Below are 70,238 nucleotides of genomic sequence, written 5' to 3'. Positions count from 1 at the left end.
TGGGGGCCCGCAAGGATTCTAAAAGTTAATACTGGCCACTCCAGGCTTGTATTAAACTCCCAAGGTTACAGCTTTTCTCTGACCTTGGATGGGTAGATGCTGCCACCACTCAAGTGCAAAAACTCCTTCGAGAACTCAGGAAGGCGCACTTGGGAGTTCCTTCCTGTGGTGTACCCTCAAGCCCTTTCACGCCCCCCCCAGGGAAGAGCTGAGAAAGAAAACAAAGGAAATCAGCTGTTGCCACCAGCTAATTAAACAACCTCTTAGGACACAAAAAACCAATCCTTTCTTAAAAAACGCAAATTTTATTAAAAACAAAAAAGAAAATACATCCGGAACTTAGGCTTTTTGCTAGGTTTAAAAAAAAAAAAACAATGACAAGGATTAAGCATCAAGATAGCTTCTTGAGGTCCAGCTTAAAGTTTACAAGCAAAACAAAAGCACCTGGGGTTAGCACAGAGGAGTCCACAAGCCATAAAGAAATAAATAAGATAAACCTAATCGCGTCTTCCTAGACATTTCCTGATCTACTTACATGTTATAGCAGTCTCGGATGATGACCCAGCACATGTTCATTTTAAGGACATTTTTACTGCGATTTTACAAAACGCAAAGAAGGTACCAATGTGAGATTTCTAAAAATAACTACAGCACTCGACCCAAGGTTTAAGAATCCGAAGTGTCTTCCAAAATCTGAGAGGGACGAGGTGTGGAGCATGCTTTCAGACGTCTTAAAAGAGCAACACTCCGATGCGGAAACTACAGAACCCAAACCACCAAAAAAGAAACTCAGCCTTCTGCTGGTGACATCTGACTCAGATAATGAAAATGAACATGTGTTGGTCCGCGCTGCTTTGTATTGTTATCGAGCAGAACCTGTCATCAGCATGGACGCATGTCCTCTGGAATGGTGGTTGAAGCATGAAGGGGCATATGAATCTTTAGCACATCTGGGATGTAAATATCTTGCGATGCTGGCTACAAGAGTGCCATGCGAATGCCTGTTCTCACTTTCAGGTGACATTGTAAACAAGAAGCAGGCAGCATTATCTCCTGCAAATGTAAACAAACTTGTTTGTCTGAGCGACTGGCTGAACAAGAAGTAGTACTGAGTGGACTTGCAGGCTCTGAAATTTTACATTGTTTTATTTTTGAATGCAGTTTTATTTGTACATAACTCTACATATGTAAGTTCAACTTTCATGATAAAGAGATTGCATTACAGTATATGTAATGGGGGAATTGAAAAATACTATTTCTTTTGGTTTTTTTTACAGTGCAAATGCTTATAATCAAAAATAAATAAAAAGTGAGCACTGTACACTTTGTATTCTGTGTTGTAATTTAAATCAATATATTTGAAAATGTAGAAAACACCCCAAAATAGTTAAATGAATGGTATTCTATTATTGTTTAACAGTGCGATAATCGCGATAATTTTTTTGAATCGCTTGACAGCCCTAGTTATGACCAGTTCTATAGTTGCTGCAAAGCACTTGGAAACTTGCATATTAACTAAATAAACTTGAAAACAAATTGTATTCTTGAAGGAGAGCAATGGGAATTCTGATCGGATGAGCTCTTATTGCTCAAATGTAATGCAGAGAGATTTAGGGGCTGATTCTGATCTCACAATGGGATGTAAATCAGGCTGAAAAGCTGTCGGCATCGGTACAGCGGTAAGCTCGCTAGTGTAGACATGGCCTAAGTCTCCCTCAATGCTCAGGATCTGAATGTATCTACTCTGACAAACAGGCTAGCATTTGCCATGAGGAACAGCAGAGGCTGACTGTTTGGGCATGTGGGAATGTGCAGGCGAGACCCCAAAAATCATTTTCACATATAGCCAGAGGGTCAGGATTGGAACCCAGACCTCGACCAATGACCCAACCTACTACATTCCCTGAGTATCACCCCCATGTGTGGAGATCATCAGGGACTAGGGGGAAACCATCCTCTTCGGATTTCTGAATGGAGTATTTTTGTCAGTGTTAGTTCACAGGCAAGTTTAGAGCCAGGCAAACTATTTGCAGCTAATGATTTTAAAGTTCACAGGAAAACCTTTCTCGCTCTACGTATGGTTCGGCACTGGGAGAGGTTACATATGGATATCATGGAATCCCCGTCATTGGAGCTTTGTTTGTAAGAACAGATTAGACAAACTTCCATCGGGAAAGATGTAGGTTTACTTAATTCTGCCTCAGCATGGTAGGGAGGGGGCAGGATGGACTCTAGGTGACCTCCAGGCCCGGCTCCAGCATTTCTGCTGCCCCAAGCACACAAAAAAAAGCCGCGATTGGCGGCGGCAGTTCAGCGGCAGGTCCTTCGCTCCTAGAGGGAGTGAGGGACCTGCCGCCCCCGAATTGCCGCAGGTGCCGCCCCTCTCCCTTGGCCGCCCCAAGCACCTGCTTGTTAAGCTGGTGCCTGGAGCCGGCCCTGGTGACCTCTTGAAGTCCCTTCGATCACTACATTTCTAGGAGTCCTGCCATGAGGGCAGGGGACTGGACTCGATGACCTCTCGAGGTTCCTTCCAGTCCTAGAATCTATGAGGCTGTGATTCTAACCCTGCAGTGCCCACAATATGCCATTTTCTCTTTAGGGCTATTGCAAGGGTCAACCTGAGCTTCTGAATCACTCCAAAGGGAGACAGCATCCATGAACGGCCAGACGGGGTCTTCATTATTCCTTCATTACTCTTTAGCTTGGCTTTGCAAAATTCCCATTCGCAGCAGCTTTTCCTGATGGGTAAGTAAAATCACATCTGTTTTTTCTTTGTCGTCAGCAAAGGAAAAGGAAAGTGATTCAATTTGTGTGCTTGAGCAGATGACCATTTACAAGACTGCCCGTACTCATCCTACCGTTGCATTGCTAAATATTAACTCTGCGGCCAAATCTGTAGAATAACTCCAGCACCCTCTGCTGTACAGATCTGCAATAGCAGGGTAGCACACCCTGTCTCTGCATAACTCCCATTTCAACACCCTGTTGCTGTTGGGCACCTGACACTCGGCCATCCCTGGGACAAGTGTTGTAAAGAGCACTTTCCCCAGTCAAAGTGCCATGAAACCCCTTGGGATCAGCTGCGGGAATTAGCGGGGGAGGGTTGCCACTGGCTTTTTGGGAGGGAGAGATCAGGGAGAGATCTCTCCCCCGAGTCCATTCCAACCCCTTGCCCCCCGAGAAGCCCACTGCATTGCTGAGAAGGATGAGAGGGTGCTCCTGGCTAGAGGTGCTGGTGTCTTGCCTCTCCAAGCGCTGTGCTGCTGACACGAGCTGTCTGAGCTATGCTTGGCTGAGCAGGTGTTCTGTAGGGATGAGTGCGTGTGCGAGCGGAGGAGAGAGCCCTCCATTCCGAGTGGCAAAGGAAATCCCTGCCCACTGCTGGTTTGCTCCCAGTGGGTGCTCTGCTTAACATGCCCAGGGCCAGGCGCTCGGCACAGCTCCAGCTGCAGGGTCCATAGCTGTGACGTAATCTGAATGGAATCCAACAGCTTGCTCCCTGTCTCCTCAACTGCCTCTCTCGCCATTGTCCCCCCCATTTGTGCTGTTTCCAGCATTTTTCTTCTCCCCACTCCCCTGTGCAATGATTCACATATACCCCTTCTCATTGCCACCTTCCATCGCTCCCTCTCGGCAGTGTTCCCATTCACCCCCAAACTCCAGTGTGGAGGCCTTCTTCTAAGCACCTGCCGGCCTATTGCAGACCTGCTACCGGTACTGCAGCCCTGAGGAGTAAAGGGATATGTACCCTGAGCACAGAACAGGGCAGGAGACCATTTCTGCTGTCCTTTCCCTTCCTCCCCCTGGTTCTGGAGGGCTGGTAATTAGAATCCATCAGGGATTTTTCAGTGAAACTTTTCTGGATGAAAAATGCCAATTTCTCAAAACCGAAACTGTTCACGGGAAAGGATCAGTGTCGATGAATTTCCCGACACCCCTCCACAGCCCCCCTGACATTTTGAAATTGTCAAAAAGTCCCATTCTGACATAGTTGAAATGGGACGTTTCATTTTTCAAATTCAAAATAACTTTTTCTTTTGAAATGTAACATAATTTACACTAAAAGCAAAGGGGCCCGAAAAAGGGTCAGAAATGAAATGTGTCCGAACGATCACAGTGAAACGTCTCGATTGACTGAATCTGAAATGTTCTTGGTTTGTCTGTTTGCAAAAGTTTTTGCGATTGTAACTGTTCTTCCCGACTAGAGATGGGAAATGTTTGGAAATCTTGATAGTTCTCCCACAAAGGGAAAACCATCCCCACCCAGCCTTGCTTGTGTCTGGCTGGATTCACCAGCAGTTCCTTGGGACACTCACCTAGAAGAGTGCTATATCACACAGAATAGAACATGCCAGGTCCCCCACGCAGGTGTGTGGAGGAGAGCTCAGTACCTCCCCCTGGCTCCTTCTTGCCACAGGGACAGGGCACAACCACCGTCCCTGAATTCAAGGGGCTGCACCCTTCTCTCCTCCCGGGGATGATACCATCCCGACAGAGCCAGGGCATGGCCTTTTCCCTCTCCCCAACACCAGCCTGCGGAGGTAGAAAGCATGCTGTACAATCCATAGGGATGGTGCCGCTCATGTAATGCTCTCTTTGCATGGGTCACCACCGATGCTTGAACCTGGGACCTCTTCAGCACCAGTCTCCATCACTTGAGATAAGGGAATAATTCCATTACCTAGTAGCAGTAGTAAGCTATTATCCTTTGGCAGATCAGCCACTAGACTGGGACACAACACATGCTCTGCAACATACCTCCTCTGCGACGGGAAGTTCATCCTGAGCATCTGTGATCCACTGCCCTATTGATCGCAGTGGCATTACACCAACATAGAATTGGCCCAAGTTCTTTAGCATGTTTGAGATGGGGGTAGGAGCCAGGGTCACCTACAGCAGGACAGTTTTGGCGTTGGAACACACTACCGCTGTATTTAACGGAAGTTCTCAGAGCGCAGCCACCTGTATGTAAGCTTTGCCGCTGTTGCTTTTCTTACTGCTTGTCTTCGTCCAACGACAACAAGAACTCTGTGTATAGTGTGCATAAAAGTTAGGCTTAAGAAGAAGATGCTGCGTCTGCGTCCATGGTGTAGTGTACAGGAATGGGGTGGTATCCCTTTAAATAGCTGGCAAGACCTCTAATGGTGCTTTGTGCCCTGTATGTTAAAAGTCAGGCGGAGCAGCTGTGTGTATATGTAGCTAAGCCTTGCATGTTGTGTAAACACAGTTATGAGAACTCACCTGCCTGTTGGTTTCATAGATCCAGAGATTCCAAGGCCAGATGGGACCATTGTGATCATCTAGCCTGACCTCCGGTATAGCACTGGCCAGAGACCTGCCCCAAAATAATGCTGTGATAAATGAAGGGGGGGCTCCCTTTGATGGACACCCAGCCAGCCAGTTAGCTATAAAATCCCTCTTGGTAGCTGTTCTCTACTTGCTTTACCTGTAAAGGGTTAAAAAGTCCCCCAGGTAAAGAAAAAAAAAAAGTGGGCACCTAACCAAAAGAGCCAATGGGAAGGCTAGAACTTTTCAAAATTGGGAAAGAAACTTTCCCTTTGTCTGTTCTCTCTGGGCTGCAGGGATGGAGCAGCCATGCTGGGTAAGGTTTGAACCAGGTAGGAAATTATCTTCCATACCTAGAAGGAGTCATTGGGACAGGGAATGTTTAGTTAGACGTGATCAGGTTTATTTCTTATTTTGGCTTGTGGATCTCCTCTGTGCTAACCCCAGATGCTTTTGTTTGCTTGTAACCTTTAAGCTGAACCCCCAAGAAAGCTAGTTTGGGTGCTTAATTTTTGGAATTGCTCTTTTAAAATCTAGCGAAAGCCCAAGTTCCAGATGTATTTTCTTTCTTTTTGTTTTTAATAAAATTTACCTTTTTTAAGAACAGGATTGAATTTTTGATGTCCTAAGAGGTTTGTGCATGTTTGATTAGCTGGTAGCACAGCTAATGTCCTTGGTTTTCTTTCTCAGCTCTTCCCCGGGGGTGTGGGGGGGGGTAAAAGGGCTTGAGGGTACCCCACAGGGAGGAATTCCCAAGTGCTCCTTCCTGGGTCCAAGGGTTTTTTTTGCATTTGGGTGGCGGCAGCATTTACCAAGCCAAGGTCAGAGAAAAGCTGTAACCTTGGGAGTTTAATACAAGCCTGGAGTGGCCAGTATTAATTTTTAGAATCCTTGCGGGGCCCCCCACCTTCTGCACTCGAAGTGCCAGAGTGGGGAATCAGCCTTGACAAGCGCTGTGAGCAGATCCTTTAGAAGAACATCCAGTCGTGATTTACAAATTGTGTGTGATGGAGAACTCACCCCGGGCAGCCCTTGGTAGATTGTTCCAGTGGCTGAGTACTCTCACTGCTAAAAATGCACACCTTATTTCAGTGTGAACGTGTCTAGCTTCAACTTCCAGTCGCTGGATCATGTTTCACCTTTCTCTGCTAGACTGGAGATATTTGTTCCCCACGTAGGTACTTATAGACAGCATTGAGTCACCCCTTAACCTTCTCTTTAAGATAAGTATCAGAGGGGTAGCCGTGTTAGTCTGAAACTGTAAAAAGCAACAGAGGGTCCTGAAGTATTGGGAGCATAAGCTTTCGTGGGTAAGAAGCTCACTTCTTCAGATGCAAGTAATGGAAATCTCCAGAGGCAGGTATAAATCAGTATGGAGATAACGAGGTTAGTTCAATCAGGGAGGGTGAGGTGCTCTGCTAGCAGTTGAGGTGTGAACACCAAGGGAGGAGAAACTGCTTCTGTAGTTGGATAGCCATTCACAGTCTTTGTTTAATCCTGATCTGATGGTGTCAAATTTGCAAATGAACTGGAGCTCAGCAGTTTCTCTTTGGAGTCTGGAGTCTCTTGCTGTAAGATGGCTACCTTTACATCTGCTATTGTGTGGCCAGGGAGGTTGAAGTGTTCTCCTACAGGTTTTTGTATATTGCCATTCCTGATATCTGACTTGTGTCCATTTATCCTCTTGCGTAGTGACTGTCCAGTTTGGCCAATGTACATAGCAGAGGGGCATTGCTGGCACATGATGGCATATATAACATTGGTGGACGTGCAGGTGAATGAGCCGGTGATGTTGTAGCTGATCTGGTTAGGTCCTGTGATGGTGTTGCTGGTGTAGATATGTGGGCAGAGTTGGCATCGAGGTTTGTTGCATGGGTTGGTTCCTGAGTTAGAGTTGTTATGGTGCGGTGCGTGGTTGCTGGTGAGAATATGCTTAAGGTTGGCGGGTTGTCTGTGGGCGAGGACTGGCCTGCCTCCCAAGTTCTGTGAAAGTGAGGGATCATTGTCCAGGATGGGTTGTAGATCACTGATGATGCGTTGGAGAGGTTTAAGCTGAGGACTGTAGGTGATGGCCAGTGGAGTTCTGTTGGTTTCTTTTTTGGGCCTGTCTTGTAGCAGGAGGTTATGGGTACACGTCTGGCTCTGTTGATTTGTTTCTTTATTTCCTTGTGTGGGTATCGTAGTTTTGAGAATGCTTGGTGAAGATCTTGTAGGTGTTGGTCTCTGTCTGAGGGGTTGGAGCAGATGCAATTGTACCTCAGTGCTTGGCTGTAGACGATGGATCGTGTGGTGTGTCCGGGGTGGAAGCTGGAGGCATGAAGGTAGGCGTAGCGGTCGGTGGGTTTTCGGTATAGGGTGGTGTTAACGTGGCCATCGCTTATTTGTACGGTGGTGTCTAGGAAGTGGACCTCCCGTGTAGATTGGTCCAGGCTGAGGTTGATGGTGGGGTGGAAGCTGTTGACATCATGGTGGAATTCTTCCAGGGTCTCCTTCCTATGGGTCCAGATGATGAAGGTGTCATCAATGTAGCGTAGGTAGAGAAGGGGTGTGAGTGGATGAGAGCTGAGGAAGCGTTGTTCCAGGTCGGCCATAAAAATGTTGGCATATTGCGGGGCCATGCGGGTGCCCATAGCGGTGCCACTGATCTGGAGGTATATATTGTCACCAAATTTGAAATAATTGTGCGTGAGGATAAAGTCACAGAGCTCAGCAATAAGTTGTGCTGTGTCATCATCAGGGATACTGTTCCTGACAGCTTGTATTCCATCTGTGTGTGGGATGTTTGTGTAGAGAGCCTCTACATCCATGGTGGCTAGGATGGTGTTTTCTGGGAGGTCACCAATGCATTGTAGTTTTCTCAGGAAATCTGTGGTGTCACGGAGATAGCTCGGAGTGCTGGTGGCGTAGGGTCTGCGTAGGGAGTCCACATATCCAGACAGTCCTTCTGTGAGAGGGACTTTAAGATAAGTAGATGGAGCTCCTGGAGTCTGTCAGCTAAAGGCACGCTTTATGATCTCCCTTCTCTCAACACTTTCCAACTTATCAGCATACTTCGTGGACACCAGAACTGGACCTGGTGTTCCAGCAGCGGTCACTGCGCTGCGGGTGTGATGAGGTTATTGGCGGGTGTAAGGTGGGGCACCAGGCTACAGCTGATCAGGTGTCTGGGCTTTGGTGAGACAGAGTGTCAGCAGCAGGGACACCAGCGCACACTGGGAGTTTGCCAGTGGTTAGGAGGGTAGGCCCTGCCCTGCCCTACCCCACCCCAGCCCAGCCCAGCAGCCTGCTGTTCTCCGCCCTCTCCTCTCCCTGACTGCTGGAGAGTCCATGAGTGCTCTCCCCACTGCTGCCCTGGCCTGGACACCCAGCCAGCCACGGCCCCACGTATTTTAAACCCTCCGGAGCCTGTGGGAGCGAGAGGCTCTGGGCAGGTGGGAGGGAGGGTGAGGAGCCCTGGTCCCCTCCACACCATGATGCCATGGGCTCAACCGGGTCCTGTCGGTGCCTCAGGTGGGAGCCACCCGCTCCCCTCAGTGAGTCACTGTCTGCCCAGGATTGCCTGGAGCTGGAGGCTATGTGATCCCCATGAGGATGCGGGGGTGCAGCCAAAAATCTTGGGAACCTCTGAACTGAGCGTTTCTTTTCTCAAACTCCAATCTTGATTTAAACATTGCCAGGGATGGAGAATCCACCACAGCCCTTGGTAACTTGTTGCAGTGCTTAATCACGCTCGCCGTTAAAACTGCAGGGCCCAGGAATCGAACCTGGGCCTCCTGTGTGGCTGGGGATGTTGCTATATTTAAAACCCAATCATAGTATTTGATTTGATGACCTCCTGTGGCCGGATTTCCAGTGTCTAGATGATGACTTTCTTTTCATTGGCTCTAAATGGGCCTGCCATTTAATTTCATTGATTGTCCCTTTGGTCTCCTATTATATTCTGGGGCAAGATAAAGAGGACTGATCACTTTTCGTTGTGCGCCTCATAATCTTGGATCCCTCAGTCACATCTTCTCTGCACCATCCTCTTTTGCAATCCCTTGTTAGAGGTAAATTCTACCCAAGCCTCTAACCAGCTTTGGCGTTCTCTGAACCTTTTCAGTGTAACGTATCCTTTTATTGTGTGGCAACCAAAACTGAACACCGTGCTCCAGAGGGGGGCGATATGCCTTCAGTGTGAGATAGTCTGTATTATTTTGTATCCCTTTGGATACAAGCATCTTACTTGCTTCCAGTCCTCACCTGGGGTTGCAAATTAACCTGGCTCTGAATTCTTGCTCTTTGGAAGTTCATATCGAGTGTAACCCCTGCTTACTCAGCATGGCGGCTGCCTCCTCTTAGAGGCTTAACCACGTAAGGAGGTTTGAGGCTGTACAGCCTGTGGCCTAAGAGAACTAAGTCTTTTAGCTCGGGCAGTACAGGTCCATGTGTTTAGACCCAGGGGTCTCAGGTACAGTCCTCACTGCTGGTGACCCACCCAGGCATCACGGTACAACGGTATATGAGAAGTTTAGGTTTGTTTTGCCTTTGCGCATTTCCTTTATTTATTCGTCTTATCAGATTTCATCTGCCCTATCCCCCCCTTCATTTAAATCCAATCAGGAGGTTCTCACAGCTCGTGGAGTTTGGACCACACCTCAGTGTAGATTTCCCTGAGGGACGCTCACCTGGCAGGCCAGCTGGAGTCTTCCTAGAGGAGGCTCAGAGTTCCAGTCTGACCCACTTCCGGTTCCGGTGCAGCGCCGCTGGCAGGAAATCCACACGCGTGGGCTGATTTATATCGAATCTGCTTCTTCTCCCAAATGCGAGTGCAACCCCCCCCCCCCCCCAAGCCCTGAATGTGCAGGAAGGGCTCCCGGACGAGCTGCCTGATGTGCCCAGGCAGGGGATTGCGAGCTCATGGGACACCCACCCCCTGATTCCTCTGTATGGGCTCCCCACAGCGCGGGGCACAGCATGGGGGAGAGCAGAGGGATCCCTAGTCTATTTATCCTACTACGCATGAGGGTGCCCTGCCCCCCAGACATGCCAGCCAGTGCAGCCTACTGCCCCACAGAGCGAGGGTGTGCCGTGCAGGGGGCAGGCACAGAATTGGCTCACAGTTCATTCCCTAGGTGCTGGCCCTTATCTGGAGCACAGAGCCATTCCAGAGGTGTGCTAGGGGAGCCAGGGTCTTTGTCTCAAAAGAAACGCTTTAAAGACACCCTCAAGATAAACATGAAGAGATGTGGCATCGACACCACACACTGGGAGAACTGGCGAAGACTTGTCAGAGAGGGAACATCCACTGTTGAGGAAAATCACCTTGCCCTGGTCACAGAAAAACCCCAGAAACGAAAGGGAAGACAACAGTCACGCAGCAATCACAGCCCAACCCTGTCTTCCAAAACCACCTGCAATGTCTGCCAACGAGCCTGCCTGTGGCTCAAGGATCGGACTCCTCAGTCACTAAAGGACCCATGAAAAACAAAACCTGTGAAAGATCATCCTCGACCCCGAGGGATCTCCGACAATGAGGGAGTAGCCAGGTGTACCTCTCCTCTCCTTTCTCTCCTATGGAGGAGGGGCAAACACGGAGCCGTCTGCCAATCAGGACGACCACCCTGGGCCCCGCACTTTGGGAGGCTTCACGAAGAGGTGCACGGAGGGGGTGAGGAGGAGCCCCCCTACCAACCTCCCCCTCCCGCCAGCGCCTCCTGCCCGTCGGCGGGCCCCGCCGGTCAGCGCTTCCCTCTCCCTCCCAGCGCCTATGGTATTGCCGATCAGCTGTTTCATCTGGAGGCGCTGGGGGGAGGAGGAGGAGCAAGGGCACAGCGCGCTTGGGGGAGGGAGCGGAACAGGCGGGGTGGGGGGTGGAGGGGGGGCCTGGGCAGAGCCAGGGAGGAGCACCCCCCTGCAGATAGAAACTCGGTGCCTATGTCTCTCGTCCCCCGGGACGGCCCTGGGCACGCAGGAGAGGCAGACTGGAAGAGCAGAAACCCGCTGAGCTGGCATGATGGGGCACGCCTCGGGGCAGGGAGTTTGCTGAAGCTGGAGGCCTGGGGGAGGACACCAATCTGACACAGCAAAGCGGCAGCGCAAGGGCTGGCTGGCCTGGGTCCGACAGCCTCCTGGAGGTGTCCTGTGCTGGGGGGAGGGGAGGGGAACTGGTGTCATGATCTCCCCAATGCGCTGAGCTGTCACTGGAGAAATCCTGCTGGAACCCAGGTGAAAACAGGACTGAGACCCATGCTCCCAGGTCTGGGGCCCTGCATTAGTACATCTGGGCCACACAAAGCTTCAGTCCATGTCCGAGAGGGAGGGGGTAGCCCAGCCCAGAGCAGGGAAGTCCAGAATCAGACACTCCCCTTCTCCTTCCCTGCTGCATGAATCACTCGCTATATCTCTCTACATATACATCCTGACTGAATGCAGCGAGGTGGTGGGTGGGGTGGGGCTGGATTATCACCCTGGCGCCCTGCCCGAAGGCATCATTGGTGGTCCTGGGTGGATGAGAGAGACAGCACATGAGGAGCTGGCCCCCAAGAGGGAAGGCTGGGTTTAGGAGGAGACACTGTTCTAAATTCACACTCCAGGAGTGATCTCATCCTGCACGTTTCAGGGAGACCTGCTAAATGAGGCACAAATGTTTGACTTAAACTTCTCCCGCAATAAACCAGTTTTCCTTCTGAAAGGGTCAGGAACTGGCAGGGTTTAGATACGGCCCCTCTCTTCTGTCTTTGGAAAAGGCAAGTGGAGAGAGAGAGAGAGCTGAGGGGTGACCCAATGCTGCTTTGGAACAGGGTGTCCCGATTCCGCCCTGGAGCAGGGTATGCGGAGCAGCATGTCCCGATTCCGCCCTGGAGCAGGGAACCCAGAGCAGCGTGCCCCGATTCTGCCCTGGAACAGGGTACCCGGAGCAGCGTGCCCCGATTCCGCCCTGGAACAGGGAACCCGGAGCAGCGTGTCCCGATTCTGCCCTGGAACAGAGTACCCAGAGAGCGTGCCCCGATTCCGAACTGGAGCAGGGAACCCAGAGCAGCGTGCCCCGATTCTGCCCTGGAACAGGGTACCCGGAGCAGCGTGCCCCGATTCCGCCCTGGAACAGGGTACCCGGAGCAGCGTGTCCCGATTCCGCCCTGGAACAGGGAACCCGGAGCAGCGTGCCCCGATTCCGCCCTGGAACAGGGTACCCGGAGCAGCGTGTCCCGATTCCGCCCTGGAACAGGGAACCCGGAGCAGCGTGTCCCGATTCCACCACGGAGCAGGGTACCCAGAGCAGCATGTCCCGATTCCGCCCCGGAGCAGGGTACCCAGAGCAGCGTGTCCCGATTCCACCCCGGAGCAGGGTACCCAGAGCAGCGTGTCCCGATTCCACCCCGGAGCAGGGTACCCGGAGCAGCGTGCCCCGATTCCGCCCTGGAACAGGGTACCCAGAGCAGCGTGACCCGATTTCACCCTGGAGCAGGGAACCCAGAGCAGCGTGCCCCGATTCCACCCTGGAGCACGGTACCCAGAGCAGCGTGCCCCGATTCTGCCCTGGAACAGGGAACCCAGAGCAGCGTGACCCGATTTCACCCTGGAGCAGGGAACCCCAGAGCAGCGTGCCCCGATTCTGCCCGGGAGCAGGGTGCCCAGAGCAGCGTGCCCCGATTCCACCCCGGAGCAGGGTACCCAGAGCTGCGTGTCCCGATTCCACCCCGGAGCAGGGAACCCAGAGCTGCGTGTCCCGATTCCACCCCGGAGCAGGGTACCCAGAGCTGCGTGTCCCGATTCCGCCCCGGAGCTGGGAACCCAGAGCTGCGTGTCCCGATTCCGCCCCGGAGCAGGGTACCCAGAGCTGCGTGTCCCGATTCCGCCCCGGAGCAGGGTACCCAGAGCTGCGTGTCCCGATTCCGCCCCGGAGCAGGGTACCCAGAGCTGCGTGTCCCGATTCCGCCCCGGAGCAGGGTACCCAGAGCAGCGTGTCCCGATTCCGCCCCGGAGCAGGGTACCCAGAGCAGCGTGTCCCGATTCCGCCCCGGAGCAGGGAACCCAGAGCAGCGTGTCCCGATTCCGCCCCAGAGCAGGGTACCCAGAGCAGCGTGTCCCGATTCCACCCTGGAGCAGGGAACCCGGAGCAGCGTGTCCCGATTCCGCCCCGGAGCAGGGTACCCAGAGCAGCGTGTCCCGATTTCACCCTGGAGCAGGGAACCCCAGAGCAGCGTGCAGTGTGCCCCGATTCTGCCCTGGAACAGGGTACCCGGAGCAGCGTGTCCCAATTCTGCCCTGGAACAGGGTACCCGGAGCAGCGTGTCCCGATTCCGCCTGGAACAGGGTACCCGGAGCAGCGTGCCCCGATTCTGCCCTGGAACACGGTACCCAGAGCTGCGTGTCCCAATTCCGCCCTGGAGCAGGGAACCCAGAGCAGCGTGTCCCGATTCTGCCCTGGAACAGGGTACCCAGAGCAGCGTGCCCAGATTCTGCCCTGGAACAGGGTACCCGGAGCAGCGTGTCCCGATTCCGCCCCGGAGCAGGGTACCCGGAGCAGCGAGTCCCGATTCTGCCCTGGAACACGGTACCCGGAGCAGCGTGCCCCGATTCCGCCCCAGAGCAGGGAACCCAGGGAACCCAGAGCAGCGTGACCCGATTTCACCCTGGATCAGGGAACCCCAGAGCAGCGTGCCCCGATTCTGCCCGGGAGCACGGTACCCAGAGCAGCGTGCCCCGATTCCGCCTGGAACAGTGTACCCGGAGCAGCATGCCCCGATTCTGCCCTGGAACAGGGTACCCAGAGCTGCGTGTCCCGATTCCACCCTGGAGCAGGGAACCCCAGAGCAGCGTGCCCCGATTCCGCCTGGAACAGGGTACCCGGAGCAGCGTGCTCCGATTCTGCCCTGGAACACGGTACCCAGAGCAGCGTGCCCCGATTCTGCCCTGGAACAGGGTACCCGGAGCAGCGTGCCCCGATTCTGCCCTGGAACAGGGTACCCGGAGCAGCCTGCCCCGATTCTGCCCTGGAACACGGTACCCAGAGCAGCGTGTCCCGATTCCGCCCTGGAGCAGGGTACCCAGAGCAGCGTGTCCCGATTCCGCCTTGGAGCAGGGTACCCAGAGCTGCGTGTCCCGATTCCACCCTGGAGCAGGGAACCCAGAGCAGCGTGTCCCGATTCCGCCCTGGAACAGGGTACCCGGAGCAGCCTGCCCCGATTCCGCCCTGGAGCAGGGAACCCGGAGCAGCGTGTCCCGATTCTGCCCTGGAACAGAGTACCCAGAGAGCGTGCCCCGATTCTGCCCTGGAACAGAGTACCCAGAGCAGCGTGCCCTGATTCTGCCCTGGAACACGGTACCCAGAGCAGCGTGCCCTTATTCTAGTCTGGAAGAACTATCTCCTCTTTTTCTGAGAGAGAAAGTGAGACAGTCCATATCCAGTCAATCTTAGACTTGGACACACACTGCTCCTTTAATGGACCTGGAAGAGCCCAACTCCCCAGTTCTCCACCTGGGAACCTTCCTAGGTGCAGTTTTTCTCTGACAATGCTACTGCTGGGGACCTCTTGCTGACCCAGACATGCTGGGTGAATTGAAGCTGCACGGAGCTTTGAGGAGCCAGAAGTCACATTTTCAGAGCCATGTTGTCTGTAGCCTCTATACCTGCACCTGCAGAGATTTCCCAGTGCAACTGCCTTGCACGCACAGAATGGGGCATTGTGTGCACAAACTGGTGTTTTGCTCGTGTACTTCCAGCCTTTGCACATGTGAATATAAGTTGTGTGTGCGTGCATAACAGAGTCCCTCCCAAATCGTGCACACTGGGGTAAGGAGGCCTGCCGAAAACCCAGCCCTTAATTCTCTTTCCTGGACAAGCCCTCCATCCCAAACTAGCAGGAGTGCTGTGGGGTTGAATGAGATGGGCCCCTCCCTGCCCAGGGGAATCGCAGCTCTGGGATCCCTGTGTGCCCCACACTGAAGGGGTCCAAAAAAATCAAAAACGTAAAAAAGAAACCCATAAAACCAGGGCAGCAAACACGCTTTCAGTCGGGCCTTGCGTTCCCACGTCTGGAGCGGGAGGGTGAACGTTCTGAAACACAAGACGTTAAATTAGAGATTTCCAGCGGCTTCTGGTTTCTGCATTCCCTCCATCTCTGGCTCGCGCGTTCCATAAATAGAGGGCTGGCTAGTGCTGAGCACGTGGGTCTCCTTTAGTCTGATGCCGAGACAATAGCCCCGGGTTGCCAATGGGGTGGGGCCCACGCTGCACTACATTTAAAAGCTGGTTTGCTATAGTCTCTGCCCACACTGTCGGAAGTTGCTGACAGTTCCCCAAAACCTCAGCTCCCTCCTCCTGAACTCCATAAAAGCAGCCTCTGTGGGAAGATCCACTTGCACTTGGAGACAGGGGGTTGGAATCCTGGCACAAAAGCACAGGACCCCCGCGCTCGAAGACGGAGGTTTTGCATCATGGCGCTAGTGCATTGCTGTGTATCTGTCTGTACTTGGAGTGTGAATCTTGGAGGGTGTAAATCCTGCTGTGCTTGGAGGCTGAGAGTGAATCTTGGTGCACGCACCTCGGGACTGGCAGTGGGAATTCTGACACGAGCACACTGGTGCGTTTACCCACTCAGGCCAGCTCAGGAGCGTGACCGCAGCTGGAAAGGAGATGAAGAATACATTATCCCTTTAGAACCAAGAGGACATTTAGGGAGGTAATATAATTGGGGGATGCGGGGGTGGGAATTTGGCTAGGCTGATACTCTGGCTATCATGCCACAGAACCCCTCTTTGCCCCTGCACCCCCCCAGCTGCCAGTCCTGGCTCTCCCTACCTGGGAGAGCTCAGTAAAGCTGGAGGCTGCTCTTCACTAGGGCTTCCACAAATGCTGCTCTCGGAGGCTTCGATTCTGAATGTCTCCCTGGCCTTTCCTGTCCCTCTACAGCAGTGGTTCTCAACCTGTGGGCCGCTTGCAGCCCAATCAGCCATAGGTGTCAACTCCGTGGGTGCTTGAGGGCTGGAGCACCCATGGAAAAAAATTAGTGGGTGCTTAGCACCCACCAGCAGCCAGTTCCCCCCTCCCCCCAGTGGGGAAGAGGCAAGATGGGGCGGGAAGAGGCAGGGCGGGGTGTGGCCTTGGGGAAAGGGGTGCAGTGGGGGCGGGGTCTGGGGCGGGGGGGGTCTAGCACCCCCTGGGTAGAGAGGAAGTTGGTGTCTGTGCAATCAGCACACAGCTGCGGTCCGTGTGACATCCTCAGAGCCATGCCGGTAGTATATACATTGTGTGGGTGCGGCCCACATAACACATGGAGAGTTGCATATGCGGCGCACAGTGGGAAATAGGTTGAGAACCACTGCTCTACAGTGTCTGATTTCCAGCCCCTCCAACTTCCTGTCACTCTTGGGTTGGACCAAGAGTCCAACCAGCAACGCAGAGATTAGAGGCCCCTTATCCCATCACTAGTCACTTTCTTAATCCAACCATTACTACATCTTGATGGTAGATGATGCCCAAGAACCTGCATCAAGGTTCCCTCTAACCTTCTCGCTGTCCATCCTGCATAAGCAGTAGGTGCTGGCAATGACAGAGCAGTGGTGAGGTGAAGACAATCCAGCAAATCCTCTGGGTGCAGAGTCAGAGCCAGAGGGGTATACGTGAGTGAGATGGTGTCAGTGATGTGATCTCAGCAGCAAATGCTGCACTTTGGTCACCTTGGTAGCACTGCGCCTCCTAGCCCTCCAGGCACTGATGGGTGAGGCTGGTGAGCCAAACAAGGTAATATTAAACATACGTGGTGCAGGAGCTGGGATCATGTTTCCTCGGCAGCCTTTGGGGATGTGTTTGGAGCTCCCTAGTACTGAAACCGGCCCTACTACCTGGGGCTGTGATTTCATCAAATCCCTCAGCGGCTGTGATGGAGCGGACTAGGCCCAAAGGTCCCCTGCTGGAGGCCTCAGAGAGGAGTAGAAGAGACGTCCTCCAAGCGGCCTAGAGTGGTTGCAGGGAAGCAGCCAATGAGAGAGGCTGCAGGGAGCAGCCAATCAGGGCCCAGCAGGGCCATATAAAGGGAGCTGCAGAGTAAAGCAGCAGTCAGGTGCTGCCTGGAGCTGGAGGAGAGAGTGTTTGTGTTTGAAAGATCAGCAGAACCATGGATAACCCAGTGTGGGCAAGGGCTGGGGGAGCTAAGAAGGAGCTTCTGGCTGGCTGCTGGGACCATGGGAGCAAAGCAGGAGCTCATGGCTGGCTGCTGGGATTGAGTAAGGACTGAGTTCAGGGTGGGCTGCAAGAAGACAGTGTCTCCAGGGAGGAAGCCCTGGAGGTATGGCCCTATACCAGGACTGGGACAAGTTAAAGACTGTATACCCCAGAAGGGGTTTGCTCTGTTTCACATTCAGACAGTGTGTGTGACTTGGCCAGAGGGCTGAGTCACTGAAAAACTGCCTGAGAAACCACTGATGAGTCACCATAAACTGAGACTGCAGACACACCTGACCAGAAGGGGCTGCTTGTGAGAGGTGTGTGCCATGCCCCCATCACAGAGGCTATGCTTCGCCAGTGTTGAATGGAGTGGCCTTCAGTAGAACCCACAGTGAAGTAGGAAGTTGTCTTGGTTTCTTGAGGGAATAGGTAGCATGTTCCCCCTAGTAGCCCTGAACCAATAGTCCCATGTGGTATAAGAGGGCTCTGGGGGGACACCTTTCTGAGGAGATGGAAAACCAGGGTCCTAACCCAGGGATGGGCAAACTATGGCCTGGGGCCCGCATCCAGCCTGTCAGACCTTTTAATCTGGCCCTCGAGCTGCTGCCGGGGAGTGGGATCGGGGACTTGCCCCGCTCTGCACCTGCCCTGGCTCCTGGAAGCAGCGACATGTCCCCCCTCTGGCTCCCACACATAGGGGCAGCCAGGGGGCTCTGCATGCTGCCCCTGCCCCAAGTGCCAGCTCTGCATCTCCTGCAGCCAAGGGGGGACATGCTGTTGCTGCTTCCAGGACATGCTGCTTGAGATAAGTGCTGCCTGGAGCCTGCACCCCTGACCTCCTCCTGTGCCCCATCCCCCTGCTGCAGCCCTGATCCCCCTCCTGCCCTCTGAACCCCTTGGTCCCAGCCTGGAGCCCCCTCCTGCACCCCAAACCCCTCATCCCCAGCTGCACCCACAACTGGAGCCTGCACCCCCCTGAGCCCAGAGCCCCCTCCTGCACCCTGAGCTCTTCATTTCTGGCCCCACCCCAGAGCCCACACCCCCCGTCGGAGTCCTCATCCCCTCCCGCACCCCAACCCCCAATTTTGTGAGCATTCATGGCCAGCCATACAATTTCCATACCCAAATGTGGCCCTCAGGCCAAAAAGCTTGCCCAGCCCAGTCCTAACCACTTGTCGCCACTGATGATCCCCTGCTGTTTTTCTAGAGCATAGGGTGTTTGCTCTGATGTTGTGGCCAAATTTCCGCTCATGCAAACACCCATGAGTTTTAAGGGTGCCCAAAATCTGAGTAAAGGTCCAGATCTGAATTTAGCAAATGGCCCTAATCTTTCTAATGGGGATAACAGCGACTTCCTTTATCAAGCGCTTTGAGATCTACTGATGAAAGTAAGAGCTCGGTACTATTATGATTTATAAGGGCCCAAACCCGAGATTTGAGATGTGCACACACATACGCCTGCACAGAAAAACTTGGGAGTGGTCAGAATCTGAACATTTGCACCAAATCTTCTCTGGGGTTTGCAGTTTTACTTGTGTGGGTTTTTGTGATGGATTGGCCTGGTTCAGTGCTGCTGGAGCGGGGAATTGCTGCTGCCCTCAGCCTGTTTTCAGTAGCCTCTGACTTAGTGCAGAGCCCTTGGCTGATGTTCAGGGCTCGTCTGCACACCAGGAGGCATGAGGAGAAGAGAGGTGACTGACCAGAGTGTCACAGAGCAAATCTGGGGGGCCTTGGATGGGTCTTTGTGGCTCCGGTTCCTGTGCTTTGATGCTCACTAGTGTCTCGCACGCTGCTGCCAGTGTGAACAGGCTGCCGTGCCAAGTCTAGCGCACAGCCCCCTTCCCCCCCCAGTGCAGCAAGCAGAGGCTGAGAAGCTGATCCAAGCTTTGTGTGCATATTTCCGTTCTCCTCCAGGACTGTTTTCCAAGTTCAGATCCCTCCCTTTCCAACGCTCCCTGCTCAAGGCCCCCACTCACCCTGGGGGACTTCTCATGGCTCCACCACCACCCGGGGAACGTGTGTATCTTGTGCCCTTCCACCTCCCCTCTCTGTCGGGGCTGTGCCCGTCTTTTCCCACTTCCCTTCCCCCTCCGCCCCCCCAGCTCTGTAACCAGCTGGGAGGAGGAGACTAAGTTCTCTTATGCCTCTCTACTAGGTCACCACCACCACCGCAATCGGATCGGTTTGGGCTGCCTGTGCAGACCCTGGGTCCTCCACATTCGGCTCCCCGGCCAGCTGGGTCCCACTGCAAAGGAGGTGAGTGACGCTTGGGCTCAGTGGGAGCGTTTTGGGGCTGACTGGGTCCCCCCCACGCCTCTCTGGGACAGGGACTGTTGCTTCCTATCTGTGGGGACCATACTTAGGACATAGCCTCGGATCCCGACTGGGGCCTCTGGGTGACGCACAAACAACACTAAAGCGGGGGCGCTGGAACAATTTGTACACTGGAGGGGGAGGGGGGGTGCTGAGAGCCACTGAACCAAACTGTAAACTCTGGGTATGACGGAAACCCCTTGGAGCCAGGGGGGCGGCAGCCCCAAAGGCGGGGGCGGCGGGGCTACCCCAGCGGATCAGCTGTTCAGCCCCCGGAAAAGTTTCCCTGTGGCCTGCAGCCTGTTGCGGGAGCTCCATGCGGCGCGGGGCTGAGAAGGGAGGGTGAAGGGCGGACCGGGAACTGCGGCGTTAACGCCGAACTTTCCCCGGTGCATGCAGCGGCGGGGGGTGCAAGAAGGGACGTGGTTGCAGCAGCCGCGGGGGGGGGGGCGTTCGGTGCCTGCAGCCCGAGGGGTGCGGACGGGGGCTGCTGCCAGCCCGGGCTGACCCAGTTCTGCGGGGGTGGGGGCGGCGGTGGTCGTTACACTAACGGGCTGGGGAAGGGGGGGGAGTACAGAGGAATTCGAAGCTCTCCCAGGGGGGCGTCACCATGGTGATTTGAGGATTGGCGAGCCCGGCTGGCCAATCGGGAAAGGGATATGAGCGAGCGGAGCAGGAGGCTGGGCCAATGGGCGCACCGCGGAGGCGGGCTCCGGAGGGCGGAGCTGGGGGGGCGTGGCTGGTCCCGCGCCCATTGACGGCTCTGGCAGAAATCTCATTCACTGAGTGGGTGCGAGCGCTGGGCATGTGCAGCGCCGAGCTCGGGAGGGACGCACGGGTTTGATCTCACACGCAGCCAGCAGCGCTGTGAGCTGGGGAGCATGTGTCCGCCCCAACTGCTGCTTAGGGCCTTTGCTAAGTGTTCACCAGCTCCGTGTGTGTGTGTGTGTGTGGGGGGGGGGGGTAATGTGGGCTCATTTTGATTGTTGGGTTTAGCATGTGGGTTCTGGGTGGCGCTGGTGGCTTGTAGGGTGACCAGTGGGGACAGTCCCCTTATTTGAGGCTTTTTCTTACATAGCCACCGATTACCCCTCCACCCCCTGTCCCGATTTTTCACATTTGCCATCTGGTCACCCCAGTGCCTTGTGCTATACCGGAGACCAGACTAGAAGTTCTGATGGACCTAGGGTTGCCAGGCGGCTGGTTGTCCACCGGAACACCCGGTCGAAAAGGGATTCTGGCGGCTCTGGTCGGCAGCGCTGACTGAGCTGTTAAAAGTCCGGTCGGCGGCTCAGCAGGGGCCCGGGGCTAAGGCAGGCTCCCTGCTTGCCCTAGCTCCGCATGGCTCCCAGAAGCGGCTATCAGATCCCAGTGGCCCCTAGGTGCATGGGAGGCTCTGCATTGCCCCTGCCCCGAGGCTGGCTCCGCAGCTCCCATTGGCCAGGAACTACGACCAATGGGAACTGTGGTAAGTGCTGCTGGGACCCTGCACCCCAGCCCGAAGTCCCCTCCTACTCCCCAAACCCCTCATCCCCGGCTCCACCCCAGAGCCCTCACCCCCAGCTGGAGCCCTCACCCAGCCCCCTGTTCCAGCCTGGTGAAAGTGAGTGAGGTGGGGGAGAGTGAGCGACAGAGGGAGGGGGATGGAGTGAGCGGGGGTGGGACCTTGGAGAAGGGGTGGGGCTTCAGGGTAGGGGCAGGGGTGTTCCATTTTGTGCAATTAGAAAGTTGGCATCCCTAGGTGGACTCTTCTGGCCTTAACCCGAAAAAGATTTTGAAGAACACAAACCAGCAGTTTCCCCCCCCCCCCCATCAAAACGAACAAAATGTTAGTCACTGTTGAAGAAAAAGTTAAAATTCAACTAAAATGATCTATATTCAGGGGTTTAACTCCCGAAGAAAGAGAAGAGAGAATGCGTGATTGTGTTTATACTTGTAATTTATACTTATATTGGGGAATACCCACCTCTCTGTCCATCCACATAGTGTCACGCTGTCTAGATGGGGGTGGGGGGAGAGTGCCTCCATTTCCCCTTCTGGTAAAATGAGGATAACGATACTGACCTCCTTGGTAAAGCACTTTGAGATCTAGGGATGAAAAACGCTGGTATAAGAGCTAGGCATTATGATGATAGATGAAAAAAGTAAATTGTAGGAGGAACAGATAGCACTGCCTTAAGGTTGCCTGACACATTCCATTAGAAGACCCTGTTTTCAGTTGCACAAAATTTTCCTCAACTTTAACCATTCAGGCTGAAATTTGCCATACCAGGTGCCTGCTTGGGACTGAATTTTTTTGGAAAGTTTCAGCAAAAATTTTCAGCCGTTTCTGAGAGTGACGTTAGAGAAAAATACATTATTAGTAGTAATGGCTAAACAATTTACTCGTTCATTGAGAAGCCCTCCCTCCCTCCACCCCTCGTGTTTTGTGGCAAGAACTTGAAATTTAGCAGGGCACGGTCACCCTCATGCCAGGGATGTGCCTTTTGCTTTCCCTGTGAAAACTGGCCCAAATTTGGCCAAGTTATAAGCCTCTGAAAAAAATCTCAGTTCATGTATACCCAATGGAGACTTGGTAGTTTGGCAGCTAAATTCTCAAGAATTCCATCTGCACTGAGCAGGCTCTAGGCCAGGGCCACTGGGGGTAAGCAGTCAGTGGCAACTGTGGCACCATACTTGTGTGTTCTCTCAAAGCTCCCGTTGCTAGCTCCCAGGCAGTGGGGACGAGAAAGAAGCTGCTTGGCTGGGATGCAGAGGCACAAAGAGAGATGAAATGGGGTGAGGGTAGGGAGAAGTGGGGGGAAGAGGCATGCTGTGGGAGGGAGCAAGCAGAGAGAGGTTGTGGGGGTGGCTAGAGTAAGGGGGCAGAGCTGGGTGGGCAGGGTATATGCTATGGCAGGGGTAGGCAACCTATGGCACGTGTGCCAAAGGCGGCACGTGAGCTGATTTTCAGTGGCACTCACATTGCCCGGGTCCTGTCCAGGGGGCTCTGCATTTTAATTTAATTTTAAATGAAGCTTCTTAAACATTTTAAAAACCTTATTTACTTTACATACAACAATAGTTTATATATTATAGACTTATAGAAAGAGACCGTCTAAAAATGTTAAAATGTATTACTGGCACGCGAAACCTTAAATCAGAGTGAATAAATGAAGACTCTGCACACCACTTCTGAAAGGTTGCCGACCCCTGTGCTATGGGATGGCGCAGGAATGTGGGACTAGGAAAGAAGGGTCTATAACCACTAGAGAACATTTCCCTCCAGAACCTGGAATTGAACCCTAGATTCTGAGGCTCACCATTCCTCTTCTGTCAGCAAATAGCTGTGACACCCGGTGGCAAAGGCTGTTTGATTTTTCTGTCCCCCCTGTGGCTGGTCCACTTAGAGAATAACAGCCTACTACTGCTACTGGTTCTACTAGTACTACTGCATAGGTTCAAGTGGAGCAGGCTGTGCTGTGGCTCTCAAGGTGTGACTCCTGCTGATAGTTCCACGTGAAGGAATTTGTTTTTTTCAGTTTGCTTTTTTCAAAACCTAGGAAATTACCTGCATAAAACTACATTAACAGAATGTTAAGGTTGCAATGTCAAGCTAATTAATAATTAAGTCTTTAGTGGAGGGTATGGATGGTGTGCACTAAACAGGTCCTATGGCCACTCTTTGAATCATAGAATGTCAGGATTGGAAGGGACCTCAGGAGGTCATTTAGTCAAACCCCCGGCTCAAAGCAGGGCCAATCCACAGACAGATTTTTGCCCCAGATCCCTAAATGGCCCCCTCAAGGATTGAACTCACAGCCATGGGTTTAGCAGGCCAATGCTTAAACCACTGAGCCATCTCTCCCTGATAAAAAGAAATATTGACTAGCTACCCCCGCAGTGAGCATTATCCAGCCTGTGCACTAAATGAGGCAGGGGTCCTGTGGGAAAAGTAGCATGGGATCCCGTAATTCAAAGCTGTATCATAATGCATGCACACAAGTCTCTGGGCAGCCTTAATGCTGGCATTTCCTAACTTTTGAGAACTTGACTTTGCAACATTAATATTCTTTTCATATTGGGTTTGGTATGTACTGGACGTACTGGGATTAAATAGGAAGTTGAGCGAGGGAACATGTGTAAAGAATTTCTCGTTATATGAGTGAGATTCTCTGCTGCCCCTCCAAAAGGCACAGCAAAGAACTGAGAGCCCAGTGGGGGAGGGGGGCTAAGGTAGCATTAATCCACCTTTGCACCATCCTGATTCTGGGATACTTCAGGGGTTGAAGAGGGCCCCAGGTGAACATCCCCTGGAATGTCTTCTGCATGCCCTAGGACATCCTTCACAAAGTGCTCCTGGGGGAATTCTGCGTCACTGCACTTGCGCAGAATTCAAGGCCCCTGCAGATTTCTTTGCTTCCCCACAGAAAAATGACTTCTGATGGGGAAGCCGCAAGAGCAATCATGCACCCCCTCCCCGGCAATGCAGGCAGGTTGGTTTGGGCACCCAGTGCAGCTGGTAGAGACATAAATCACTGCAGGGGGGCTGGGCAGTCATGCATGTGAGAGGAGAGACACTCTGTCCCTCTCGCTTGCTATTGCAGCATGCTTGGTGTGGAGGGGCAGGGCTTTGGGGTGTTTCTGAGGAGGCAGGTGTAGGGCAGGCTCTGTTCACTAAGCAGGCAGTCTGCTACATTCTGCCTGTTCCCATTGTCCTTAGTGACTTCCCCCAGGAGTATAAAACAGGTGTAAACATTTTAAGGCTCTTTTACATTGCCAGCGTGGTGTAAAAGAGCCTTATTGTAAAGGACAGTATGGCCTTATAAAGCTTATGGTGCTTTACTGATTACAACTGGTCTACATTTTTGGACTGAAAAAATTTCCCATCAAAAATTTCGCCATGAACTGTTTGCTACTGACCTTTTTGGAGAAGGTCAGTAGCCAGTTTGAGTCCCCAGCCTTCACTTGCCCCTCAGTTGCCTATGATGCAACACTGAGCATATGGCTGCATGTATTTGACTAATAGCTAGAAGTAAAGGGTCAATACTAGCTTCATTACTATTAGACAAAGGGGGTTTGGTGATTTCCTCCAATGCCCCCCACTCCCATTCTCCATCCATTGTATTGTAGTTTAACTAAATTACCAAAATAATTGAAACCAACTTGATTATATTGCATTATTTTGACAAAAAATGCAGAATTTTCAAATTGTGTGCAGAATTTTTAATTTTTTTGGTGCAGAATTCCCCCAGGAATAACAAGGAGCTTGCAGGGAAGCTTGGAAGACAGCTTGACAGGTATCTTCCACAGTGGGAGAATCCTCCCCTAGTGCAGTCAGTGCCCTTTTACCCCACGTCGGCCCTTACATGGGGTAGACAGAGTTCGGAGCGGGGCTGAGGATTTTGCCCTATGTCTGTCCCATCTCTGCCACAACTTTCTGTCTGCATATTTCTATCACCATGTTAAATTCATCTCATCTATTTTTAGAGATGAGCTCAAACCAATCCAGCACCCCCTGAATACTTGGAAAATTTGGATCTTAACACTGAAAATCAGCCCCTAGATAATTCCCTCTTTGGGTCTCGTGCTGCATCTTCCTCTTGTCTTGGAAAGCACCCAGCAAATTGGGCATTTTACTGCAATCTGAATGATAAATGCCCCTGTTAGCAACGTCTAGTACAGTGTGGAAAAACCTCTCATAAGCTCCTTATTTAATTAGAAGAGAAGAAAGAAGGAAAGGGAAACATCTGGAACCATGCCGCGTTTATAGCATCCTGAGTGGGCACAGAAGCAGGGAGTCGGAGCCAAGAACGGGCTCCATTTGGCAGCGAGTTGTACAGTATGCAGCGGTGTTTTGGAGCCAGGGACGTTGCTCAGAACAGCCCCAAGCTGGTCTTGGGGTTGCCAGACGCGTGTCGTGCTCTGCACTCCATGCAAATTCCCATGTGCAGAAACATGCTGAGCAGGCCTGTGAAATGCACTGTCTGGGGACCTGGCCCGAGACATGGCCGCTCTTAAGTGGAGGGAATGGCATTAAACGTGAGAGCCAGGTGGCTCTGCCAGCTCTTTTCTGTTTGGCAGCTACGGTGGTTGGTATTTATTGTTTTGCTGCAGGTAGTGGAAAAGGCTCCTTATTGAGTTTGTATTTCCAGCCCCAGGTTGTCTAGCGGGAGGTTGCCAGTAGAATTTGGTGCTTGGGCATAACGCTGGCCAGAACGAGACATAGTGCAGGAAGGCTGACTGCGAGCTTCCTCTCTGCACTGCTGCCAGCGCGCCTCAGGTCTGACTGCAGCACTCTCTACATTACTCGGCTTTGAATCCTATCCAGTTTTGCCAATGAACCTGAATCCAGACCCAGAGCACCCCTGGCTATTCGAGGCCTTGATCCCCATACTGCTCTGCCAATGCACCTCAGCTCTGACCTGCGGCCTGCTCTGCATTACTAGGCTTGGAATATACATAGACATTAGCGGTTACCAGGGCCGGCTCCAGGGTTTTGGCCGCCCCAAGCAGCCAAAAAAAAAAAAAAAAGCCGCGATCGCTATCTGCGGCGGCAATTCGGTGGGAGGTCCTTCACTCCCAGGCGGAGTGAGGGACCGTCCGCCGAATTGCCACCGAATACCTGGACGTGCCGCCCCTCTCCGGAGCGGCCGCCCCAAGCAACTGCTTGACAAGCTGGTGCCTGGAGCCGGCCCTGGCGGTTCCCACTCGAGAAAGAGATCTGGAGTCATTGTGGAGAGTTCTCTGAAAACATCCACTCAATGTGCAGCGGCCGGCAAAAAAGTGAACAGAATGTTGGGAATCATTAAGAAAGGGATAGAGAATAGGACAGAAAATATCATATTGCCCCTATATACACCTCTACCCTGATATAACACGACCCGATATAACACAAATTCGGATATAACGCGGTAAAGCAGTGCTCCGGGGGGGGGGGGCTGTGCACTCCGGTGGATCAAAGCAAGTTTGATATAACGCGGTTTCACCTATAACGCGGTAAGATTTTTTTTTTTTTGGCTCCTGAGGACAGCGTTATATCGGGGTAGAGGTGTATAAATCCATAGTATGCCCACATCTTGAATACTGCGTGCAGAAGTGGTTGCCCCATCTCAAAAAAGATATATTGTAAAAGGTTCAGAAAAGGGCAACAAAAATGATTAGGGGTATGGAACGGCTGCTATATGAGGAGGGATTAATAAGATTGGGACTTTTCAGCTTGGAAAAGGTAACTAGGGGGAGGGATATGATAGAGGTCTATAAAATCATGACTGGTGTGGAGAAAGTAAATAAGGAAGTGTTATTTATTCCTTTTCATAACACACGAACTAGGGGTCACTAAATGAAATTAATAGGCAGCAGGTTTAAAACAAAAGGAAGTATTTCTTCACACAACGCACAGTCAACCCCGGCTATTCGAGGTCTTGATCCTCACACAGCTCTGCCAATGCACCTCAGTTCTAATCTGCATTGCCAGTCTTTGATTCCCATACCACTCTGCCAATGCACCTGAATTGTGACTTGCATCTCTTCTCTCCTCCCACTATTCCAGTCCTAGAGCCCCACACAGCTCTTCTGATGCACCTCAGCTCTGGCCTGCATCACCCCTGCTATGGCAGCTCTCTCATAGCTCTGTCAATGCACTCGGTCCTGACCTAAAGCACCGTTTGCCAGGCCAATCACAGTTCTGCCAATTAACCTCAGCTCTGACCCACACCACCTCCTCCTGTTCCAATCTGGGACTGGCCTCACATGGGTTTTTATTTTGCCCTTCTAGAGAACTTACCTCTTCAAAGCACTATGCAGACAGTAACCAGTTAACTGCCACGGTAGATCTGGGAAGTATTATCATCCCATTTTACAGATGGGCAAACTGAGGTACCTGGAGGTAAAGCGACTTAGAGAGTGATGCCAGAGCTGGATTTAGAGTTCTCGGGTACATGGTGTTATCTCATGGTTCCACACTGCAACCACTAAACGCTATCAGCCTCCCATGGCCAACCCTGCTCTGAGGGAAGGCGAGTTCGTGATGTGAACAGATGGGGGCTGGGCTGAGCCCTAACAAACTCATTCCACTTGCATCTCTTATGGATGGCCCTAAGGTTCCATGACATTTAGGGGTGTTCGGATTAGAACCAAGATCCAATGTAGGATCTCCAGGCAGCCGTCCAGAGGTGGCAGGCTAGTGCACCAATCCACTATACCAAGTCCTCTAATTTCATGCTGCAGGGAGTAAACGAATGCCCTGGGCCGGAGAGTCCTGAAGGAAAATTTCCTCCTGGGTTCAGGGTTGCACAATTGGTTGGGTGCGTGATGATGTAGGAGAGGGGTCGGCAACCTTTCAGAAGTGGGGTGCCGAGTCTTCATTTATTCACTCTGATTTAAGGTTTCGCTTGACAGTAATACATTTTAACGTTTTTAGAAGGTCTCTTTCTATAAGTCTATAATATAGAACTAAACTATTGTTGTATGTCAAGTAAATAAGGTTTTTAAAATGTTTAAGAAGCTCCATTTAAAATTACATTAAAATGCAGAGCCCCCCGGACTGGTGGCCAGGACCCGGGCAGTGTGAGTGCCACTGAAAATCAGCTCACGTGCCACCTTCGGCACGCGTACCATAGGTTGCCTACCCCTGATGTAGGATGTTTTCTCAACTTTCTCTTCCTAACTCTAGCCCTCATCCCAGCCCCTGCTGGAGGCAGGATACCAGACTGTATGGACCAATGGTCTGACTTGGTACCCCCAGTCCTACGTTACCAGCCCTTCATTCACACAACAATGGCTGAGAGATCTGGGGGCAGTCTCCCATCTCCTCAGTGAGGATCCTCCATTGCCACCTCATCTGCCATATGCCTGGGGACCCTGTACCAATCCTGATTGCTCTCCGGTGAGGGTGGGGTTGTTGGAAGATGACTTGTTGTCCCAACGGTGTGTGCATACTTCCTTTAGTAACCTGACCAGAATCCTGCTCTTCTCATTCTCTGCCCCTGCAGACACTAGGATTCATGAAACAAAGGGTTAATGACTTTGGAGACCGACGGAATCTGAGGCTGTAAATGGAGCTGGATGCGGATTATTCTTGCTCACGTGCACAGGGCTAAACTGCTCCCCGGGGCTAGACATGCTGAATAGCCCCTTACTCCACAGGTTGCCCCATTGAAACCAATGGGACCCCATGCATGAGTAAGTGCTCGCCAATGTGAGCAAGGGTCTCCACAGACTGGCCCGGCTATGCAGCCAGATGGGAATTCTCCCCTCCAAGGGCTGTCCGGCAGAGCCCGTATTGGAGAGGGGCCACTGGGCAGGGTGGACCAGTGTCCTGAGGGGTGCAGAGAAGCCTTTCTCACACGCCTGGCTAGTGTGTCTTGCTCAGGGTAAACCAGCCACCAGAGGGGGGGTCGGGAAGGTATTTTTCCCCAGCTCAGATTGGCAGGGACCATGGGGGATGGGGTCACCTTCCTCTGCAGCATGGGACACGATTCTCCTGCTGGGATCATCTGGGCATAGCCGACTTAATCAATCCTCTGCTGATGCCGGGGCCTCGGGCTTTGCTGGCACCTTGGTCCCACCTGCTCTCTGCTTGTGGCCCACGGCAGTTTTGTCTCCTGAGGACTGAAATGCTTTAGTCTAACCGAAGTCCTTGGGCTCCGTGTGGGGGTATCTGGGTGAAACTTAGTGGCCTGTGATGTGCAGGAGGTCAGACCAGGTGATCTAATCAGCCCTTCTGGCCTTAAACTCTGTGTGTCCTTCAGGCCTGCCGACAGCAATTCTGGGCCCCAGGGCCAGAGCTGTCCCTAGGGGGGTGCGGGGCCTGGGGCGCAAGTGACGTATCCATCACTTCCGGGACCGACTGCGCTGTCCAATCGCACTGGCCCATGGGGGCCCCCCCAAGCATGGGGCCCAAAGCAGGTGCGCACACCTAGGAGCCCTGCAGCCCGCCCAAGTGATTTAAAAGGGCCTGGGGCTCCCGGCTGCCGTGGGCCCTTTTAAATCGCCCAGGCCCCTGGGCAGTTGCCCACCCCGTCGGCAGGCCTGGCCTCCTTCTGCAGGGTGGAGCAGGGCTGGTGTATATTGGGGGATGAGCATAGGTAGATCTCAGTGCCTCATCCCCACGTCTGGCATTCGTATGGAGGACTGAGACCTGTAGCTGGCTGCTGTGTCCATCTGCTTCTGGGCTGCCCAGGGCAGTTAAGCAGCTTTAAGTGATTAGGGACGGTGACAGCTGTGGGCTGACTGTCCTCCGGACCCTGTACTTAGCCAATTAAGACTCTCCCGCACCCTCCCATTGGGGTTTCCTGGAGCGGTTTACCAGCTTGGCAGAGCCACAGGGCTGTGGTCACAGGTTCTTGGACTGAGAAATCCGTTTGGCTCCTGGGGCAGCAGCCCTGAAGTGCTACTGTCTGGCTCCGAAGTGAGGTCTTGGCGTAGCAGGGCAGATTGTGCAGAACGGGCAAAGACCGCGGGGGTGGAGGCATCGAAGGGGTCGGTGCTATCGGAGGGATCACTGCGCATGGCAGGTGACCTGTCTTCTGGCTCAGCTCTGGGATGGCAGAGGCAGAGCCAGCGCGCGTTGCGTTTTTATTTTGGTATTCTTCCACCTATGCTGCAAAAGTAGTCCCTCAAAATGGGGACAAAAATATGGTGTTAAAGGGCTTTCTTTCCTTTGCCCTTGTGCTTTTGGGTCAGGCATTCTACCCACAGTCGCAAGCTCTGCCCATGATGCCGGAGTAGCTGGATATTTCTGCTGCATTGACAGGGAGATCGTTTAGAGTACTGATGGTTAGGTTGTGCTGGGTAGGTTTCAGGGATACACCTCAATGGGCCAAATACACCTCTCAGAGCTGTTGTTTCACGCTGCCTGTCTGCAGACTCAGGCAAACACTGCTTGATCAGGCCAGAGTTGGAAGGTTTCCTTTGTGTCCGTAAAAGCTAGGAATGTGATCATGCTTTTTAAAGGACGAACACGCCAGTTCTGCAGAAAGCGGTGGGGCCAGCAGGGCCGTGCACTTTCAGAATAGGGCTCTCGCCCGCCTACAGGGGGAGAGGAAAAGGAACGAGATCTCCCTCTTCCTGCGGTTTGCATTCACAGGGGAAAGAGGCAGCATCCCCCGGCCTGATCCTCCTCACTTTTGTACATCTCTTTAGTGGGAGGAGAGGGACGAGGCTATGAGAAGCCATCACTTCTCTTCTGCATGGGGGATGCTGGCGGGCTACAGGAGGCCACGCTTCAGGAAGACAAACGGGACCAAAGAATTCATTCTTCATGTCCATTGGGCCTTGAGCTTCCTCCATCTCCCCCCCCCCCCCCCCCAATCCACCAGGGAGCCAGATTCTCAGCTAGTGTAAAGCTTTTTGAGTCTGAGCTACGCTGCTCCATGCCAGTTGAGTGCACAGGATGGGACAAGCGTCCCGCTCTGTAGCCCGGGAGCTGTCTCTGGTGATCAGCCTTCGGGAGTGATGGGGAGCACCTGTGTGTGCCGGGGAGCAGTGCTGTGCTGGGGAAAGAGAGTCGAGAGGGCTGTGTAGCAGGCAGGAAGGCGAGAGCAGCACCAGGCCTCTGTTCTCTCCTCTTCCCTTCCCTCTGGGAGGGAGTGGTGGGGGGCTTGTGTTGTGGCAGTTGGCTGAAGCAATGTGGAAAATTGGCACAACCCCCTTTCCGTCCCAGGCCAGGCGCCCCCCTCCCCCATGTCTGCGTGCTGTCTGGCTGCTCGTGGCACTGTCCTTTCATGTGGGCAAAGCTACTTGGAAATGGGCAGATCTGCAACTAATTAGTGTGAGTTGCGGGTAGCTCGCTTCCCCCTCCGCGCAGGAATGGAGCCCAGAGCCAGGAGGAAGAGCCAGAGCCAGCCAGACTGCCCGCCCTCCTCCCCCAGCCCCACTCCGACTTTAGTGATGGGATTAACGGCTCTAGTGGAAACATTGGGAGAGCGCCCTCTGCCCCAAGTCGAGGATCCAGGAGGAAACTATGTTGTGGTTTTGGGCTTTGATCCACTGAAGAAGCGTTCCAAGAGAGGCTTCCAATGGGCTTCCTTCCCCCTCCCCTACACTCATCCCCTTAGACACACGTGTGTCCCTGTCCCCCCCGCACACACATCTTCTGCCTTTCTCCCCAGGCTTGTATGTTGGCACTGCCGCACAACCGAGAAGCTGCCCCATTCCAGGGCTTTCCATCTCATCCCTTTGTGGTTTTTTCCCACAACCATGAGAGCTAGAACCTTTCTCTCTTTTATAAATAGAAAGCTGAGATTCCCGTGGACTCCAGGAGCTGGGCCTTTAAAAATTAGCTCCCTGAGAGTTGGCAACAGCAATGTGTCCTGCCAGGGGACATTGTGAATTATTGCTATTTATTATGGTCGTGCCTGTAGGCTTCAAGCAGGAATCCAGGCCACGTTATACTAGGCCCTTTCCCGACATATAATGAAGAGACAGTCCCTGCCCCAAACAGCTTCCAATCTAAATAGGTCCTGACTATACAATAAGGGTTAATTTCCAGCTGTGAAGTGAAGCTTGCAGGTGTTAGAACATCTGGCTTGCTCTCTGGTGTGGGAATCCCAGCTCCTCTGATGGTCCCGCTGACCTTTGCCGTAGCCTCTCCGTAGTAGCTACAGCTTGTTCCAACATGCCCATCTCTTTTCCTTGTCCACCGAACCAAAAAGTAGTTCACTGCCTACCGTATGGCACTGGCAGATTTCCCAGAGAGTCGCTTTCTTCCGGCACTGAACAAGGAGCTCTATTAGAATCAAGAAAATTGTGTTGGGGAGATATTCAGCGGCCCCAATGGAAGGTAGGTGCCTAATTCCCATTGACTTTCAATAGGAGCAAGGTGCCTAACTACCTGTGGAAATCTTCCCCGTTGTTCCTAAAGCCCTGCTGTCTCCCAGTCTCAGCTTCACCACAGAGCTTCCACCTTGAACCTTCACCAGCTCCCTCTCCTGCCTGGCTTCCTCCTGGAGGACTCGTCTTCTCCCCTCAGCCATGCAAAGCATGCTCACTTACCTGCCCTCATGAGACAGGCTGCGTTGTCTTGGGGGGGGATACAGCTGTGGCTGAGATTCACGAGCCCTGCGTTCTTTTCCTGACCCTGCCACCAACTCCCTGCCTCACCCTGGGCCCATTTTTTGGCCTTTCTGTGGCTGTTTCCCCCACTGTACAATCACGATAATATGCCATAGACACATGCATCTACCTCCTGCGTCCTCCATTCTCTGAGTACAGTCCTAAGCATTAATCTACAGCTCACGCTCGTCCCTTCGTAGGGCGTTACCCCGCAGCGCGAGCTCCCGCGTGCTGCTGGCCTGTTGGATTTAGTTAGCGAGCTGAATGTTTGTGCTGACGTAGGGCAGGAAACGGGATGTTTTGATTTAAGCCCCGTGTCCTCTCCCTGCACAAGCTGCACGGTATCTTCACGTCACCCTCGGCTGTCATTTTCCCCCTTCTGTGCCTCTCTTTCCTCCCCGTTACGATGGGGATAATAATGCCCAGGGCAGCAGGGGGTGGGAAAACTTGGTTCATTATCGTCTGTAACGGGCTTTGAGCTGCTCGGTGGGGATGGGGCTGTACATCTTTCCAAGATCATTATTTCCCGCTCCATCATCCATCACAGAGCAGGCCCCCGGAGACTGAACTCCTGGGTTCTCTTCCTGGTTTGGGGGATGCCCGAGGCTCTTGGCCTACATTCTGTGAGATGCACTCCGATGCTGCAGTGACAGGTGCCGTATGAAAGGATGTGATCATAACTCCTGGCTCTGCCACTCACCTGCTGCGTCGTCCTGGGCAAACCCTCCAACCCCTCTGCTTCCCCAGCTGTAGAACAGGGATCATGATGCAGCATCGGCTTGTGTGAGCTGCCCGGGCAGCACCAAGGATGGTGGGGCAAGCTGGAGGGCCGATAATCTCCCTAGATCTTGTGGGGCTTGGTGACCTGAACTGGGGATATGCAAAGCACGTTGAGATCCTTGGATGAAAAGGCTAGAGCCAGGCAATGTACCTGTTATAAATAAGGAAAAGCCTTATCCTTGTGCCCCTGCCTTAGGGCTTTGAGCCCGTTCTCCCAGGGGGAGCAGGACAGGACCGTTGGGGAGAAGCTGAGCAGAGAACCCGCACGCTCATTGCACGAGTCAGACGTGAGGGCATAGAGTCAGTATGGGGAGGGTTGCTGTGGGAGTGGCCAGATGCCCGGGTTTAATGGGGTGGGGAGAGCGGGGGTCAGAGGTTGGGAGAGTTTATCTGGGTTTGTTCTTTGGACAAAGGCAGACAGTGCTGTGACAGCTGTTCCCGAGAGCTGGGGAGAGGGAGGAGTTAATGAATTAATTAGTAACTTACTGGAGCTGCAGCGTTTGAAGTGGGTGAGAAGGGGAGAGGGGGCAGGCCGGGGCAGAGCTGCAGGTAAGTTGGGGGTTCCTCTCCCTGAGTGAGGCACTGCGGCCAGCATTTGGGGTGTCCTGCGGGTGGCGTCTCACCCCTCAAACAGCTCGCCAGGCCCCGGCCTGGGAGCAGCTCTGCGGCGTGGGCAGCGTGGGCACAGCCAGACGCTCTGTGGGTGCTCGGTGTGCGTGGCTGCCCGCTCTGCCTAGGGATGGCAGAGATCATAGGGCCTGCTGGGGGCAGCGAGGGAGGGAGGGAGGTGGAGACAGATGAACCTCTGCTCTGAGCATCGCTGTATAACCGCCAGCTAGAGCAGCTTGGGGCAGGTCAGCGACAGCCTGGTCCCAGCATTCAAGCGCAGAAGATCCACTCCCAGTCTCTGAACCCACGGGCTAGTCAGCCCAGATTGGCTCCCCTTGGCATTCCCCACGTGAGCGCCCTGGGGAGCGGCGTTCCCTGCCCTGGGGAGATCCCCGGCTTTGATGTTCCTCGGGCACATTCCTGTTAGGGAGAATATTGCTTCGTTTTTTACTGCGATTCCCTCCGCAGCCATCTGCTGCCATCTCCACCCTCTGAATGAGGCCTATTCACCCTCCGGCAGTATTACCTCCAATGATTTATGCCCCCAGGCTTAACAAGCGCACCCTTCCCTAGCAGCCCCTCCCATGGCATCCTGGGGGCAGTGGAAGACAGGGAGGGGGAGAGAGTAAGTGGGGGGCAGGGTGAAAGCCACATAGAAGAGCCTGGATCAGCTGAACTCTGTAAAAACTTTATGGCCAAGGCGTGAGCAAAGAGATGGTGAAAGTGGAAGGGGGCTCAGATGCCATGGTGATGGGGCAGTGTGCAGAACAGATGAAGGGGAAGAGCAAACTTGGGAGAAAGGGAGGGAGGTAAAGGAAAGAAGATGCTGGGGAAAGCTGATGGTCGTTAGTCATCTGGCGCCGTAACTGGATGCTGCTGGCAAGGGAGCATAGATATCCAGCGCAGACCATCGGCACAGACCCTCACCCTGGTGTGAACCTATTGACTTCACTTCCCTTTGTAGACTTCACTGGGGCCAATCCAATGTACACTGGCTGAGGATCTGGCCTTGTGGTGGAGGTGCGAAGTCGAGCATGGGAGAAGGAGATGCCGGGAGCAGCGAGGAGAGGGGCGCGGCTGGGGCCTAGGGCGGGGGAGGTTACAAAGGGGGACCTGAGAACAGAGCCCTGAAGCTTTTCCAAGGCGCAGAACTTGCCCTGCGTGAGGAAGAGGAAGGGAAGCCAGTGCAGATTCCCCGGGCTGACCTGGGGAAAGTGGATCTGGCCAGCCGTGGTTTGGACAGATCGCAGGGAGCAAGGCGGGTGGAGAGGAAGGGGTGGTTGTGTTGGAGGTGAGGTGTTGCCAGGGGCATGGAGACAAGTTGTGGAGGTGGGGCTAGAAAAGGAGCGAGCTAGTGTTGAGGGAAATGCCATGGACACCCACTGCAGTCAATGGCAAGATTCCCACCGACTCCGTTGGGACCAGGATTTGGCCCAGAAAATGTGTAGGACAAGCTGAGCATGTGTATAGCCAGCCGCCGGTGAGCAGAGGGACCCTGGCTGGTGGAGCCGGGCTGCGATGCTCTGACGCTGCCTGTCCTCGTGGTGCCGCAGCAGTGGCCTGTGCAGCGAGCTATGGGGAGGGATGAGAAGCCAGGGACTCTGCAGCGAACTCCGGCATGTTGGTCTCCGGGCCTGGCTGTAAATACAAAGCAGGATTCCTGAGGGCAGCGGGAAGCAGCTGTGGTTTTCTCAGCCCTGGGAAGCAGGGGGTGAGGAGCCAGTGGAAGTGGCTTCAGGGATCAAAGAGAGGTCATGTGCCAGGAGTTGCGGCCAAGTGAAATGGCGATTCTCTGGCTGGCTAGGAGGCTGGAACCGTTCCTTGCTTCTGTGTCTGGCACCTGGAGACTGGGCTCCGGTCACGTGCTCTGCCTGGGGCTGCCCCTTGAAGCCAGTGAGTGGCTAAAGCTAGCGCAGAGCGCCGCTGCCCACATGGGAAGCCCTGTCCTGCCGCAGCACGTAGACCAGTGCTCTGTGACCTGCTCTGGCTGTTGGCTTCTGGGTGGCACCAAGGTGTTGGCTCTGACCTGTGGAGCCCTCAGAGGCTTAGATCTTAGATCTCCCTCCTTGAGAGGCTGCCCGTTACCCCCGCACGCTGAGTTCAGCTGGGGTGCCGACGCTAGGACGGGGTTCTCCATGAAGCCTCCCTCCCCTGCTTCCGGGCTGGAAGAGCCCGGTCCTGGTGGGTCTTTGGGTCAGAAAGTGCTGTCCAGGGAGGGCAAGGAGCTTCCTCTGTTCCCTTCAGCTGCCCTTAGGGGGTGAGGGGTTGCTGCTGGATTTCCTCAATGGCATTTGTAACTGGCGGCCGGGGGGGTGGAGAATAAGGGAGGCTGCCCTGGGGGTTTGAGAGAGCTACATAAATACTACGTCTCTCTCCGTGCCCAGGGCGGGGGAGCGGGATCCCTCCCCACCCCCTGGCTGGCACAGAAGCTCGCTCCCAGCTCTCCTCAGCCAGGGGGATGGTTGTGCTGAACTGGGGCCTAGAGGTGGTAGTTAAGGGAAGAGCAGAGAGCGTGTGGCCCTGGGGGCTCTGAGGATTCTGCTCCTATAAAGGGTGGGCCAGGGCTGGGGTGCTGTGGAGATGGAGCGCTCTGGCCTACGGGCACTCTGGTGGGGGCGGCGCCTGGCATTGCTGACTAGTGACTTCCTTGGGGTCCCATCCTGTGCTGTTTGGCTGGCACATGGGGGGGGGGGGAGACATAGTAAAGGGAGCAAATATGGCTAATGGGTGGCATCCTTAGGGCTTGGCCAAGGGCTGTGGGACGGGTGGCCATCCCACATGGACCACATGGCTCGGGGTTTGCTGGGGAGTTGCACAAAGTGGAGAACTGGGCGTGAGGAGCAGTGTGAGGAAGGGCAGGTTTGCGCAGTGGCTGTGCCTCCTATGAGGAATCTGGGTGATGGAGCCATGAGGAGAGACCCCAGTTCTCTGGAGCAGGCTGCTGGGTTTTCCCAGGGCGTCACCAGCTCTTCAGTGGGTGGAGCAGTCCCAGTGAAGGTCACTTATTGGCTGGGGATGACTAGGCCGAGCAGGGGTGGGGCCCATTGACTGTTGTAGTGGGAATTAGTATCCTTGTTTCCCTTCATAGCATGCTCACAACGCCACCGCTATCCCCATCGCTTACCCCTAGGTTTGCAGGGCGGAAATGGCCCCTCAGGCATGTGAGGTTGCACTGAATGGGAGCCGTCACTCAGCACACTGGGGTCTGCCTGTGGCGAAACCACCTGACTCCCCATCGCAGCAGGACACCCCCTAAGGAGACACCACTGCACAACTCTGTGGTGGGACAAACTTGTGATCCCGATAGGTGTGATCACGATTCCTGCTTCACCGGCGTGTTGCAATGGGATGGTGCCACCCTGCACCGGCACTGAATAGTGCTGGGATGGGACGTTTTATGGCCTCTGGGCCCTTTGAAGCCATAATCTTTTCAACTTGCACCTGGGCAGCCACTGGAGATGGGGAGCAGGAACCTCGATATAACATCTCGTTGAACGGATGAAGGCTCACCCCACAGCTACTGCATTGCAGCGTCCGTGCTGGGAGCGAACCCCAATCCTGCTGTGGCACGGTTGGCGCTAAGAGCTCCTGTCCCTGAGGCGACAGCACTACCTCTCCGGGGCATGTTACAATGCCACCCCCATGGAAAAAAGTTGCTTTCATCAGTGGCCTGTTACAGTGAAACAGAGCAATGCCGGCCTATGGCTGTGGTCGGCTTGGAGGGGTGAAGAGGGAGGGAAGGCAAGAGAGTTCATGATCAAAGCACGCGCTGAACCCCACCTTCCCCTGCCCCGCCTCACTCGTGCAGGTTGAACCACGTCCTTCCACACCAGGGCAGGGCAGATTCTGGCATTTGGCTGGAGTGATGCTTCCAAACTGGCCGTGAATCCAGCCTCCCTCCCCCACTCCCGTTTCCAAAGGCCCCTCAATTCTCTGTGTTTAGCCTGTCCCCTTTCCCCGTCACACGTGCATACACGCACTGGTCCTGGTGCCCAGCCACATTTAGGACCCCTTTGGTTTTGGCTGCTTCAGGTCAAATTTCGCCTCAGTCCATCCATGTGTGTGGAGAAGCACAGATCTCCGCTTGGCGAGGGCCCCCTGCAGGGCCGTCCCTAGCCATTTGGGTGCCCTACGCAGCCCCAGGCCTTCTCTCCCCCCCCCCCCCCGGGTCTGGGAGGCAGGAGCTGTAGGGGGTACTTTGGGGGGGCCGCAGAGGCCCAGAGTAGCCTGGGGGATTAGTGGGGCTGGGAGCAGCCTGTTCTGTTTCCCTTGCCCCGGCCCCAGCCGTGTCGCTCGGGGAAGGGGGCTTGGGGGAAGGGATCTTCCCCTCCCCCTCCCCCCCCCCCCTGCACTCACCGGCAGCGGCGGGAAGCGGAGCAGCCCGACCCCAGCCCGCTCTACTCCGCCAGTTCCCAGCTGCGTTGCTCCGGTTCCCGCCACTGGTGAGTCGGGGGGGGGGGGGGGGGAGGGGGAGAGAATCTTTCCCTAATCCCCCACCCCAGCGACGTGGCTGGGGCCGGGGCAAGGAAAGCGGAGCGGGCTGGGGTCGCTCCACTTCCCGCCGCCGGCAAGTGCAGAGGGCATCCTTTCCCCAACCTCCCCGCGCTCACCGGCGGCGGGCAGCAGAGTGCCGCAGCTGGGAGATGGCGTAGTAGAGCGGGCTGGGGCCGGGCTGCTCCGCTTCCCGCTGCTGCCGGTGAGTGTGGGGTCACTGGGGGAAGAGGTGGAATGGGGGCAGGTTGGGGGCAGAGTGGGGGGAGGGTAAGAGGTGGGGCAGAGGGAGTTGTCCGGGGCCCCGCACCCCCCCTAGGGACGGCCCTGGCCCTTGCAGTGGGCGCAGCCCGTGGGGGAGCCGGCTGGGGGATAGGGCTGGTCGCGGGGCTGGTGCTGCCGCGTATGCAGCACACATGCTGCGTATGCCTAAGCATAGCCCTGGCCCCCTGTAGCAATCCGCTTTCCAGAATGTTAGCTGAGGCTTTCGCCCCCAGATGGGCTGGGCTACCCAACCCTCCAGAGACACATCCCAGCCAACCAGCTGCAGCCCACCTTGCCTTACAGAGCAAGCTCTCTGTCCCTGCCTCACCCCTGCCAGCAGAGATGCTGCGCGGCTGCCTCTGATGACAGGCTCTTGGCAGGCTCGCTAGCCGCAAATGGCACCTTGGCGTTGCCAATTCCTCCTGTACGTGTGTGCGTCTCTCACTCGCTCCATTTATATCCCTCTGCATTTGCTCGTCCCGCTCGCTGGGCACGCTTCTTGTGTGTGTGCTGAGAATCCTTCCCCCAAGCGCTGCTTTCTCCGCGCCTCCCCGGAGCTTGATCCAGCTCCTGGCCTGGGCCCCCTCGTCCTGGCTGCACAGTGGAATGCAGTACGACTCCACTTGAACACATGTGCCGCTGGAAGCTCTGCGAAGGCGTTTCCAAGAAACACCAGCTAGGGTCCGAAAAGGGGACTGTGCAGAAAAGACACCTCTTTAGGCAGCAGCTTAACAAAAATGAGGCCAAGAGGTGACTTGATGGTGGTCTATAAAAATCTGTGATATTAGGGAGCAGAGATAAAGGCAAAACAAGATCCAGCAGCTGGAACAGGGACAAATTCAAATTGGAAATAAGATGCAACGTAATTAACTGCTGGGAGAGCTCGCCAAGGGATGGGGTAGATGCTCCATCACTTGAGTCTTTAAATCAAGACGGGATGCTTTTCGACAAGACACGTTCTAGCTTAACCACAAGATGCTGGAGAGAAGAATAATTCCCTCCATTACAGGAATCGCTGGGGGAAATTCTCTGGCCTGTGTAATGCAGGAGGTCAGACTAGAATAGATCATCAAAATGGTCCCTTCCCACCTTGAAATCTATGACTGATCAGCTCCCTTTGTGTCTACTCTATTGGCATAACACGTTTTTACTCTTCTTAGCCTGGGAAGGTGAGACAGGTTCTATTCTGGTTGGCACATCAGTAGAATTTCAGGCTCAGTTCTGACCAGAGAATCTTTTCCGTTGGTAGTGGATGGGGTAGAAAGGATGTAGTTGGATTTCTAGATTCCAGGCAGAGTGGGCAGGGCTGGCACGTTTTAGCTTGTACACTGGAAATTACTGAGGGAGCAAATGTTAATACTGTCACGTTGTCCTGTATAGAAGCATAGGGCGAAGAGCCTTCAGGAGGTCATCTAGTCCAGCCCCCAGTGCTGAGGCAACAGAAAGTTTACCTAGACCATGGTATCATCCCTATGGAAATTGCTGCAGGAGACCTTTGGGGTGAAGAGAGTGAGACAAAACCAAATTCCTTTCCATAATATTAGAACCCCAGGAAAGTTTAGATCAACACAGTCACAAGGGGGCTCCCAATTTTGGGGGCCAGCTGGAGACACCTGGGGGCTGGTTTTCAGAGGAGCTGAATCCCCACAACTCCCACTGGCTTCCACCAGAGTTGGGGTTGCTCAGCACCTCCTCGCAGTGATGCCCTAGCTCTCTCATTTTGGGTATCCAAAGTTAGTGGCCGCTTGAAAATGTGACCAAGATTTTCAAACATGACCAGCAATCAGGGATGCCCGGTTTGAGACGCCTGAAAGGGGCATGATTTCAGAAAGCGCCGAGCACCCACCCTCTGGAAATCAGCCCCCTTCAAGATGTCTCAAGTTGGGCCTCCAAAAACCTGAGGCCACCAGAATCACCGGTTACTTTTGGCCTGGGGCCTTAGTGAACAGCTAGCTGGGATCAGAACCTGAGCAGTGACTAGTTGCTGTCAATAGCAGCAGCATTTCCAAGTGTCAACTACAGAAGCAGCAAAGCACCAGTATGTCCCTTCCCAGTTGTCCTCTCTCCCATGATGCCCAGTTTGGTGCTAGGTGGCCTCTTGCCCTTCCCCTCGATAGGTCCCCCTTCAATCAATCCAAAGCTATGCATCGGGGTGTTGCTACCGGAGCTTGAGGTGTGAGATGAGAAGTGCAGAGTTCTGGGTTGGGTTGAGGAACAAGCAGCTGTTTGTACGTCTCATCTTTCTCCTCCTCCTTTCAGGGCTCCAGGATCATCTCATCGCCTGAGAAACTAGCCCAGCAAGAAAAGTGTCTCCCACGCATGAAAACAAGAGCATGACCAGTCTCCGCTGCCAGCTGTCTCCCAGCGAGGAGGTAACAGGCCGTTTCCCTTCCGCTGGGGTGCCGTCTGCTGTGCCTCCCAGGGGCTAGGCAGCAGAGGCTGGATCATGTCTGCCCTTCTTCGTCTGAGGCACCTTTTGGAGGGGGTCTGGCTGCTCAGCCCATCATGCCTGGCCTGTTTCTGACCTGGGATAGATAGGGCTCCCCTTGAACTAACGCTGTAACTGCTCCCCTGTTGTATGTCTGTGCACAGCAAGTCTGGGTCCAGCATTCCCCACCGCTTGCCCAGTGGCAGTAGATGAGAGAGAACTTGCTGTAACCCAAAATCTGAGAGGTGGACTTGCCCCTAGGCCGCCATGAGTCAAAGTACCAGCTCTCGCCTGGCAGACTCACCTCAGCTCTCCAGGACCAGCCTCCTCAACATCCTCGGCAGCCCCCAGCCTGAGACGATGAGCCTGCCGGACTCCATGCCCCCCACCCCGAAGAGTGGCACGCCCTCGCCGGGGCCGCCCCAGCTCCCCCTGCTGGGCGCCGTGTGTCTGGACGGGGACTGGGAGAGCCGGGAGGAGCTCCGGCTGCGGGAGCTGGAGGAGGCCCGGGCCCGGGCGGCCCAGATGGAGAAGACCATGCGCTGGTGGTCGGACTGCACCGCCAACTGGCGGGAGAAGTGGAGCAAGGTGCGGGCGGAGCGCAACAAAGCCCGGGAGGAGGTGCGCCAGCTGCGGCAGAAGCTGGAGACCCTGACCAAGGAGCTGACCAGCCTCAAGCGGGAGCGGCAGGAGGTGCTGAACGAGAACGAGCAGCTCGGCAAGGAGGTGGCGCGGCTGAAAGGGGAGGGCGAGGAGGAGCAGGAGAAGGAGCTGGACAACAGGGTGGCCTCGGAGAAGGAGAACGAGGGCTCCCAGGAGCAGGAACCCGTGCGGGATGTGGGCTCCGATAAGCTGAGTAAAAATAAGGTGAGGTGGGAGAAGGGGACAGTTTCCATCACCCCCAGCGCATGCACGGCACCTTTGTGTGCAAATGGATGCGCCCGCAGGTAGACACGGCATGATCCAGTGGGCAAGGCACTGGACTGGGAACCAGGGCTCTGTTCCAGGCTCAGCCCCTGGCCGGCTGGGTGATCTTGGACAAGTCAGTTCCCCACTCTGTGCCTCGGTTTCCCCATCTGTGACTAGGAGGGTCCATATGATCAGCCCCTTCTCCTTGGCTACTAACCCCCCTCCCGAACAGCTTCCACGGGCCTTGGGAGTGACGTTCGCTCTCAGAACAGGGTGTGTTTTTTTCAAAGCAGGCTAGACTCCTACGCGCCCTGGTAGTCCTGTCCCCTGCTTCCCCTCCCAGTCTCCCCCTTGCTCGGCCCGGTGCTAGGACCCTCTCCTCCCTGGCTAGCTGGGGGGCTCTGGGGTGGGACCAGCAGGGATTTTACAAGCTGTAACATTTCCAGTCGAGGAGCAAATGTATTTGCATTGTGGTCATCAGGGAACAGCCCTGTCCCTGCTAGAGGAGCCGGGTGGTTTGGTGCCTGTGCCCCAAGGCTATACTAAGAAGACCCAGCTGAGACTCTCCTCTCGACCCAGAGAGACCAAATTCAGGATCCTCATCGGCTGGGGATTATCCCGAGTCCACTCACAGGCGGCGAGGAAATCTGTTTTGGGCTAGTCTCCTAGTGATTATACCCAGAGCCTGCTCCACGTTCGTCTGCACCAAGGCAGGTGTACCTAGCATTTTCCGTAACACCTGGCACTGTGGTGTCTCAGCCATGAAACATAAAGCCCATTCCACGTGGGGGTAGAAATGAAGTTCTCCCAGAGGCAACTCTGTGCCCTGAGTCCCTTCGAAATGCGCAAGAACTCCACTCTGGGTTCTCCTTCTGCCAGGGGCTGTATCCTGAGCGCATTCCAAGGGGGGGGCAGACACCAGATCCAGACTATTCCCCTTCATCCACATAACCCGCTAGCTATAAGGGAGGCCTCTCCCAGCCGGAGGCTGACACGAACGGCCACCGTGTCTGAGATCTGGAAGGGCAGCCAGAGGACTGGAGTTTTGTGCCTCGGCAAAACAGATCCTGGTTGTTCCTCTCTTCTACCCTTGGGCAGACAGAGCGCACACAGCCGGTTAGGGGCAGGACAGCTCGGCATGCTCCCTTGCTTTGAGTTTAGCTTCATCTCACCATCCTGCTTAGTCTACCAGACCCCTCTGTCCCTTCCTCCTCCAGAGACAAGGGAAGGATCTATATAAAGGCATCAGGTCAGCTGTCCAGCTATGTGTCCTGCTTGTCAGATTGCTGCCTCCTCTTTTGTGCTGGACTAGGGGTGTGATCCTGATGTCTGATGGCAAATCTCCATTGCTGGCCCCTGTCATGAATGCTTGGGTTGCCGGGTTTCATCTGCCAACATTTGGAAGCTATTCATAGTGGTATATGGGGGGGGAAATAAAGTCATTACCACTCCACTGAAATGCACTCAATGGGGATTGTTTCCTGCAGGAGCAGAGTGAAAAATAATATTAATTTTGCTCAAGAAAATTAATAGGGATTGTCCCTCTTCAAAAGGACCAGATGGCCTGTATCAAAAGAAATGCACTTGCATGGTGCTGTGAATTAGAAGTAAAGGCCTGTTTGAATGGATCATTGAGCTGATGATTGTACAGGCGCAAAAATCAGAACATTCAATGATACAGTTCCCACAGCAACTGTAACTTGCCACGGTGTTTCCCCCTCCAGTTCTATATGGGGTGGGGTGTTCATTTGAATGCCTTTCTAGATCTGAGTGATGGGACAGAGATGCAGAGGTTGTGGCGACCGTAACTTAGAATCACCCGACACCTGGGTATGGAAAATCTCAAGCATGACATGCGGTTAACGAAGGTTTTTGCATTTAATTTCCTTATGTTCAAACAGTGTGAAGCCAATATGTTGATTGGACTCTGTACAGTCAAACAGTGCAGAATCCCAAAAAATGCATTTTAGGCAATGTGGCCTAGTGCAGTGGTTTTCAAACTGTGGGTCGCGACCCAGTACTGGGTTGCGGAATGGAAGGGACTGGGTTTCGGCAGCTCTGGTCAGCACCATGACCGGGCCATTAAAAGTCCCGTCGGCGGTGCTGCCCGGCTAAGGCAGTGTAGTCCCTACTTGTTCTGACACCGTGCTGCGCCCCGGAAGTGGCCAGCAGCAGGTCCATCTCCTAGGCAGGGGAGCCACAGGGCTCCGCGAGCTGCCCCCGCTCTGAGCACCAGCTCCACACTCCCATTGGCTGGTTCCCGGCCAATGGTAGCTGGGGGAGGCAGTGCCTGTGAATGAGAGCTGCGCAGAGCCGCTTGTGTGCCTTCGCCTAGGAGCCGGACGTGCTGCCAGGACAGGCAGGAAGCCTGCCTCTGCACCCCGGCTGTGCCGCTGACCGGGAGCTGCCAGAGGTAAGCCTGTGCCCCAATCCCCTGCCCCAGCCCTGAGCCCCCTCATACCCAGAGCCCCCTCCTGCACCCCAAACCCCTCATCCCTGGCCCCAGCCCACAGCCCTGATCCCCTCCTGCACCCCAAACCCCTGCCCCAGCCCTGAGCCCCCCATACCCAGAGCGCCTTCTTGCACCCCAAACCCCTCATCCCTGGCCCCAACCCGAGTCTGCACCCACAGCCCTGACCCCCTCCTGCACCCCAAACCCCTGCCCCAGCCCTGAGCCCCCCCATACCCAGAACCCCTTCCTGCACCCCAAACTCCTCATCCCCGGCCCCACCCCAGAGCCTGCAGCCCTCTCCCCCACATCCCAACTCTCTGCCCCAGCCCAGAGTCCCTCCCACACCCCAAAGCCCTCATCCCCAGCTTCAGTGGCGCTGCCCCCATTTCCACCTGCTGAGGATCCGGTCCCCAAAGCACTGTTTATATCCCTGGTATTAGCACAGCCCACCCTCCCCCTGCAGCCTGGTGTCCATATTCCTTTGGTCTTGGGTTTCCTACGCTGCAGGCGGCATTGACCCAGTTGAGCAAGGACCTTGGTGGGCCAATTCTTTCAGAAAAGGGGCTTGCCAGGGCCAGCCGGTAGGAGCTGGGCGAAGGTGGTGCCCGAGGAGACAGACTACTGGGGAGGTGGGAAGGAAGTGACTGGATGGCTGTGTCTATCGCAGGATCTATCCTGGATGTTTGAAAAGCCCAATGGCTTGGGAGCGTGGTCATGCTGTTGACGATCCTCCGTGTCGTTCCAGGAGTTCGAGCTGATGGAAAACATCCTGAAGAGCAAACAAGAAGGGCCCGAGTGCTGGGACCAGCGGAGCTCAGTCAGCGTCCGGACGTCCTTCACTCGCCCGGAGAGGAACCGGCTGCTCTGGGAGGACATGAGCGTCATCGAGGAAGATGCCACCAAAGTGACTGCGCTGAAGCTGAGGCTGGATGAGTCCCAGAAAGTGTTGCTCAAGGAGCGGGAGTGAGTGCTTCCTGTTGCATCACTTCCTGCCCGCTCACATGACACCCAGGGCAGCCAGGGGGCTCATATTTAGCCTTGGCAGCTAAGTGCTGGACTTGAAACCTGCCTCAGGTTCCCTATGGTTTGCAAACCTCTCTAGAGGATCTGAGTCCAGCTTCAAACCATCCCCACGTGGCCTGGCTGCTCAGGTCATGGTCTCAGCCTGAGAGCAGGGGATGCTTGGTGCTTTCCAGAGTCTTGCTTTGAACTGGGGCAGCCATATGCACCCAAAACTCAAAGGGTGTGAATCCACATGGATCAACCCAAAGGGCAGGTTTGTGCAAACCAAACCCAGCATCGAAGCAGGCGTCTGGGAAAAATGCAGTGCACTCAGTATCAGGAGCAGTGGATGCTCCCTAAAAGTGGGGGGGTCACCAGCGCCAGAACCGTGGCCCTGCCTGCCACCCCTTCTCCCCGAGACGTTGCCCCCACGCCGCCCCTTCCCTTCCCCACGAGGCTCCACCCCCATGCCGTCTCTTCCTCCTCCCCCCCACCATGCCCTGCTCCCGCGCCACCTCTTCCCTCCAAGACCCCGCCCCCCTGCTCACTCCTCTCTGCCCCCCCCCCCGTCGCTCGTCCTTATGGCCCTCCCACTTTTAAAAGTGATGAGGCCCTGCCCCCCCCCGTTCCGATGCTCCAGCTCGGTTTCAGAACTCCCAGCTCCACTGAAGTCAATGGCGTTTGGCTGATTTAGGCCAGCTGAGGCTCTTACCTGAATGCTTTAAGGGCCAAAGGATTTCTCCAGCACTCAGCCCATGTAGCTGGGAGCTCTCTGGGGCCCATGGGAGAAAAGACTCTTCCCCCCCCGACCCCCAGTCACAGAGCAGCCGTGGAATCACCCCATGGTGGCGACTGCAGCCTTTCATGGCCACGGGAGGCCAGAGCTGTGGTTTTAAGGTGTCCTCCAAAAGATGCCTCCCCTCCCCTCTAGGAATGGACTGGACACCCCCATGTCTGGAGCCCTTCCTTGCCTCAGCCCTGCTAGAGCCGGCTCCCCATTGTCTCTTCCAGGGACAAGCTGTCGCTCAGCAAGAGCATCGAGAAGCTGGAGGGCGAGCTCAGCCAGTGGAAGATCAAGTACGAGGAGCTGAACAAAAACAAGCAGGAAGTGCTGAAGCAGGTGGGCGAGCTCGTCTCTGTGGCCCTGGAGAGGAGCGGGGGCCCCTCACGCCCTGAAGGGCGCGCGTGTGTAGCGATCTCACTTGTGTGCACGTAGGCCTGCCCAGTCGAGGTGGCCGAAAACTCAGCCCGCGCTGCGGGATGGGGAGGTGGGGGGTGTTTCCATCACACCCTTCATTCCGTCGTGTGTGCCCTGAGACCATTAGTACTTAATATCCACTAGGGGGAGCCCCGGCTCCAGGAAAAGGAGTGGGCACCTGACCAAATGCTCTACTCTTGTGAATTCTCACCATCAATCTGGCCAGGTATGCAGCCGGCCCTGCCCGTGGTATCTGAGCTGCAAGGCACGGGAGGGACAGGCGGGGTTAGTGCAGAGGACGTTCCTTGCTGCCATGGGCAGTGACTCTGAGCCCACTCTGGCGTGCCAGTGGCCCAGCGGATGCTATTTGCACAAGGCCAGAGCAGGTCTGTGGGAGAGGGAGGGTTGCCAGCACGGGTTGTGGCATCACAGGTGGGTCCAGTTGAGAAGTGGATTTGAATGCCCTTGGGTACAACTAACCCCCGGCCCCCTTTTGGGTCTAAATCAATCCCAAGCTGCTTCCTGTTTCCCCCTCTGTTTGAGCCCAGGACTTGGTGCCTGTTTGGTTCTGTGGTGACCGCTCTGCGTCTGTCTCCCCACAGCTGAACATCCTGAAGGAGCTCCACCAGGATGAACTAGGGCGGATTTCGGAGGACCTGGAGGACGAGCTGGGGGCTCGCTCAAGCATGGACAAGAAGCTGGCAGAGCTGCGCACGGAGGTGAGAGCGAGTGAGGTGTGCGGGAGGATTGCAGCATCTCCCGGCTATGGCTGAGATTTTCAAAGCCTCCGGAACATGTCTGGAAGCCCAGTTTGCAGGAAGATGAATGAGAACTGGGCATTGTGACAGGGTACCCATGGCTCCCGTCGTCTTGGCTCTGCACAGAGCGCTCGGAGATCTTCCTCATGCAGATACCACCATGCAGTTTATTTACAGGGTCTCTGTCAAGGCTGAATCCCCACTCTGTCACTTCGAGTGCAGAAGGTGGGGGCCTGTAAGGATTCTAAAAATTAATACTGGCCACTTGTATTACACTCCCAAGGTTACAGCTTCTCTCTGACCTTGGCTTGGTAAACGCTGCCACCACCCAAATGCAAAAAAAACCCAACCCTTGGGCCCAGGAAGGAGCTCTTGGGAATTCCTCCCTGTGGGGTACCCTCAAGCCCTTTCACCCCCCCCTCTGGGGAAGAGCTGAGAAAGAAAACAAAGGAAATTAGCTGGTGGCAACAGCTGAACAACATGCACAACCCTCTTAGGACACCAAAAATCCAATCCTGTTCTTAAAAAAGGTAAATTTTATTTTAAAAAAAGGAAAAAAATACATCTGGAACTTAGGCTTTTTGCTAGATCTTAAAAGAAACAATTACAAAAATTAAGCACCCAAAATAGCTTTCTTGGGGGTTCAGCTTAAAGGTTACAAGCAAACAAAAGCATCTGGGGTTAGCACAGAGGAGTCCACAAGCCAAAATAAAAAAAAAAACCCTAATCGCATCTATTTAAATGTGCCCTGTCCAATAATTTCTTCTAGGTATGGAAGATGAATTTTTATACCTGGTTCAAGCCTTACACAGCATTCCTGCTGCCCTCTGTTCCCCTCTTTCCCAGAGAGAGACAACACACAAACAAAGAGAAGTTTTAAAAAGTTCTAGCCCTCCCGTTGGCTCTTTTGGTCAGGTGCCCACTCCTTTTCCTTTACCTGGGGAACTTTGTTAACCCTTTACAGGTAAAGCGAGCAGAGAACAGCCACCAAGAGGGACTTTATAGCTAACTGGCTGGTTGGGTGTCCATAAAAGGAAGCTACCCCCCCCCCTTCATTTATCACAGTCTCACTTCACCACCTTTTACATACTAGTGCTGTCACAGTATTTACAATGTTGTGCGGCTTTACTACCCCTTCCCCAAAGGTGGGAATGAAAAGGTGTCTCTTCCCAGGGAACTCCCTTTTGTCAGGCCCTCCTAGCCATTCCTTCTCTTGTGCTTCCCCCTGCTTGCACTTTTTTCCTGTGCTCTTTTTATCCAGCCTCCTTGTTAAGGGGCTAATTAACTCACTAGCGACCTAGCCGCAATTTGATCTGGTAATCAGGAACCCCCTCTCCTTAATTTTTCCCTCCTGAGGTCCTCATTGGTTAAACAGTGGCCAGAGTGCTGGTTCAGTTGCTGATTCCCAGCACTCTGTCACAGGCAGCCACATCCCTTAGGCGGCTGTGACGGGTTTCCCCCCTGGGTGCCACCTGGAACTAGGGTACCACTGAGCCCACCTGACCCACCAGCCTGGGCTCCCTATAAACTTGTACTGCTGTGGCAAACCTGCCAAGCCCTTTCCCAGGCTTCAGACTGCACTTTACCAGCACACATACACATAGGGCACACCAGTTGCAGCCCCGCACACAGATGCTGAGATCAGCTCTGCATGGGAAGGCTCAGCTAAAGAACTGCTCAGTTGCTCAAGTGCGCCCCCCCCTTTGAAGGATAAACCCAAAATTATACCATCTTGCGCTGCACAGAGAACTGGACAGCGCAAGCTCATGAAATTCGCCCCCTCCCTCAGTGTGGAGAGGGATATACACAGCTTTCTGCCCCAAGTTATGATTTCTACACCCTGGTCTTAGACAAAATAAAAACAAGTTTATTAACTACAAAAGATCGATGTTAAATGATTCTAAGGGATAGCAAACAGATCAAAGCAGATTACCTAGCAAATAAAACAAAAGCACAATCTAAGCTTAATATATTAAAGAAATTGACTGACTAGCAAATTCTCACCCTAATTGTTGGTTTAGGCAGTTTGCAGAGATTCTTGAGGGCCAGCTCCACTTGCTTGCAGCTTCAAACCCCCGGTATGCCTTTCACAGGCTAGAAATCTGTATAGCCTGGGTTCAGCCCTTCTCCTGCAGTTCAGTCCTTGTTTCTCAGGTTTTTCCAGCCGTCATCTTGGATGAGGGGGAAGGGGTCAGTGAAAGAGAACCACGATGATGTCACTCCCCTGCCTAAAATAGCATTTGCAAATGGCGGGAATCCTTTGTCTCCACTTTAGTTCCCATGCCTCTCAATGGAAATTCTATGATGGCATCCAGTACCAGGTGACTTGGTCACATGTCTCTGCAGGGCCCTAGCAGCCATGTGTCAGAGGCTGTTTGTAGTGTCCTCAGGAAGGCTTCTCGGTGGGAGACTAGCAGCTTCTAAGACCTATTGTTCTCCCTAATGGCCCTTCTCAGCCAGCCACCTAGACTGATTACACCTGGGGAATACCCACTAGGCAGCACAGTTGTAATAGATGCATAGACAATATTCCTAACTTCAGACACCAAAATGATCCATGCCTACAAACTGGATAACCATATTCAGCAAATCCTACCCCTTCCAACGACCTCTCACATGCCTTATCTTGCATAAAACACATCATTGTTATGCCACAATCATATCATCATCATATTACCATGAAGCATATGAGCCGTAATGCCAGAGCAGAATCTCAGCCTGCATTTTGGGGCAGGATTGACTGGTGCAATTGGCTAAAGCATGAGCTTCTGGGGAGCCCGGTACAAATCCTGACTTAGGGGGGTGATTCTCTATGGTACAGGGTAGGCCTGGCAAGCCGGTCAAGTCGTGTCAATTGAGTGGTCAACTGATTGCCTGTTGTTTGACCACAGCCGAATATTGTCAGGCACTGCAGCAAGGAAGTAGGTGCCCCAGCAGGGTGGTGCTGCGCTTTCGTTCTTTAACACTTCATCTCCTTGTTTTGCATTTTTCCGAGTTAAAATAACTCAGTTCAGTAACTTATTTTGTGTCATGAGGCATCAGTATTGATCTAAGTTGAAGCCTCCCTCTTTTTTGTTACTGTTGTTTCTGTTCTAATAAATCAGTGCTATAAAATACTTGACCATTTTTTACCTTGTTTGGCTGCTCAATTGACCAATTATTTTGGGGCCGGTCAAATACCCGAATACTTAGACAGCCCTCCATTGTCTGAGCACCCCACTGCATTTAATATAGGGCAGGGCTGTTACCCCATTGTACAGACAGACTAAGAGACACAAGAAGTGTATTGCAGAGCAGGGTCTGGAACTTGGATCACCTGAGTGCCTGTTTGGTGCCCAACCGGCAAGCTGCTCGAAGCAGGATCTCTCCACTGGGGCTTGAATGCTTTGATGGTTTCTTGGAAGAGACAGAGGGTGCTTGGCGTATGGCAGAAAGGATTCCAGGCATTTGAGGAGTGGGGAGAAAGGCACAGAGCTGAGGGAGGGAGACACAGGGCAGTGAGGAACGAAGCTTGGCTGAATTTAGGGAACAAAAGGGGTTAGTGGGAGGAGGGGAGGGCTGATCCCCCCCCCCCCCCCCCCGTCCCCCCAGTCTGCACATCTCAAAGCCACCACTGAATAGATTAGTTGGCCGTATCTTCCTGAAAGAGGCAGAGCACTGGGCCAGCAGGGGGCGCTGCAGGTCAAGACTGAGACGCATTGGCAGAGCCGTGAGGGTTGGTGTAGCCAGGACTCTGAGGCGCTGGCAGAGTAATGTGCGGGCCCAAGGCTGGAACAGCAGGGGGCGCTGCAGGACTGGATCCATCAGCAGAGCTGTGTAGGGCTAGCAGAGAGGGCTGTGGGTCAGCATGGAGGTAGAGCTGGGTGTGGAGGCTTGGACCTGCAGTGATTGAGGGTACAGCAAGTCAGGAGTGAGGACCCCTGGCAGAGCTGTATGGAGGGGCCCAGCACTGGGAGAAAGGGGACTTTGCCTTGGTGTTGGTTCTGATTGGGACTGCCCTGTATGCTGCGGCGCAGCAGGGTGGAGACGAGGGGCCTCATCTGTGTTAGTGTCCAAACTGAGATGTCTTGAGTCACATCCACCCTTTGGGTACTGACACCAGTACCCAGTGGACCAACAGCCGGCTGGGTCTACTCACTCTCGCCCATACACCCAGTTCAATGGTGAACCCCTGGGGAGCTTCCCCAAGGCCAGCTGTGGCTGGAGTTGTGCTACTCCATGTGGGATGTTACTTTAGCCACTGGCTAAGAGGTGTGGGCATATCTCCCTGTACTGGCTGGCCCGCAGAGAAAAGAGTCTACTACTGCCACCAGCCAAGGGAGTCAGGCTTCTTCCGCTTCAGCTAAGGAGTGTGTTGCAGGCCCTGGATCTAGCCTTGCTGATGACCCGTGAGGGGCATCACTCTCAGATGGGATAGCTAAGGGCTCCCCAGGATGCCCTTTGGTCACTAACACATGACAACCGCCTGGTTTGACATGGTGTGTGTCCCCTCCCCATTACCCAGATGGAGCGGCTGCAAGCGGAGAACGCGGCGGAGTGGGGGAAGCGCGAGCGCCTGGAGACAGAGAAGCTGAACCTGGAGCGGGAGAACAAGAAGCTGCGGGCTCAGATTGAGGACCTGGAGGAGGTGCTGGCCCGGAAGCGCCGGCAGACGGCCAGCGCGCTGGACACTGACCTCAAAACCATCCAGGCCGAGCTCTTTGAGAAGAACAAGGTGAGGCTGTTGGGCAGAATGTCAGTAACAGCGGGGGCATAGCAAGCGCCCGTGGTCAGCCTTTGCTGTCACAGCCTTGGGGGGGGAATTCCTGCCTCGGGTAACCCCATTGATCAGGGATGAATTGGGCCCTTTGATATTAGAGAGCATCTGGGGCCAGGAACGCTCCCAGTAACACCCCAGTTGGCTCTAGGCTCCTAGCCATTAAAACTCATCTCCATGCTCCATCCCACCCTCAGTGTCCTCCTGAGAGACCCTCAGGGCGGGGTTCAAGCTCAGGAGGCTAAACCGTGTTTGTGGGCTTCTCTGCTCCTTTGGGATCTCACCGAGAGGACAATGGGGGGAGGTGGAAAGGGGATCAGAGGAACCCAGCCACCTTCATCCAGGGAGAGAAGCCGCGACACCTCCAGTCATCACATGGACAATGCCCAGAGTCCGGCTAGGTGATCATGGGGGGTTTCTGGGGGTTGCTTTGCGTCTTGGGCTCGGGCACCCAGTGTCCTTGCAGGGGGAGGGAGGAAAGGAGGCTGCTACCATGGACGTAAAACCCACGTGGTTTTAGGGATGGAAGAACTAGATCCAATTAAATAAAAACCCACCCCGGCTTTTGCTGCTGCTGTGAGGTGTGACAGCTCAGTTAACCTTTCCCCCATTAGTGGTAAAGGTCCATGTGTTTCTGCATGACCTGGTCCTGGCTGCCTCTGGAGAGGAGCTGCTGAAATACGAGACGATCCAGTCCTGAGGTTTCCAGCCAGAGGTGTTTATAAGCAGAACTCAGATAAGCTCTGGATGCACCTTTCAGGCTGCATGTCTGAAGCAAAATCCCCTGTTTGAGGTTCAACCATCATCGGGTGCTTCCTCCCCTGGAGAGTCAGTCATATTTCCAGCCCTGTGGGTGGGCAGATGGGAAACGAACAAAGGTGGCTTTGTCCGGGTGTAGCTGTGACCCCCACTAGCAATTCCCCTGGAACGGCCATTCTCCCAAACCTTTCTGGTGGCAATAAGGGACTGGACATCAGCTGGGGTGGAACTCCTGGAGGTTGTGCTACGCTGGTATTTGGAGAGCAATCGGGAAATGCAGAGACACGAGAGCTTGGGTGAGGGGAAGTCTCCTGAACTTAGGAATCTCAAAAGTCAATGTTTGAGTTTGGTTTGAGATGTGGGTGACGGTTCAGTCTAACCCCGCAGGGTAAAGCAGCAGTAGCTCGATCGCCCGCAGTTGCACCGCTGGGAGCTCTGCTCACTCACTCCAGTCTGTACCCATTACTAGAGAACATTGGGCCCGGGCCTCTTCCAGGCAGAGTTTTGGGGTGCCCCTCTCCTCTAGCCATAAAGAAAGCCCTTCTATTAATGATGCTGTGCCCCTCTCTAATAACCCCTCTCCCTAGTGCTTGCGACCCCCTGAAACCTGTTCACACCCCCGTCCAGGAGAGACCTGGGGTAATAAGTTTTTCAAAGGAAGTATGGAGGAGAGGCAGTGGTGCAGGTAGGGGACTGAGAGGTTCTATTCCCTGCTGTGTGACCCTGAGTAAGTCACTTCCCCTCTCTCTGCCTCACTTCCCCCATCTGTAAAAGAGGGGAGACGATTCTTAGCCCTCTCCTAGGGCTGATAGGAGCCTTCATGCACTAGTGTTTGTTCAGTGCTTTCAGATCCGTGGATAAAGCGGCCAGAGGATGGCAGATGATTAATACAATGGCTGGCGTAGCCCATCCTGATTCCTATGCCCCAGCCTGCAGACCCTGGCACGGCCTGTACCCTAACCCCTCCCACTGCCCTTCCAGGAGCTGGCCGACCTGAAGCACATCCACGGCAAGCTAAAGAAGCAGTACCAGGAGAAGACGGCCGAGCTGGCGCACGCCAACCGCCGGGTGGAGCAGCACGAGGCGGAGGTGAAGAAGCTGCGTCTGCGGGTGGAGGAGCTGAAGAAGGAGTTGGCCCAGGCGGAGGATGAGGCAAGTCTGGGGCACGCACCCTGGCCCGTCCCCCCATGGCCTCGGGGACAGGGGGAGGGTTTTCAGCACCCAGGAGTGCAGCCATTGAAATGTCACCATTGACCAGCAGATGCTGCAGGCAGCTCCTTGCTCTGAGCAGAGGGAAATGGAGTGGCAGCCCAGGTAATGTGGCGAGGCCATTGCTGGCACATGGGGACTCAGTCGTGGCAACACCTGCGGTTAAACATCCAAAGGAGCCATCCTCTCGCGGCACAAAGGCACTGAGCTGGGACTCAGGAGAGTCATCGTTTCAGAGAGGTGAAGGAAGGACTATACAACCGTCTAGTCTGACCTGTCTATCACAGGCCATTCAATTTCACTTGGCTCCCCCTGTGTGGAGGCCAGCAACTTGTGCGTGGCTAAAGCGTCTCTTCCAGAAAGGCAGCCGGTCTGGAGATGCAGAATCACCGCTTCCCTTGGGGAGATCTGGGTTCCTGGGGCACCTTGAGCACGGCACTTAATTTCTTGCATCCCCCGACCTGTGATGGGGATATTGATAGTCGGTCACAGCACAGAGGGGCTGGGAGGATAAACTTCATAATGTCTGGGAGATGCTCAGATGCCGCGGCGAGAGGGTTCTATGAAACCACAGGTAGATAGAAGAACACCTAGCTGTTATCGAGTCGTTCTCAAAGTGCTTTACAAGGGAGGGCAGGAGCATTATCCCTATTTTACAGATGGGGAAACCGAGGCACGGAGACTTGCCCAACATCACCCAGCAGGCCAGGGACAGACCTGTGAATAGAGTCCCAGGTTTCCTGGATCCCAGTCCGGTGCTTTATCCACTAGGCCACACTGCCTCCCACATAGAGACATATAGAAGCCCAATGATAAGAACAACATTTCCTTTTCCCAATGAGAGGAACCCATTCCCATAGCACTGTCACAGCAAGTAAGATCAGGGCATCTAAGCACACCCCAGGGAGGTCCTGGCCTACTGAAAGGGCAGGCCAAGCACTTAGTCATGGCCCTGGCAACCTTGCAAAGGTGCTAAGATAGAACCAGAAAAGGTGATTAAGTATTAATGTGATGGACTGATGGCTCAGGAGATAGGCTAACGAGGTAAAGAGCCTTTCCCACCTCTGGTGCCAGCTCATCTCCTGCGTAGGTCAGTAGTGACTGCAAGTTACTGTCTGACAAATGACGGCCTTGTGTGGAACGAGTTTGATGGGGCTCAGCCCAGTTCCTAGGGAGTAAATCCGTGTCCATGTCGCTACCTGCCTCTCTTGCTTGCAAGGGCTGGATAGGCATAAAGAATGAATTCCTTGCTCACCCCCAGAGCAGTCCCCTCCAGGCCAGGTGTGGTGCATTGTGGGGCAAGTCACTGGCCATACTGCGCCTGTTCTGTGGATGAACTGTCAATGCACCTCAGTGAGAGGGGAGCTTGGCTTTCCTGCTGACATGGTGTAGGCCAGTGGTTCCCAAACTTTAACAACCTGTCAACCCCTATCACTAAAATGTCAAGTCTCCCGAACCCCGTCCTAAAAATGAATATTTCCGGGGATTTTCTCCTTTACCTGAGTATAAATGATAAAAGCAGTGATCTTGGCAATATAACATTTGTTTTTATGACATGCTTATTACACACTATTTATTATTATTTATCATTACAGTATTTTTATCATATTATGAGAACAGCAAAACTCTTCCAAGATCTCACTTTCGTAGCTTGTATCACTTTGAATAAGCCTGTTATAAAACAAGGCTCCTATGTTTCATCAAGGAGTATCAGATGTGAAACAGCATGAAGGGATTTAAGAAGCCAACTCAAAGAGTTCCTCCTACACAAGCATTCAGATCTTGAGCAGTCCAGGCAAACAACGCACGTTACAACAAAGCTTAAACTTGTCCTTCATAATTTTAAAAACAATACTAGCTGCCTATTTAATTTTAAAAACAGCAAAAAATATCCACCTCCCTTTCCCTTTCTTATAAGGAGTCTTGAAGTTTAAATCTCCTCAGTGTGATAGATATGCTTGCTTTGATCTGCTTAGCTCTTGGAAGTCCTGGGGCTCTGGGCTGCTGGCCCTGTGCTGTCCGGGGTCCCTAGGGACAGCTCTGTCCATCATTAGGGAATTTTTCCCCAAGAACCCCCTGTAACATTTCACGAACCCCAGTTTGGGAACCACTGGTGTAGGCAATATTTGTTACATGGGCCTGTCACTGGCCACCATCAAAGAGTAAAGGCTTTGAGTCTGTGTCAGATTTGAACCAGCCACCTTGAGATGGTCTGTGCTAACGGCCAGTCTCATATCAGTGCTGCTATAACAGTAACGAGAGAATGGCAGAAAAGAAATATACGTTCAGACTATGTTGAGACACCAACCCACAGAATCCAGGAAATTCAGAGCTGCCTCCATCATGTTCAGTTATGCCCTACACCTGATCCTCTCGTCTCAGCTCACTGGGCTGTCCTACAAGCCATGTGGGTGGCAGTGACTGGGGACGATGGATACTGCACACGGGTATCACTAGCTGCTGCCCTTGGCGAAGACAGCTGTGTTTCTGTTTGCCTTGCAGCTTGATGAAGCCCATAACCAGGCACGGAAACTGCAGAGGTCCCTGGATGAGCAGACAGAACAAAGCGAGAACCTCCAAGTGCAACTGGAGCACCTGCAGTCCAGGTGAGGAGAAGCAGGGCTGGGGAGGACGGAGTTCCTGTTGACAAGACCTGAGGAGGGACAGAGATTGGAACATGGGAGGACAGGAAGGACAGAAATAAAGATGGGCAAGATGAAGTTGGAAGCTGGGGCGGAAAGACTGACAGGTGAGGCTGCCAGGCTGACCTGCAGTGGCTCAAGAGCGCGGTTACTAACCTCAGGGCAGACTGTTAGGAAGCAGGGCACAAACCCCGAATTGGCTGAGTTTTATACTGAGTTTTATACACCAACCAATTCTCAAGTGTAAACTCCTCAAGCACTGTAACAGCCGTAACATGGAGTCACAGACAGTCCCTGTGGGCACTGCGATCTGTCTTGCTGCCCAGCTGAGCTTGCCTTTGTGATGGGTGGTCCCTTACACCCAAAATCACAGTAATATTCAAGTTGATCCCCGTCCCAAAGGGCCAGTCACTTACCCCAGGTTGACTGCACCTTAGATCTCACACCAAAGACAACACTTGTAACCAATCCTATAATAAACCATCCAAAGATTTATTAACTAGGAAAAGGAAATAAGAGAGTTATTTCCAAGGTTAATGCAAGTAAACATATACACACACATGAGTTCCAATCTTAAGTTTCCAAAAGGAATAGACGCTTCTATAATAAGCAATAATATGTCCTTTAGGGCTAACCCAGGCCAAGCACAGGGAAGCATCCTTGCGCTCAGAGTCCAAGCAGCATGAAAGATACAGTTCCTCCTTGTTAAGGCTTTTTATCCCCCCCTCCCAACCCCGCTGTGGGGAGCAATTCACTTGCACATCTCCTCTTCATGGGGGGGGGGGGGGTATGTGGAAGGGAAATCAACAAAGTCTTTTGTCCTCTGATGTTCCACAATAGTTGGTCTGATGTTGATGGGCCTCCTTTGTCAGGCAGAAGACCTCTCCTGTTGGAAACTAGTATTTCACACCTGGTAATGCTTCTCTCCTCTGGCGATTTACAGTTACAGAGCAAACACTTCAGTATTACCTTAATACCTATTTTAACGATACTAACCCACGGGGGAGCCAGACTGGTTCCCGCTATGTATTTGTCAGTGTTCAGTTGAGACCTAGTGGCCTTGGCACGAGCTGGCACCTGGTTTGCCAGCGTCTCAAAGGTATGAAGTGGGTGGATGAATGGAAGTAGCAGAAAGGAAGGAACGAGAAGAGAGGACGAGCGGGAAGGGAGGATAGGCCAGAGTTCCGGGGAATGGTGAGGGAGCAGGAGCTGGGATTCCCAGTGATTAGTCTAAATGGCAGATTCCAGGACGTCTACACACAGACTTGCACCAATTTAGTTAGGGCTCTGTTTACATACAAATGTGCCCCCGGGTTAGTTAAACCTCTCTGTGGACACTCTTATTTCAGTTTGAGGGGCTTATTTTGGTTCAGCAGGTAATAACAAAATGTTTAAGTACATCAGAAGCAGGAAGCCTGCTAAACAACCAGTGGGGCCCCTGGATGATCGAGTTACAAAAGGAGCACTTAAAGACGATAAAATCATTGCAGAGAAACTAAATGAATTATTTGCTTCAGTCTTCATGGCTGAGGATGTTAGGGAGATTCCCAAACCTGAGCCGTCCTTTGTAGGTGACAGATCTGAGGAATTGTCATAGATTGAGGTGTCACTAGAGGAGATTTTGGAATTAATTGATAAACGTAACAGTAACAAGTCACCGGGACCAGATGGCATTCACCCAAGAGTTCTGAAAGAACTCAAATGTGACATTGCGGAACTATTCACTACGGTTTGTAACCTGTCCTTTAAATCAGCTTCTGTACCCAATGACTGGAGAGTAGCTAATGTAACGCCAATATTTTAAAAGGGCTCTAGAGGTGATCCCAGCAATTACAGACCAGTAAGTCTAACGGCAGTACCGGGCAAATTAGTTGAAACAACAGTAAAGAATAAAATTATCAGAAACATAGAAGCAGGGCCGGCTTTAGGCCGATTCCCCCAAATCGGGCCTTGCACCTAAGAGGGCCCCGCCCTCGCGCCTAAGAGGGCCCCGCGCCCTAAAGAAGAGCGCCTAACTTTTTAATTTTTACTCACCCAGCGGCGGTCCGGGTCTTTGGCGGCGGGTCCTTCACTCGCTCCGGGTCTTCAGCGGCATTTCTTCAGTGCCGTGGAAGACCCAGAGTGAGTGAAGGACCCGCCGCCAAAGTGCCGCCGAAGACCCAGACCGCCGCAGGGTATTCGAATCGGGCCCCGCACTTCCTAAAGCCGGCCCTGCGTAGAAGAACATAAATTGTTGGGCAAAAGTCAACATGGTTTCTGGAAAGGGAAATCATGTCTTACTAATCTATTAGAGTTCTTCGAAAGGGTCAACAAACATGTGGACAAGGGGGATCCAGTGGACATAGTGTACTTAGATTTCCAGAAAGCCCTCACCAAAGGCTCTTACGTAAATTAAGTTGTCATGGGAGAAGAGGGAAGATCCTTTCATGGATTGAGAAATGGTTAAAAGACAGAGAACAAAGGGTAGGAATCAATGGTACATTTTCAGAATGGAGAGGGGTGACTAGTGGTGTTCCCCAAGGGTCAGTCCTAGGACCAATCCTATTCAACTTATTCATAAATGATTTGGAGAAAGGGGTAAACAGTGAGGTGGCAAAGTTTGCAGATGATACTAAACTGCTCAAGATAGTTAAGACCAAAGCAGACTGTGAAGAACTTCAAAAAGATCTCACAAAACTAAGTGATTGGGCAACAAAATGGCAAATGAAATTTAATGTGGATAAATGTAAAGTAATGCACATTGGAAAAAATAACTCCAAGTATACATACAATATGATGGGGGCTAATTTAGCTACAACTAATCAGGAAGGAGATCTTGGAGTCATCGTGGATAGTTCTCTGAAGATGTCCACGCAGTGTGCAGCGGCAGTCAAAAAAGAGAACAGGATGTTAGGAATCAATAAAAAAGGGATAGAGAATAACAGGAAGAATATCTTATTGCCCTTATATAAATCCATGGTACGCCCACATCTTGAATACTGCGTACAGATGTGGTCTCCTCATCTCAAAAAAGATATACTGGCATTAGAAAAGGTTCAGAGAAGGGCAACTAAAATGATTAGGGGTTGGGAATGGGTCCCATATGAGGAGAGATTAAAGAGGCTAGGACTTTTCAGCTTGGAAAAGAGGAGACTAAGGGGGGATATGATAGAGGTCTATAAAATCATGAGTGATATGGAGAAAGTGAATAAGGGAAAGTTATTTACTTGTTCCCATAATATAAGAACTAGGGGCCACCAATTGAAATTAATGGGCGCAGGTTTAAAACAAATAAAAGGAAGTTCTTCTTCACACAGCGCACAGTCAACCTGTGGAACTCCTTGCCTGAGGAGGTTGTGAAGGCTAGGACTATAACAGGGTTTAAAAGAGAGCTAGATAAATTCATGGAGGTTAAGTCCATTAATGGCTATTAACCAGAATGGTTAAGGAATGGTGTCTCTATCCTCTGTTTGTCAGAGGGTGGAGATGGACGGCAGGAGAGAGATCACTTGATCATTGCCTGTTAGGTTCACTCCCTCTGGGGCACCTGGCATTGGCCACTGTCGGCAGACAGGATGCTGGGCTGGATGGACCTTTGGTCTGACCCAGTATGGCCGTTCTTATGTTCAGCTAGACAGTAGCATAACTGCAGCTGCCCTTTAGTAAGGGATGCCATTGCGAGACAGGTTTGGTTTGGGTTTCCTTTCACCCCACAGTCACTGGGGGTGATCCTGTACCTTGCACCTAGGATAGCAAGGTACAGGATAGCAAGCGTGAACAATCGGGACACTCTCTTTTTTTTCGGGGGTGGGGGCAGGGAGGGGAGGTTATAGTTGCGTATACAATACAAAACCCCTAATAGCAGGATGGCTGGTCCCCATACTTGCATTGTCCGAAATCCCAAACTGGGAAGCGCTCCGGCTCGCCCAGCTAAACTGTTATGCAGGAGGGATGGAGGCTTAGGAGAACGGCTGCCAAGCCAGGGCTTCTGCCTCTTTGTTTTCCATGGTGCTTGGCCGGAGCGTTCATTCCACCTCCCTGCCTCTCGTTCCCCATAGTCACCTAGGGTGGCGTCTAGACCACAGATGGGCCCAGCACAGAGGCTATAATTAAGTGCTGCTAAGGGAGGGTTAATTGGGACTCTGGACAAACTCCCGAGGGAGCTGTTCACATCTCCCCGGACTCCTGCTAGTCTGAGCCCATCTGCTGGAAATGAGGGGGGGGGACACAGACAAGGGGGAGGATTGTACCAAAGAAGGGCAGGGTGCGTCGGTGGGGGCGGAATCTGCTGTCAATTATTTATCAAGTGGAGCAGGAGAGAATTCTCCTGCCAGTGATAAATTGCTGCTGAGGAGCAAGAGGACTTTCCAAAGTGGGCTAATCCATTTAGCGAGACGCCTGTCAGCTCCTGATGGGAGGACAGGGGAGGGGAGGGGCATGATGGGAATGCGGGGCCAGTGCTGCTGTGTGTAGTGGCGGATCTGCAAGGGCCGCGCTCGCCCCGTCTCTCTGTCACTTTCATTCAAGAAAGGCCTGGAAGCTAAAACCAGGGGAAGCCTCCCTCAATCGTGGCAGCTTGGAAAGCCAAGGGCAGCAGCACCCACACTTCCGGCTTCTTCCTGCTGCCCTGGCAGCGACAGACCATGCGGCTTGGTCTGCAGCGGCACTGTCCTCTGCAGAGAGTGTCCCAGGGTTTTGCAAACCATTTTACTTCCTATTTTTATACTAGGAACAGGACCCTCCCTGCTCCCCCTCTGCTGGGGGACCTTGGCCCGAATCTCTGGAGGACCCCAATAATGATGTCACATGTGGCTGAGCTTCAACTCTCCCTCCCCACATCTGAGTGTCCAAGGGGCGCTGCTCCTGTCAAGGTCTAGGAGGCAGGGAGAGGGCTGCAGCTCAGATCAAAGCCCGGTGTGTCGTCATTATCCAGCTCCTCCCAAGCTTTGCCGCAAGCCCTCAACGAGGGCCTGGTTTGTCTCTTGTAGAACCAAGCAAGGAGAAGCTTGGTGGGGAAGAAAGTTGAGGCTGATTGTGCTGCACAAAGAAGCCGAGCCAGCTCTCGGGTTTGTTTTTGCTCCGCAGTTCCCCTTTAAGCACCGGGTTAAACACAGCAGGGGCTCAGACGTGTTCTAATCCCTGTTACAGGCTGGGGGGGAAGATTCCCCAACTGCTGTCACTTGTCAGAGCTCCATTGGAGGACAGTTTCCATCAGCAGAGGATCTGCCTCCAGGTTAGGTCAAGGTTCCATTAGATGGTTCGGCCACAGTTCACACAGGCCAGCCGACACCTTGTCACCGTGCAGAGAGGTTATATGGTAGATGCTAGGTTATAGCAGTGAGCTGGGGATGGGGAGGAGCACAGGGAGGGTCCTTGCTCACTTGCTTCAGGATATTCCCGTAGCTGCAGAGGTGAAGCCACGTGAGACAAGTTGGCGGGATGAAAAGGCATGAGCCCTGCAGCTGTACTGAGCAGGGCCAGGCCAGTGAAAGGTTGCGGGGAGGCACATCCCCCTGTGGCTCCCCACTGCCCTAGGGGCTGCATGTGTCTGGCACCATCAGGAGTTAGGGCCAGCAAGATGGGTGTGACCCTTCCACTAGTCTCTGGCTGCTGCTCCTCTGCCAAGCCTCTCGTGATGCTGTAGCAGGTTGAGTCTAACCCCACAGGCTGGGTCATGGAATCCAGACCCCGGCACCCTCTCTCTGCTGCCACCACCCATGGCTGAATGCAGGTCGCATTAGTCTAGGCAAGGTGGGACCAGGCCTTGTCTACACCTATGTGGTATAGCTGCCCCAGGCCTGACCCCTGAGTGTAGGTGAGGCTCCAGTTGTATTCATTCTGGGTTTGGTTCCCAGGCCCCGGATTCCCTTCTCTCTGAAAGGCACTAATCACCCCTCAGCTACTAGTGCCTGGAGTTTGGTACCTTCCCGAGGGGAAAGGGTGCCTCTGTTCGTCGCTGGAGGAGGTGCCGGGGACAGCCACCCTCTCACAAGGCTTTTCTGAAGAAGAAGCCGCTTCTCCCCTCCATCAGGCATGTTTTCTGGGCAGGATCCAGCTGTCCTCTTGGCTTCACAAGAGCAGCTGCCTGGGACACCCTGAGCAGACTCTCCATTGTGCTCTTGGGAGCAAGCTCCATTGAATAGCACAAGCCAAGGAGCAAAAAGAGTCTCTTGCCTAAACCCCTAGAACTACCCATGCGGTCTGCAACTGTATCCACCTGGGTTGGGATCTCATCAGCACCCCAGAGTTCAGCAGGGTCAGAATGGGCTGGGAGACTTCCAAGGAGCACCCTGGGGTGACGGGAAGTAGCACTGGGGCTTCAGTGGGGGGGGCGCTCTTCCCTCTGAACCCGGCTGCACCCCAGCCTGGGGTTACTCTGCTGCTGGAGATGCTGCCTTACGGACAACATGTCAAAATGAGGCCTTGCTCATGAGTAGTCGAGAGAGATTCCCGAGCTGCTAGCCCCAGTGTCCTGGCCAAAGTCAACCCGGGGGAGTTAGATTTAGCCTAACTTTCCCCTACCGCTTCCATGGGTCCGTTTGCTCCTCGGTTCCTGCCCCGAGCCATTGGGTAGGTTGCTGTGCCCTTTTCAACAGCTGCATCTTTGCACCCAGAAGAGGCAGCGTTGCAATGGTAGGTCTTGGATTTTAGGCTGTGAAGCGTTTTGGGAGGACGTCGTATCTAATCCATCACTGGCATTTGGGAGGTGCCAGCCACCAGAGGGTTTGGCCTGATGGAAATGCAAGTGATTATGATATAAAGCACATGGGTGCTTCCTCCATTGAGCCGGCATTCCTGGGATAGACCTGCCGTGCCCGAGGAGGAAGTGTAATGGGCGAGGCTGCTCCATGCTCCCTTCCCCATTGCCATAACCTGCCTGGGGTCACTTCCAGGGGTCCAGCGAGTCATTCATTATTTACTTGCTTGTCTCTGTGTTCCTGGGGTACTTCCTCAGTTTGACACCTGGGTGGAACATGGCAGGGACGAGCACTGATACTCATACATGCCTGGCTCTTGGCCCAGGCTTAGGGCCGAGGGCAGGGCCATGCTGGGGTCAGGCTAGCTCTTAGGGGCAGCAGGGGAATAGGAGACCACAGCAGATGTGTTGACCAGCTTGTGGTATGAGCTCCGCCAGGTGCGTGCACTCATTTTCTGCATGGAAAGGACTGGGATTAGGTAACAGGAGCAAGACCCAGGCCCATGGGAATTGCTCAGGAGGATGGTAATTCAGTGGAAGTGATGGGCCTGATTCTCACCCATGCTTGCACCTTAAAGGGGCCTTCAAAGGGGAATAAACTGTTACTGACACCCACTCTAAGGCCCCTTTACGCAACGAGAGCCGTGTAACTCAGAACAGGCCCAGTGGCTCCTGTCCTTCCACTGGCCCAAATCAGAACCATGGATCCAGCGTGTCCCCGGCTTTGGCTTGCTCAGCTCTGGGGTTCGGGCTTGGCCCACAGGGAAGATTTTGCGTTGTTCAGAGCTGGGTTCAGATTTCAAACCCCTCCTAGGCCAGAGGGCTGCGGAGGTAGGAGAAAGCCCTGCTCAGCGCCTGGGCGGGGTGGAGCTTTCTGGCTCCAGAGCCGTATACAGCCAGCAGAGGCAGACCTGGGGAGGGGGCACGTGTGATGTGAGGGACTGGGCATGAGGCCGGGAGTCAAGGCATTTAGCCAACATTGATAGAAGCGGCTAGTGCTTTGGGGTACCTCACTTATTGGGGCCCAACGTGAGCCACATTAAAGGAGCTGAGCACCTGCCCTCTAGAATCCAGGCTCCTTTCTAGCGGGTGAGGCCCCCAAAATCGCGGCATTGCCTTAGTTCTGCTCCTTTGAGGCGTGACTCTGTTCATCTTTCCCCATCTGAAGAATGAGGCTCATTATCCTGATCCTGCTGTGCAAATCTGTGTGAGATCTATGGCTGCACTATGCAATGGAAGTGCTCCGAATTCTTCTTTTAACCTGATTATAATCTGCCAAGGCTGGAACAGCTGGAAGAACCTTCACTAGACCATGACTTTAGCTCTCAGCACGGGAGGATGTGCCAGTCTAGAGAGCAACTCTTACTAGTCTGGCTTAAAAGGGTCCATCTCGCAGTACCCATCCCATCCTGTGCCCAACCAGGCAACCAGTTCCCAATTTTTTGGACCCTTCACCCTCCTTCCATGCAAAGATCCTTGGAGTCGCCCCAGCCTCTGCTGCTGGAAGAGGATTCCACGCTAAGGCACAGGCGCACGCAGCAGAAAACAAACCAAGCTCCGTATGAGCAGGGGCGCCAGAGAGAGCGTGCTGGGCGTGATATGACACCGGGGGGGGGGCGGGGGGGAGGACAGGGCCAGAGCAATGCATTGTCCTCTTAAAGAGGCTGTGGTTTTATTGCTCTTAAAAAGTTTTTTTTTTTTTTTTTGGTACGTTCCTCCAGCAATAAAACGCTGAAATGGACGCACGACAAATCGATTCTGCGCCATCCAAAGTGCCTCGGAGAGGCAGCTGGGCTTTTTTTTAATCTGATTTTATTTTACTGGGACACGTCCATTAAATCATACAGGAATAATGGAGACTTCATCTCCTCCCGCCTCCCCAGCCCCCTCTTTAAATAATTCATGCTTTCCAGTAAAATGCAGCAAAGTCGTGCTTTTCGCCCGGAGGATGATGGGAGAGCTGCTTCCATCACGTTCTCGGGGCTTGGGTTTGGTATTTGACTCATAAATTTAGCTGATGAAGTTGAATGCTCCAGAGAGTGGGGAGCTACAAATACTAAGAGCTTCCCATTGACAAGGAGAACACGGGCCCCATCCAAAGCCCACTGATGCCAATGGGCAGCCTCCCCTTGACCTCAATGGGCATTGAAACCATGTATGAGGAGCAGTCCTGGGTACAGGCCCCCTTGCTCCTGTCTCCTGGAGAGTCACCAGTGAGAGCAGTCATGGGCTTCCCACACACTGTTCTACTATCCATAGGCGCCAACTTTCCCCGGTGCCAGTAGGGTGACCAGATGTCCTGATTTTATAGGGACAGTCCCGATTTTTGGGTCTTTGTCTTATATAGGCTCCTATTACCCCCCCCCCCCCGTCCTGATTTTTCACACATGCTGTCTGGTCACCCTTGGTGCCAGTGGGTGCTCACGCCCCCCTGGCCCTGCCCTGACTCCACCCTTGCCCCGCCCTTGCCCCGTCCCCATTCCAACCCCTTCCCCAAAGTCCCTGCCCCAACTCTGCCCCCTCCCTGCCCCTATTGGACTCCTTCCCCAAATCCCCGCCCCGGCCCCGCCTTTTCCCCAAGCGTGCCACGTTCCCCCTCCTTCCCACTGCTGTTTCGCAGCGCAAGCGCAGGGAGGGAGGGTGGAGAAGCAGGACGCGGCGGTGTGCCCGGGGAGGAGGCGGAGGTAGGTGGGGCCGGGCAGGGAGCTAAGCACCCCAGCCCCGGAGCACCCACGGAGTCGGCGCCTATGCTACTATCAGACTGTGATCTAGGGAGCCCACCCTGGGCTGTGATGATGGTCCCTAGCTCTTACCCAGCGCTTTTTCAGCAGTAGCTCTCAAGGCACTTTACAAAGGAGGTCAGTAGCATTATCCCCATGTTACAGATAGGGAAACTGAGACACAGAGTGGTAATATAATCCTGCTGGCAGAACTGGGATATAATGCAGATCTCCAGCGTCCCCGTCCAGTGCTCTGTCTACTAGGCCATACTGCGGGAGGTCACACAGCGAGACTGTGTTCTCCATGTCCAGTTAGCTCTGGGCCTCCCTCCTATCGCTCCAGTAACAGACCTCGGCCCTCCCCCCCCAACCCCCGCACTCCCTCAGTCCTGGGTGTGCCCCACTCTCCCCTACGGGGGCACTGAGGTGGTTCAGAAGGCACCATCGCCCTCCACACGCTTCTCCAAGTAGAGCTGATTTATTTCCCTGCCAAAAAATAGCCAGGTTTGGTTCAAACCTATTTTTATCAGGGGGAAAAAAGGTTCTTGTCGAAAAAGTTCCAAGCAGTTCGAACCTCTAGCTTCCCTGGGCCGCCTTGTGGGGAACCTTTGACCCCTCCCCTCCCGGCCTTTGACCCCCTGTGCCATCATGCCAGTGACGAGGGGTTGTCTTCACTGCAGCGTTAACCCAGACTCTTCCCCGGCGTTGCCCCTGCCCCCCTCCCATCCGCACACAAAACCCTCTCACCCGAGTTTGATGGTGCTTTCAACCCAGGCTCGCTGGCCCCGCTGGGGATAGAGGCCAGAGCCCGGGTACAACTGTCCCTTGGGCTGGTAACTCACCTGCTTTGCAGTGAGGCCACAGGGCAAAGCTCTCAAGTCTGATAGTCCTCTAGTGCATTCCCCCCGAGTGCCCTGAAGGGCAGACAAGTTCTCCCCCACTTCACTGGGAAAGACTCCCAGAGAGGCTCAGCGCACTGCAGCACAAAGACCCCTGGGATGTGCCCCCAGAAATGAGAGGTGCAGCACCCATGAGGACCCAGTAACTCAGGCAGGGCTCTGCAGTGTGGCTGCTCACACCCGCGCTAGCCTAGCCCAGGCACTAACTCCGCAGGAAGACACGTCCTAAGTGGCGCTGCCCAGCCAGGGATATTTTATTGCCACCCAGGAGGGGATTAGAAACCTCTTGGGGGCCCACGTACTGCTGCCCAGGGGGCATTGGAAACTTCCTGTGGGTGGGTCTAGGTGGGTAGAGACCTGGGAGATCCAGTTTGGGATGGGGCTCCGTCGCTGGCTCCCCAGGCTGAGAGGGCATCTGTGGAGGCACAGCAGGGACCACCTGGCCTCACTGCCTGGCCTGGAGCAGTGTTCCTGGACTCGCCCTGATGCTTGGCCTGGGGGGGAAATCCAAAGGATTCCCCTCCTCCAAAAAGTCTGTTTTTAATGTTAATGGGCCTGAGTCCCTGCTGTGATCAGCTCTGCTCAGATCTCCCTTCCCCAGGCCTAGGAGAGCACAGGGGGTGGGGAGCCAGTGTCTATCACTTCCCTGTCTAGCATAGGACCAGGGAGAGGAGACGGCTACAATCTCCAGCCCGTTGGGGGCAATAACCATCTAGTCTAGCTTCCATCAGCCCCAAGTTGCTGTCTGCTGGGGCTGGAGCCTGCAGCGACCTGGACCTAGAATCAGCAGACGCTGGAGGCTGCTGAGAAGTTGACACACTGGGGGGGAGAGGGGGGGGGGTTGTTATAAACTAAAGAGAAACAAAAATCTCAGAAAATAGCCAAACTGTGACTGCTCTGGGTGCAGCGCTGCCCAGCCAATGTCAGAACCAAATGCAAGCCCACCCCCCAAGGAGCCGGAGACCCTCCCCTCTGGAATTGTGCCCTAGAGATGGGCCCTGGGCTTGTGGAATTGGGGGCTGGATCTGAGCTTCCCCGGGACTGGCAGGGGCTGGGGTCGAGGGACCAGCTCAGGAGCTGTAACGAGACATCCCAGTTGATCAGGGAAGCGCTGGGAGACTCCTTCCCAGCAGTGTCAATGCGGGCTCCATTTTGGTCTTAGCGACCCCCAGGCTGGGTGCTGTTAATCTGGGGGAGGCAGGCGGAGGTCATGACAGCTTTGAGCCGAGGCTGCTGCTCACTCCCCTCCCCTCCGCCCTCTGATAAATGGCTCCAGACAATAATGTGCTGCTGTTAAGTACGGGGGATCTGGAAAAGGCTTTAAGTGAACTTGGTTGCTTTAATCAAAAGTCCATTAAGTGTTGCTTGGAGCCATTGAGGGAAAGGCTGTTCCGATTTGGCATTATCAGCAGGTAACACCCACTTAGCGGAGAGAGAAGACAGCTCTATGTTCTTCTCCCAGGCCCAGCCCTCCCTGGGACTGGCCAAGTTCCAGCGGCTTGTAACATAGCTATCTGCAGCTCTTGGACCCCGGGGCTGGAGTCGCAGGATCAAACTGCAGGCACTGAAATCCAGTGCCAGGTCTTCCCCCAGGGGCTGTGCCCTGGCATCCGTTCCGGATGGGCACTGACCTCCAGTGCCAGTGATTCTTCCCAGGTTTCACTCAGTTGCCAGATTCCTGGGCTGCCTGGGGAATCTGCTCAGGAGAGGTGGGGCCGAGAGCGGGTCTGTTGAAGGGTGACTCTGGCAGGTCTTTGTGGGATTGGGGGAGTTTGGGTCTATAATGAGGGTGAGGCCAAAGGGACCTGCCTGTCCATTGCCGCTCCTGTCTGCCCTGCTCTGCCCCATACAACCCGCGTGGTGCCTGGCTTTCATCCCGGCGTGGGAGAAACAGCAAAGCGAAGACCAGGTTGCAGACAGCAGTACCCACCCTAGAGCGGCAGGGCAGAGCCCGCGGCGTTTAGATCTCAATGTGCTGTTGGTTCCGTACCCGGCCCCGGAGTTCTGCCTCGCACTGGCGCCCTGGCAGGCGTGAGGGGTATGGCGAGGGGAAGATAGAAAGGTCGGGGGGGGGGGTGGCCCCTAATGCCATGTTGATAGATGTCATACAAGAGCCTAACCGGCCAGAGAGGGGGGCATGACAGAGGGAAAGGGGAACACGTGGCGACAGATGTATAGAGCGGTATGTCCCTCTGGGGCTGGCAGGGAGCTCGCAGTGTCTCTGTTCCCTTCTCCAATATGTTTGCCTTTGCTCTGGTTTTTCTCGGCCCAGGCTGCGGAGGCAGCAGAACGCGCCGCTCTTTGGGAAGATCCGGAGCTCCCGGTTTGGCCCCGACGACCCTGACGACGGGACTAGTGACCTGGATGAAGATGAAGATCTACAGATCCAGGTTCCTTAGTGCCTGGTGCGCAGGGCCAATGAGACGGTGGCTGGAGGAGAGAGAAGGAAGCGGCAGGCTGGACGCTTGGGGAGGATAATACCTGCAGGAGCCTGGTCCCGTTCACCGGCCTCGCCATCGGCAGCCAGACCAGCCAAGAGCCAGCAGAGGACGTGTGCGGATACAGCCTCTGGCCCTGCTGGCCTGTGTCACCACCAGTCATGGGGGGGAGGGAGGGTCCTGGAGAGAAACCCCGTGGCCAAGTGCCCGTCCCAGGGGGCAGGATCGGTTCTACCCCAGTGGGTTTTGTAGACACAGGGAGATAAAGCGCCAAAGGGTGGGTTGAAGAGAAGTCCCCAGGAGGCTGTAACCATGAGAGGAGTAGGGAGGGGCCAGGCTGCAGAGCATGAATGAGCCGCCCTGGGCAGAACGATGGCATTGGTGCCGATACTGTATACATGATGCCAGCAGCTGAGGTGTTGTGGAGGCCCCTGCGGTGGCTGAGTGTGTGCATTGGATGGTACGC

At 54.0% G+C, this 70,238-nt stretch overlaps 1 protein-coding gene across 1 annotated transcript; it reads left to right on the top strand.

Annotated features, from left to right (window-relative positions):
- The first annotated feature begins 41,621 nt into the window (after positions 1 to 41,621).
- Positions 41,622 to 69,733, top strand: CCDC102A (coiled-coil domain containing 102A). The gene is made up of 8 exons (XM_065416771.1): positions 41,622 to 42,221; positions 45,461 to 45,678; positions 46,729 to 46,837; positions 47,518 to 47,634; positions 52,178 to 52,387; positions 54,170 to 54,340; positions 56,900 to 57,003; positions 69,607 to 69,733. Exons 1-8 carry the CDS (start codon positions 41,622 to 41,624, stop codon positions 69,731 to 69,733), a joined length of 1,656 nt encoding a protein of 551 aa, XP_065272843.1.
- Positions 69,734 to 70,238: the final 505 nt, after the last annotated feature.

The sequence above is a fragment of the Emys orbicularis genome, chromosome 14, assembly GCF_028017835.1.
Source record: "Emys orbicularis isolate rEmyOrb1 chromosome 14, rEmyOrb1.hap1, whole genome shotgun sequence".
Taxonomy (NCBI): domain Eukaryota; kingdom Metazoa; phylum Chordata; order Testudines; family Emydidae; genus Emys; species Emys orbicularis.
This window is presented reverse-complemented; position numbering and strand designations above follow the sequence as displayed.

Excerpts from the sequence above, each read along its gene's own strand:
- CCDC102A (XM_065416771.1), top strand. The coding sequence starts at position 41,622 with ATGAGTCAAAGTACCAGCTCTCGCCTGGCAGACTCACCTCAGCTCTCC. Across the intron at positions 46,838-47,517 it reads AGCAGGAAGTGCTGAAGCAG|CTGAACATCCTGAAGGAGCT; the intron begins GTGGGCGAGCTC and ends GTCTCCCCACAG. Across the intron at positions 47,635-52,177 it reads TGGCAGAGCTGCGCACGGAG|ATGGAGCGGCTGCAAGCGGA; the intron begins GTGAGAGCGAGT and ends CCCATTACCCAG.